Source organism: Aristolochia californica, unplaced genomic scaffold (assembly GCF_029961685.1).
Source record: "Aristolochia californica isolate CCGP_79_NKW_82.1479 unplaced genomic scaffold, dmAriCali1.0.hap1 SCAF_16, whole genome shotgun sequence".
NCBI classification, from domain to species: Eukaryota; Viridiplantae; Streptophyta; class Magnoliopsida; order Piperales; family Aristolochiaceae; genus Aristolochia; species Aristolochia californica.
The window spans coordinates 5,263,332-5,335,420 of NW_027181837.1; the positions used below are offsets into that span (position 1 = coordinate 5,263,332).

General features: G+C 37.2%; 4 protein-coding genes and 1 long non-coding RNA gene across 8 annotated transcripts; 4 read left to right on the forward strand and 1 right to left on the reverse strand.

Moving 5' to 3' along the window:
* The first annotated feature begins 925 nt into the window (after nt 1–925).
* On the forward strand, nt 926–14,657 carry LOC137953692 (uncharacterized). Of its 4 annotated transcripts, none has more exons than XM_068801165.1 (12): nt 926–1,420; nt 2,480–2,669; nt 3,102–3,173; nt 10,472–10,578; nt 12,476–12,536; nt 12,679–12,738; nt 12,844–12,918; nt 13,095–13,211; nt 13,456–13,510; nt 13,662–13,784; nt 13,877–14,103; nt 14,446–14,657. In XM_068801165.1, exons 1-12 carry the CDS (start codon nt 1,362–1,364, stop codon nt 14,467–14,469), a joined length of 1,170 nt encoding a protein of 389 aa, XP_068657266.1. In that variant the 5' UTR covers nt 926–1,361; the 3' UTR covers nt 14,470–14,657. The 4 variants fall into 4 exon arrangements, with proteins under 4 accessions (XP_068657266.1, XP_068657265.1, XP_068657263.1 ...); XM_068801164.1 differs by having other exon boundaries at nt 926–1,057; nt 1,249–1,420; nt 13,877–14,657; XM_068801162.1 differs by having other exon boundaries at nt 13,877–14,657.
* Nucleotides 14,658–15,336: 679 nt separating this feature from the next.
* Nucleotides 15,337–17,407, forward strand: LOC137954014 (uncharacterized). Its single transcript, XR_011112467.1, has 2 exons — nt 15,337–15,455; nt 16,839–17,407. It is a non-coding gene; the product is annotated as an uncharacterized lncRNA (long non-coding RNA).
* Nucleotides 17,408–24,576: 7,169 nt separating this feature from the next.
* On the forward strand, nt 24,577–25,041 carry LOC137952545 (bZIP transcription factor 44-like). Its single transcript, XM_068799627.1, has one exon. It carries the CDS (start codon nt 24,577–24,579, stop codon nt 25,039–25,041), a length of 465 nt encoding a protein of 154 aa, XP_068655728.1.
* A 2,021-nt stretch (nt 25,042–27,062) lies between these two features.
* On the reverse strand, nt 27,063–35,776 carry LOC137953287 (CDP-diacylglycerol--inositol 3-phosphatidyltransferase 1-like). The gene is made up of 11 exons (XM_068800611.1): nt 35,689–35,776; nt 35,227–35,351; nt 34,347–34,431; nt 34,207–34,256; nt 33,300–33,339; nt 29,135–29,179; nt 28,966–29,031; nt 28,395–28,509; nt 28,256–28,312; nt 28,067–28,165; nt 27,063–27,347 (listed from the first exon to the last, which is right to left on the reverse strand). Exons 2-11 carry the CDS (start codon nt 35,285–35,287, stop codon nt 27,291–27,293), a joined length of 675 nt encoding a protein of 224 aa, XP_068656712.1. The 5' UTR covers nt 35,288–35,351; nt 35,689–35,776; the 3' UTR covers nt 27,063–27,290.
* Nucleotides 35,777–56,258: 20,482 nt separating this feature from the next.
* Nucleotides 56,259–58,395, forward strand: LOC137953280 (uncharacterized). The gene is made up of 3 exons (XM_068800602.1): nt 56,259–56,920; nt 57,002–57,095; nt 57,217–58,395. The coding sequence occupies exons 1-3, from the start codon at nt 56,408–56,410 to the stop codon at nt 57,735–57,737; spliced, it is 1,128 nt and encodes a 375-aa protein (XP_068656703.1). The 5' UTR covers nt 56,259–56,407; the 3' UTR covers nt 57,738–58,395.
* Nucleotides 58,396–72,089: the final 13,694 nt, after the last annotated feature.

Consider the following 72,089-nt stretch of genomic DNA (forward strand, 5'->3'; position numbering starts at 1 on the left):
GGGGTATTTATAAATTTCCCCCATCAAACTAGTCATTTTTTTCCTATTTTAAAAAGCTTCAAAAAGTGTTGATCGATCACCGAAAAACTTCAATTTATCAACTATTTATAATAGTTAGATATTTGTATTCTTTAGGCTTGTTAATCAATCAGGCCATCAATCAATCAAATTCTCAACTTGTAAAAAATGGTCGGTTGATCGATCAATCTAATTAGGTTGATTAATCATGCTTTATATGTTGGCTATGTAATATTTTGGATCATAGTATAGGGTATAATTGAGGACAATTTTCTGAATAAACAATCAATCAATTACATTGATAGATCATAATTTATGTGTTTCTGCCAATTTGCATTTTGTATGATTGATTAAGCCTATCAATCCTATTTTTATTCCAAATTATAAAAAATTAATTTTAAGCATGTTGAGAATGTAGTTAAGGGGTTTTGTAATTTAAAGCTTTATAATGCATCGGTTAAACATGATTGTGAAAAATATGCCTTAAAGCTCCAAATTCTCTTCTACACCTCAAAATTAAAGTTTGACATCGTCTTTTTTATATGGCCATAATTTTTAAAATATTTCTATATAGCCTAAACTCTAGTATTCAAATCGTCATTTCTTTGCCTGTTGGTGTTTTTTCAAGATGACTTTACATACGGTTGAACTTGAAGTCAGGCATTGAGTTTTGTTAGTTCTTTGTATAGATCTTGATCTTCGTGTCTCTTGAAAAAATTGTATCTAAAATACTTTATGACAAATATTAATAAAACCATGTATAAGTTTTCTCATCGTCAAAATACAGATGGAGATTAATCCAAGTCAACAAGCTACTATTTTTTTTTCTTTTCTACTACAAAAGTGAACAAGAGGGAGGATTTTTTCAACCGTGTAAGAAGAATTGACGACGAGGGAGTTTTTCTCCATCTCTTAATTGGAAATGAAATGGAAAAAAGAAGAAACAGAAGAAGAAGACGAGCAAAAGAAGGGAAGAGGGCGAAGAAAAGAAGACTGGAAGGGAAGGAAAATATGTTTTTTATTTTTTTAAAGTGTCAAGGTACAGAGAAATCAGCAGATTTCTTGGTCAATCAATGTTTCATCTTTGCCGTTAGGAATTTGCTTTTTTTTTTAATTTTATAATTTCGTAAATAGTCAAGAGCATAAAGTAATGTAATAGTCAAAAGCATAAAGAAAATTATTTTCTTATCATCCAGATTGCGTGAAAACTGAAACGTCGTTACGTTCAAGGCTTTCGATTGCAGATTCAGACTCCCGCGATTCCTCTATCGGAATTTAAACTTCTTCTCGACCAGGAGAACATCCAGATATAAGACGGAAAGCACAGTGAAGTGACGGGAATAATGGTCGGAAATGGAGGAGGAACGGACTCCTCCGGATTCGCAAGCGAAACTCCCTCTATGTAATGTCTGTGCATCTGTTTCTGTTGTTTCTTTTTTTCTTTTATACATCGACTGTGATGTTCGAAAAATGGACTTTTCCGCGTGGAATTAATTGAAGTGAAATAACATGAAATTGGAGCTCCTTGATGGCTGAATCTTGTTGAATAGGTTGCTCAATGTGCTTTTGTTGTTATGGTCCTGACTTTATAATCTTAATTTTTGAAAGATAAGGAGGAGTTATCCAGATACAAAATAGTGAATTAGCTTTGCTGTTACTCTAATGGTGGAAAAAACTTCAGGGTGAGATGTGACAATGTCTTCCGTGTTTTCTATTATATCAACGATTGTCCATGGTGATGCTCTTCTCTTAGCATGAAAGTTTGTAATTAGCTCAGCCCCCTTCAATCAACTGAGTTCTACTTCATATGCTATAAAATTCAATTTAAGGAGAAAAAAACAAGATATGAATTTCAGTAATTGAAGACCAACCGTATGCATTATCATAAACGTTTACCTCGGCATAGGATTGAGAAACTATTTATAAACTAGAGAGCGATTTTCTCAAGTTTATGAGACAGTGGAATTCAAATGGCGGTAGAAATTCGGTGGTTTGAGCACTGATAAGAAGTGGTAGTTTACACATTTTTGAACCATTTTAGTTCCTTCTCTCAAGGCTTTCACATGGCACTGAAGGAGTCTCCTAATTCTTTAAGCGGTGTCAGCATGATTCAGTGCCAGCCACCAGAATCTTCTAGTTCTAGTGATGAGCATTAGTGCGTTTATGAGAAAATCATGCCTGGGCATTTCCCTGATAGGTTAAGCGGTTGTCTAAATGCACTGGACATTACCTAGACTAACATCTCAAGAAGAGAAAAGCAGCTCTGGATAAGGAGACCCTTCATTCCTTTTTGTTGAATTATTGCAGCTTGCTTCTTCTTCGTTTCCTTAACAGTGATCATGTCATCCACTTGCAATTGGTTAGATGCACGAGTAATCCACATGACTTTGTTTTTTTATCGTATGAAATTTTTAATAATTCATGCCTTTATGTTGCATCTACTTTACTATGTTTCTGACAGGCAAGAACTATTGAGCATGGTGAGGAAACATTCCACCATATTGAATAAAGCAACATTTGATGAGGAAGATGTTTCAGATGTTGAAATGGATTCACTATTTTGGCATGACATGATGGATTCGTACTTCATTCGCGGAAAGCAGTCAAAGGGACGCCAAGATGATGATCTGATATTTTTTGTGAAAAACATTGTATGGCTGCTTATCGCATCTGCATTTTTGTGGTGTAAAGTTTGGTAGTTTTTGCTGAGACTCTCCCTTTGCAAGCTAAGATCTTTCATAGTTGAACATCTTCACTGTCAAATTGGTGCTTGACTAGGAGTTGCTTTGTTCAGTTTCCTCCCACTAACCAGAGGGTTGTGGCATTGAGACTGCTGCTTATTGTACAGAGACTTATCCATTCTTGTCTTAACCTGATGGATGATCAAGTCATCGATCTGGTTGTCCTACTTCCAAATTTACCTAGTATTGCTTTCAAACTTGATACTGACTTTTTGCTCTAGTCAATAATTATGTCATATCCTTGCATATGTAAATTTCATCTGTAATTAAACTATCACATCATCTTCTTCTAAAGAACGAAACCTTCTGAATTCTGACTGGTGTTTAATTATACTCTTCCAGAAGTCGCACGGAATTGGTTTCAACAACAGTATGGGTGGAGCTCCTTATTTTGTTCGCAGGTGGGCACCTAAGGTAAAGAGCAGACATGGAATTTTTTTGTTGTTAATAATACCAGGAATGCATGTCTATTTTACTAGCCTATGGTAAATCTTCAAATATTTAGTTAGTTACATGAGACACCAATGGCACCCTTCAGTATCAAGGAACATCATGAGATCACATCCCGAAAAAAAAAATTTGCTTTGAAAACCCCTTCACACGCAAAATTTGACTAATTTCATATTTTTATGTCTATACTACATAGTGATCTTATTTTTCTTCATGTTGCTCAACTCTTATCATTGAGCACTCTAAGATTCTCTTGAAGAAATAAGATTTTGTCGACGAAATTTGTATTACTTGATTGTTTTTTGTCATTGTATTTTTGTTCTCAATTATGAGGATGCATACAAAGATCCAATTAGGGGTGTAAACAGTATATGGACGATAATTCCAATTATTATTTTGGTATTTCGTATTCATATACTACTCCGATTATCATTTCGGTATTCCACATCCATTCTGTTTGATTATTTTGAAGGTATTCCAATTCCGTTTATTTAGCTGGTTTCCGGCCGGGTAAACGGGTAATTAGACGAAAATAGTAAAAAAGAATAATAGAAAATAAATTTATTTAAAATAATAAAGAAACATTGCAACATGTTTATAATGTCTAAAACAATAAAAAGTCATATAGTAATATGCATAGTAAGGCCACACACATAGGTATGTCAAAAATTATAATAGTACCCTTCCATAATTGGTAGTCAGGTAAATGGTATGGAGTAGGTATTACCCAATTTTGTTCCGTTTAATAAACGGGTAAGGGTAACATTACCCAATTACATATATGCGTAAGATTTTTTGTTCCATATCCATTCTATTTAATAAACTGCGGACGGAGAATCGAATAAAATTGACACCCCTAAATTCGATCAGAAGATTTTTTTAATAATAACATATCAAAACATTTAAGATCCTATTTTTGCATGCAATGTATATTCTAGTCACATGTTTAGCAACATGTTCATCACAGAGAGTGAGAGCGGGAGGCAACGGGAAGGTCATGAGATGGCAAGCAATCATTAGGAGAGGAGATCCAACCAGTCATGGGAGCACAATATCGGAGGAAGCCATGCCTCCTACATCATCAACGGAACCTATTGTTTCTACAACGAGATCATTCCTCTGGGTGGAACTTTAGCAGTGTAGGTAGCAATCAAGAGTCTGCATCGTCACTCCTTTGTCCAGTTACTTGCATGGGATGGAACAATGGAAGGATGGCATCTACATCGAATGCAAAATTTCTGGTGGGGATCTATGGAGAAGGGGGCTTTCTTACTTTCTATGTTGCAGAGATGTGTGGGGAAACCATCATTGGCTCAAGAATATTACCAACCTCAAAATTGGTAATGGCAAGGGATGGCTCAAAGAAAAGCTAGAGCGGACTCGTGCCAAGATAAACATCAATTCCTCCAAGGAGACCTTTGATGCGCCACTTGAAAGACTAAGGTTATCAACATCTTTAGTCAAAACCACCCGTCCAACGAGATCTTATTGCGATGCCATGCAATTGGGATTGCTGCCAGTGTTGGCTAAGACTCCATCTGCAATAGAATGGATGCATGGAATGCTAGGTAGACTTGACTTTTACCTAGTTGTGAAGGAAGGAGAGGGAGAATGCATAGTGGTGCACATGAAGGGCAAATACCAAGACTTGGAGATGTTAAAGCAGTAGACAAAAAGCACTTGGAGACTAGCAATGCCTCCCAGAATGCTAGGTAGACTTGACTTTTACCTAGTTGTGAAGGAAGGAGAGGGAGAATGCATAGTGGTGCACATGAAGGGCAAATACCAAGACTTGGAGATGTTAAAGCAGTAGACAAAAAGCACTTGGAGACTAGCAATGCCTCCCAGAATGCACCACATGGGGCCAGATTCATGGCCAATCTCCTTGGATTTTGAAGAGGAAAAACAAAGGGTATTGGCATTAAAAGATGAAATCAAGGGAGTTGTTTACTGGGAACTAGAGGTATGGAACTCCCAAGAGATCTCAAGAGAACAATTTGGGTGGCTCATTGTCAAGGGGATTATGGCGGATCTCGAGTGCATGGAGAGCTTCCTAGCTATCATAGGAATCATCGGTGCAGCCACCAACTTTGATGAGCAAGCAGCCTTAGGATGCAGGATTAACAGGCTCTGAGCTTAGATTTTGGTCTCTAGAGCTTTTGTTGGCAATCTGAAAGTACCCATCCAAGTGGGGGCACATATTTATACAATTAGGGTCAAGGCAGACATTGATCTCGTAGAGAGTGGTTTTGAGGTCTCATCTCAGCAAATTCCAAGAAGCAAAGGAGTCCCTGTGAGAACAAAACCGATGCAAAACGAAATCGACAGCCAAGATCCGGTTCAGTGATGGCGATTGGAGTGGTGACTGAAGCATCTCAAGCTTGGCAATCAACAACTGTGCTAACAATAGTAAGCCAACATTTGATGGAAAGGCTATTGAACCGAATTTAAATTTGAATTCGAAATCTGAAAAGTTCGTTGGAGATCTTTAGAATGCATAGAAGAATTGGATCTAGTTGTGGAACCGAATATGGAAGTGGCCCCAAATGATGTAGCATGGAATCAAACACGAATAGGGCTCCGTATGCAGGCCGTAACACTAATGAAACTTCGGATGATTGCCCGAGGAGGTGGACTCAGAACTCAACAACGAAACTTTGATTGGCTGTTAGTGCACTACACTATGGTGCCCTTGAGCATGTGCAATGCATCATTTGTGAAGGAGAAACCCTGCATGGCCCCGAGTAACCCAACTCACCTTCCTAGCTGTTCCTTCCACTTACCCACTGAGTCTTGTGGGATCCTAGAGCCAAGCACGATGGCTCATTATCCTCTAACGAGATTAGGGACGACACTACTCTTGAACAACCTGTTAGGGTCCTGGGTTAAGTACCTATGTCTTCCGCTCCTTACAGGCCGGTCTTTTGGGTAGTATTGGCTAGGTGCTTAACATTTGGTATCAGAGCTAGCGCTGCGTCCCGACTTCGAATCCTGGCGCCCCCAAAAATGGATGCGGGTGGTCACGCACCTGGACTGACCCGGGTTTGACCCGGCTCCGGTTGCTCTGTTGTGGTAGCCTCCGCGGTCGTCGGCTCAGGGAAGGGCGGGGTACTGTTAGGGTCTTGGGTTAAGTACCTATGTTTTCCGCTCCTAACAGGCCGGTCTTTTGGGTAGTATTGGCTAGGTGCTTAACATTTGGTATCAGAGCTAGCGCTGTGTCCCGACTTCGAATCGCGGCGCCCCCAAAAATGGATGCGGGTGGTCACGTGCCTGGACCGACCCAGGTTCGACCCGGCTCCGGTTGCTCTGTTGTGGTAGCCTCCGCGGTCATCGACTTGGGGAAGGGCAGGGTACTGTTAGGGTCCTGGGTTAAGTACCTATGTCTTCCACTCCTAACAGGCTGGTCTTTTGGGTAGTATTGGCTAGGTGCTTAACACAACCCCCTCCTCCATATTAGGTAGTAAGTCTAGCCAACTATTGAATGCTTCGAAAGTGATTTTAAAAAACAAAGCAAAGAAAACTAACACAAAAGACAAAGACTCAACGGAAGCAACACTACCCTTCAAGAATAGACAAGAAGATACGAAAGTTGAAAGATAGAAGATAAAAGCCTTTGAAAATAGAATTGATACCTTTCTAAAAAATGTGATGGATGAATTTGGTGCATCCCTTAAAATACAAAAAGAAGACACTATTGCATGTTATGAGTGAATTAGGCAACTAAAAGAAAAAAGTAACATAAGAGCCAATGATTGATGAACCTCGTCTCCTGAAATGTAAGAGGTTTGGGATTACAAAGCAAGTGAGCAATAATAAAGGAGACTCTTAGGAAGAACAAAGCCTCAGTTGCCTTCCTACTAGAAAAGAAGCTGACTGACATAACCACGAACTATACCAAAGGTATCTGGTACACAAGGAAGCCAAACTGGGTAGAAGCCAAAGTAGAGGGCTCCACTGGGGGAATGGCGATTTTTGTGACTTCCGACAAGTTGAAATGATTGATTTAGAAATCGGGCAACACATACTTGCAGTACATCTCAAATCAACCAAGAATGGGGCTCACTGGGCAACTCTATCAGTCTATGGCCCCACTTTCTGCCACAGCGACAGGACATGTGGAGAGAACTCTCAGCAATCTTGAACCTATGGTCATCACATCGGTGATATGAAGAGATTTCTATGTACTTTGATATGGCTTTGAGAGGAAGGAATGGAGAAGTAAATCCACTGCAGCCATGTGCAAATTCTCTGAGATCATTATCAGACCATGCCTTGATTGAACCTATCTTATCGGGGGCAGAGTTCACATGGTCCAGTGATAGATCCCCACCAATTATGGCAAAACTGGATCTGTTCCTGGTAAGTCAGGAATTGCTGGTAACACAGCTGGGAAAATCCTCCCTAGGCCAATCTCAGACAATTGCTCAATACTGAAACTATCCCAGAGTTGTATGCCCCCCCACCCTTCAGGATCATGCTGCCTGGTTAATGAAAGAAGGTCTCAAAGACAAACTGCAAACCTGGTGGGAGGAGAGTAGCATCACAGGCACAGCAGGTTACCAATTCAGTAAAAAACTCAAAAGTAATGGAGCAAAAAATGACAGCATGGTGTGCTGAGAGAAAATTGAATTTTGAAAAGGAAAGGAATTGTCTTCTGAACAGGATACAGGAGTATGATAGAAAAGAAGAGTAGCAAGCTCTAACTACACTAGAAAACATAGAGCAAGATTTGCTGAAGGAAGCCTTTTAGGAAAGGATTTTCTGGAAACAAAGAGCAAGGTACAGGTGGGTGAAAGAAGGAGATGGGAACTCAAAATTTTTTCATGCTAAAGCCTCAGCCCTTAAGAGAAGAAACAAAATTACAGCACTCAATATTAAAGGCAGCCCTTGATGTAGAAGCAGGACATAACCGGAGAGTTTATAACTGTAACTCAAGGCTATACCAAGATGAAGGGATCTGAAGATCTTTCCCTGAAGATTCAAGCCTGAAATCCCTATCAGTTGAGGATGCTTGAAGCCTAGAAGACCATCGTACGATAGAAGAAATAGAAGAGGCTAATAAAGCACCTGGTCCAGATGGGTTCACAGCTAAGTTCTACAAGGCAGGATGGGAATTCTTGGTTGGGGCATTATGGACTTGTTTGAAGAGTTCTATGAGCTGGGTTTACAGCATGGAGTATGGGATCATCTTCCATCACACTGGTCCCAAAGAAGAGGGGAGCATGCAATCCAGCTGAATTCTGGGAAATCAGCCACATTTCCAACCACTACATAATCATTTCAAGAGTTTTGGCAGCCAGGTTGAGGTAGGTACTGCCCTCAGTCATTAGTAGTAATCAATCAGCTTTCCAGTGGTGAAGGCAAATCTTAGATTCAGCTCTCACTGTTCATGAGCTTGTGCACCACTACATCAAGAAGGGTATGAAGGGTGCAGTCCTCAAATTGGACTTTGAGAAGGCATTCGATAAGGTGAGCTGGCAATTTCTTGACTCCCTTCTAGAGGAGATGAATGAATTTTCCCGAGAAATGGAGGGCTGGATCCAAAGTTTTATGTCATCTGCTAGTTTCTCTTTCCTTATAAATGACACAGTGAAAGGTTTCTTCAAAAGTTCCTGGGGCTTGAGGCAAGGCAACCCACTATCGCCCTTATTGTTCATTGTGGTAGTGAAGCTCTGTGTTATCTTATATATGCCGGCCAAAAAAGCGAATGGATCTCTGACCTACATTTAAGGGATCAACACCTAAAAATGACCGAGAAGTAGCAGAATCTGCCAATCTTCTTGCATTGCTAGAATCACATCATATCTCAGATCAGGAGCAGGATGAAATAATCAGGAAGCAATTTCCCTCAAGGCAATTCTTGGTGACCCCATTGTATAAATGCCGGAATAGCTCCCCCCTCCTGCCAGCCCCTTGGATCCCAGTCTAATGTGGAAATTTGTGGCACCAAAAAGATTTTACAATTCCTTTGGACAGCCATTCATGAGAAGACTCACATGTGACGATCTAATCAAAAGGAAGCAGGTGATTGTGAATTCCTTGTGCAAGTTCTGTGGAGAAGTAGAAGCGAGCCTTAACCTCATATTGTTGCATTATAAATTTAGCACGTCAGTATGGAATGCCATTTTCCTTAAATTTGGAATTCACCTATGCATGCCCTACTCCTCCAGCCTTCTAATGCAGCAATGGTACTCATGCCCATTGCCTTTCTATGGGAAAAGCCTTACGGAAAGCGGCCATAGCAGCAACTCTGAGGCATTTACGGACAGAAAGGAACAGCAGAACCTTTGGAGGTAAAAGCCGCTGGATTGGAGGGATTGTAGAGAAGGTAATTCACAGCATCCTACTTTGTGCAAGCAGCTTGCATGGCTTGCCACCTTTTCCATACTTGATTATAATGAAAATTTAGGGTAAAATCATGTTCTTTGGTGCCCCAATCCTCCGCTGGTAGTAGAATGGTGACACCTTCTTCCAACCTGGATCAAACTTAATTTTGACTGTTCTTTGTGGGTAACCCAGGCCCAGCCAGATCAGGGGCAGTCTTGAAAGACAGTTCTGGTCAGATCCTATTGGCTTTTTCTGGTCCATCTGGTTACTGTAATTCACATGAGGCAGAATCCTTGGCTCTCGTGGAATGTGTCAGATGATTCAAGCAAGGATTTAATGGCCTCCTAATCTTACAAGGCGATTCTGCTCTAGTTATTGGCTGGAGGCCACAAGAAGTATCCTGCCTCTTGGGCCCTTGTGAAGATATTAGATGAGATTTCAGACTTATCAATAGAATGGCATATTGCCTGGAGTAAAATTCCTACTTCTGCCAATTCAGTGGCTGACAAGCTTGCTAAATCTGAATTTCTAAAGTTTTTCTTTGCTGTGGGCCCTCTCTTGATATCTAGAGAAGGCTGTTCCAGCGTTGTACCCTATGTTGTATCCTATGTTGATATGTTAAGGCTTTAATGCTCTTTGAATAAAAACTACGTGCCATCTTTAAAAAAAAAGTTCATTTGTGATAGGTGGATTTTTGGTATTTCGCTCTCTATTGAATTAATTATTGCCTTCTATCTGATATGTTAATTATTAGCTATTTCACTAAATATTCAGTCGTGGTAAAGACTTTCGAGTTCTTAAATGAATCGGATGGCAAAGTATATCAATTGGAATCAGAACATGACCAAGATATGGACCAGTAATCTGCATATTAACAATCCTCAAAATGATCAGAAGCTTAACATAGTAACTATATTCATTTTCACGTATACCAGCTGGACACAGTTGTTGGTGAAGAATCAATTGATGTAGACTGGAGACGCTCATTTTACCTGAATCTAATCGCACATACTTCATTTACTGTTACGGTTGCAATCTGCAGGTAACATTTCTGTCCGGCATTTTCTTTTTCCATAACACGTCCATCCCTTTCATATTTTTTGTTTCCTTTTTTCTTAGTTGTTTCCCTAATTGACTGTTTGCTTAACAAGATTAAGCTCAATTGGAACATTAGAAATTTTCATAAAGATATCCAATTGCTGTTCTGAAATTTTACTGGAAAATTTCAAAAGTATTCTGTGAATGAAAGTGGAGTTTTATTTCATTTATTTCTAGGGACTTACTTTGTATAACTGAAAGGAGGATATGCCCCCCAAAGGACATACATGCAAGAGAAACACCCATCACTGGCTTAGTATCATAGAAATCAGTCAACTACAGAAAGAAGCTGCAAAAAGCAAACAAAAACAATATAACAATTTTTGGTATTTTCCACCTGGATGGGAGGAGATGCAAGAGAAGCTTAAATGTGGAGTAGACTTCATTAGTCAAGAAACAAGTTTCAGTGTTAGCTGATAATGATAAACCTGTCTAGCAAATTTGTCTGCTTACCATTAGGTCCTATTTCCTTTTGTTTTTTCTTGGGAATAATGCTAAATAATCTGCATATTTAGAAAGTTACCCTCAAGGGGGATGAAATGTCATTGCATATAATTTTAGGCCTCATCAAAGGAAGTGCCCTCACACTTGAGTGGGCACTTCCAAACCCAGCGTGCCATGGAATGTGTGTATGCAATGTTTCTCGTGATCTGAAAAATACATCTGTACCCCAATGCTCTCAGACTTTTATGTAAACTACCATCACAACTAAATGTAGTTAAAGCCATAGGAGGCACCAACTATGTTGGCATTCTAGTGGTTGATGAACCTGCTTCTCATGGAGAAAAGTTCTACCTTTTCTGCTGCCAATAGTTATAAACAGTCACTCGTTAATATTTGCCAATTTGTTTCCATCTACTGGCTTCAGGAATTTTTTGTGGTATTCCTAATTCTCTGGTTGGAATGTGCTTTGGTCGCGGAGTTCTTAATGGGGGAAAGACATCTTTCATCGAAATCTGTTACAATCCTTTGGAAAACAAAGAGTAAAAAAACAAAGGGCTTTGCGCTTTCTAGGTTGCCCTTCTTTTATTGGTTCCAATATCTTTCATTTTTACAGTGCTTTCATGAAGTGTAAGTACTGAATACTGCAAAAGGGAAAGATTTTACGTTTTCCATATTGAGGCCTAAATGGTGACCAATAATCATTTATCTAGTTCAAAGCAAAATCTATAGTTACAAATCTATAGGCCTTATTTGATGTCTTCCTCTAGATCATGGTATGGTGCGTCTCATTTTCTCCTCTCAGATCTTTATCTTGTATCCTGAGTGGGCTCTCTCTCCCTTCAATATTGTTTTAATCCTTCAGTCAGATTGTGTCCTTTCATGTCTTTGTTGCCTTTATGCTTTTAATGGACTGGTACAATGAAGAAAATATGAATTTAGAAAAGATTGAACTACCTGTTCTAGTGGCAATCAAATTTAAGACTTAAATCCCCAGCTCTCATCATTCTTAGTGAGGAGGAAGGTAACTTCAAGGAATTAATGGTGATTTTTTTCTTCTTCTTCTTTTAATGTCGATTATACACGCACTCTATTCCCCTTTCCCTTTTTCATGGTGAGATGTGAACCCAATACTGTGCATTAGGATCCCCCTCTGATGTGTGCATTGAGCCTAAGGCCCAATCCACAATCACCATTCTTTCTTATTGAGACCAGTGTTTTTGCAACCAAGAAAAATTTCTAAATATTACTCAACTGTTCTCTTTTATTTAACTAGAAACTTCTTGCAGATTTTTGGTCATAGTAAGTGCTCTGATCTGCACAATCTACTGTATATCTGATAATTCACTTTGCGTTTTTTATGGATGTGCACTTTGCATTTTCTTATGGATGCTGTTTAGTCTGAAAGCCCTACGGAGACATCAGAATGGAGCAGAGACAGTATTATCCAGCATTTTTAAGGTAATATAGCCATCTACTGCCATCCTGGAAGTTGTATGATATCTCATGGAGTTTTTAGTTGGCATTTCATCTTTCATAAGATAAAATGTTTTAGGTGATTGTTGTCATCCTTTAAACAAGTTGTAGACTTCCATTTCTACAGGTTGTAAAGACTGTCTATGCTTCTCCAAGTCGTGTGGATTTCCAGTTGGACTCCAAGAAGGTCAGTTCCTTTTATTGTTAGATATTTCTATATTCTTCCTAATCTCAAATCACCTCATTTGTTTGTTTTTTTCAAAGTCCGAAATTTGACTTAATATGTTTTCAGGAAATTGAAACACATCCTGCCTATCCAAATATTTGTTTTGCAATTGATGACTTTGATTCCACATTTGATGCAGTGGTAAGGGATACTGCTTTAGTTACTGAAAGGACTACTTTCATCTTATAGTTTCTCATTCCTTGCATGGTGGTTCATGACTTGTCCTGTTTATCCTTTAACGTAAATTCTCTGAAACTGTGAGAACTTAAATTATTCTTATCAACTGAAAAAGGCTCTGGATTTTTCTACCTTTACAGGTCTTGACCGAGCAAGATCATTGCTATTGTGTACTTCTTAATGCACATGGTGGAGCAGCGTTTCCTTCTGACAATGAGCCGATTAAAGCAGATTCTGAGGGAATGAAATTTAATGAGGTGAACATTTCTTGTTGCAATCCCAGTCAGACTTGCTATAAATGACATGTGCAAAAACACTTTTCTTCCATTTAGGTGCTGCACTAGCATAGGGTGTACTCTGACTTCACCAATGATTGGGATTATTTTGCCAGTATAGGAGCACCATGGGTCTAGCCCCCATCCACTAATTCTGTTATACAATTCAATTTGTCTAACTTGGTAATGTAAGGATTTACTGACACACTGCCGTGCACTATTGCAGCTTACACTCTTCTCAGGATTCGTTAGCTATAAAATGGTTCGAGAGGCATATGATGGTACATATTTATCAGATTGATTTTGTTGATATTTGATTCTGGTAGAGAAGTTTTTCTCTGGTTTTGACTCTAAATGTTCAATACAGTGAGAAAAGTGAAGTTTACACCTGTCATCCAACTTAAGTATTTTTTTTTACTCTTTCGTTTGTAGCTGGTAGGTCAAGATTGGGGAGCCTTCTATCTGTCAGTTATTATCCTACTAAAACTGACAGACTTATCATGAGAGGTCCTGGTGGATGTGGCGAAGTGGAGGTTGCTGTTTCTGGTGTTGTAGGTCTGCAAACAACTTCCTGTGGATTTGTTTAATCCACTTTCAATAGTTTTACCAGCACCACCATGGGCAAATGATTTTGAATTATGATGCAGATCAAAGTCTCGATTCAGGTCCATCTTCCCCAATTCAATTGTCAAGGAAAGGATTTGGAATTGGTCTTGGTACATTTGTCCGTAAAGCAGCTTCTGCTGCATCTGTGGCTGCAAGACATGCTTATGCTGTCACCAGAAGATCAGATGATGAGCATTTGCCCCTAAAATGCTGCTTAATGTCCATATCTTTGCCGTGGGAACAAATTGCGCATGACTTGTTGTTCAAGGTAAGTTCTTTGAAAGTTCAGAAAACAATGGGTGTCAGCCTGTTGTTGATAATCTATCTCGTTCTTTATTCAGCCTTTACCCTTAATATTCCCTTCTTTTATGGTTACACTGCAATCATTTCCTGAAAATAGTCTCTGTGGGTTCAATTCAGTTCCAGAAGTAAATTTTCCCCATTCAAGTCCTATGCTCACCTGTGTCTAGCCACTTGTAATTTGCTCATAGCAAGCTATAAGATTCTTCGTTTGATTATTTCAAGTTTAGAGCTCTCATTATACATGCAAAACGCTTCTATTTCGTTCACTTTGAGGATGCTGATGGTTGTTATGTGCTTACTGGCACAGAGAACTCCACCAATAAGTTTGTGAGCATCATATCTTGCTAGCGTCAAAAGTAGGTTTGAATCAAAACAGAACACAGGAAAATGGTAGAATATTGGCAACAGTTTGTACATGTATTAGACAAGGATAGATGTTGTAATTAGGCATTATTTTTTTTGTAATTTTATCTTTAAAAGCTAAAAACATATTATTTATTTCATCCAATTAAGTACAATTTCTGCTTCCAATTATGAATTGGCCCATCCCTCTTCTAAGTATTGCAACATTCTCTCATCCCGTTAGTATTGAAACATCAGATTATGGTTGCACTCCAGTGTTAAAAATCTTGCTTTACTTTGTTAATTTTGATCGCTTTACAAGGGCAGTTTTTGTAGCCTAAAGAATCCAGCCTGAGAGCAGCTTGATTTTCTCATGAATTTGATCAATTTTGATGGAAGTTTGGAATCGGACTGCCTCTACTATAGTCCATAGATGCTCTCAATGAATCTATTTTGTTAACAAAAGTATCACCTCACCAAACCGTTTATCTAGGGATTTGGCCGTCTATTCCTTTCTATCAATTGTTGAGTCATCTCTGAATTTGCATATTTCGTTAACAGAAGTGATCTAATACAAAAAGTCATTTGGTGTGAAACATGTGAAATATTATCTCAGGCCATCTGATCATGATCAATCGGTCTGATCTAATTTTTTTTCATTCAAAAGAAAAATATTAGATCAGTCATCTTTCGTCCAGTGTCATTAAATTTGTTTTTGGGATAACACAAGTATATAAGTTTCAATATCTAATATAATTACTGATTTTTTAAGCAAATTCTGGGCTTCCGTTTCCAATTGTGCCAACGAGAACGAAAGCTTGGGCTCAATATCTTCACCTCTAAACCGGCCCGGATTCGCTGAATTATAAAATGGCTGCTACCGTGGAAAGCCCTAGTTTGCCTAGCCGTTGATCCTGACTTCTGTTTCGCGTCTAACCGTCGCAGCGGGCAGTGTGCAGTTCGGAAAGCAAAATGGTACTCTTCTCTACCTTCTTTACCTATGATCTGTTACTTGTGTGAAACCCTTTCGTCCTGTCTTAGTTTCGTGTCCATGCCTGAGATTTTTCCTCTTGTTAGGTGCTCATCTTTTACATTTTGGGGTGTTTTTTTTTTTGTTTTACTCTAGGTTTCTAAATGAAAGTAGACATTTTCTTGCTTAAACAAGAACGGCTATTGAGAAAGCCACCATGAACAACGCATATCATGAACCTGTAAATTTGCTAGTAGCCAAGATATTGTTCCTCAATTGTTGATGGCAACCATTTAAGAATTTGAAGCTATAGGCCGGTGGCTTTAGGAAACTCAAAGTAAATTTTTTATTATAGAATTCATATGGTCACAGAAAGTGCATTTGAAAACGTGATGCAATTGTGGAAGTATCATCGCGCTCTTAACAAATTTTCAGCTCTGTGATTTTAATTTCTGAAAAATTTTGGCTACTTTTATTACTCGTTAGTTTTACTCTTCGTTTTTAATTTGGAGATAGTTATTACATCGTGGATTTTTCTTATACTGGACTTTTTGCTTTATATACTCGATTATGTTCTACAATGCTGGTGATGATGGGAGTTGGGATGAGATTGTTAGTACTGTAATTCTTGTTATCTCAACCATGTCATTTGTAATTTTCTTATTCTACTATTCTACTATTCTATATGTCCAATTATGGTACGATATAAGATAGAATTTTTTTTTTTTTGTAAGTGATTGAAATTTTATTAGAATAGTGGAATTAAGTGGAGCCAACCCCACAATTAGGGGAGGCAGAGGCGAGTCATTTTGACTGGATTACATGAGGGAAATTACATAACTGAGAATTAGACCATGTCAACTACAGGAATGAAACAATAACACAAAAACAAGCCTCCTTGTGAAAGAGGCGAGTCATCGTGGCTGGACTGACCATATAACCAAGGAGAAAGCCTTCTTAGATAAAGTCTGTCAACCCCTTCGTTGACCTGAGAAAGCAAGCCGGTTTTGCAATCCTGATCCAGTGCAATAGAGCAAGTGTCTTAGCAAGGAGTGAGTCACCCAGAATGATAGGGCCAGCATAAGACATCATGATTTACCTTACCATGAAATGTAAAGTCTTATCAATTTGAGTATTGAAGTAGGACTAATCATCATTTATATTCAATGGGATTAACAAGGGTGTGATTGTAAATAATTTTCAACCTATGATCTGTTTCTTTGATAGTAATATTGTTTTATTTTTACCTAAGTTTGTGTTATTGTATTTTTTGTTTTAACTGTAGTTACTGTTACTAGCAAATTTGTGAAGGAGCATTTAAGCTAATATTTAATCATGTCAATTTCAAATTAGTTCAACTACTTGAATACCCCTATGGGATACTGCAGCTTGCAAGCATCAAAGTCTCAAACCCCTTTTGGACGATCTTCTTCAGTGCCTGAAAGAACATAAGAAAAGGAAATTAAGCATGACTTTGGAGGGAGAAAATGAAGAACCCAAGCAGCCAATGAGTTGGAAGGAGAAGATCGAGGATCAGTGGCAGAAAACTAAGGAGCATGCTGAGACGTACCCGTATGTATGGGCATCTTACATTGTTGTGTATGGGGGATTGGCTGTGTACACAACATACCGGTGGCGGAAGTTGCGGAAGACGGAAGATAGAGTCCAAGTGTTGCAAGAGAGGCTTCGAAAGCTAGTGGAAGCAGATGAGTCGTCGGCAAAGGTGATCTCCAGTCAAGGTTCCCTCTCGTTACAGAATTCAGTAGATAAATCGTCTAAATAAATGAATGTATCAAGTGAGCTTTTAATTTTTTTGTTTCACATTTTTGGCGGAAGGTAAGAACATTGTATGGAGTTTAGAGGCTAATTTTTTGTAACTCTCACATAAAAGAAAAGAGAAAATTGAGTGAAAAGGAGAAAAGAGAAGGAAAAGAGTGCCAAAAAGAGCATTCATTGAGGGCTGGAATTTGACCCCTCTTTTGTATTATATACTCATTTAAGTGAATTTTTATTAAATCCTTATAATTCTAAACATCATACAATAAAATGAAATTTGAAATATAAAACTTTAACATGAAGACCAATTTACTCTTAATTTTATAAGGGAAATTATTAAAATACTTCAATACATGTATTTTAATAGTAAATGGTTTCAGTTTGTCATAAAAAATCAAATGTTACAAATCTTGTGTTATAATTTTTTTTCCATTATAATATTTTTTATAAAATAGTAATTTATTTTTATATAATTGGTTCTCTCATGGAAGACTAGATTATTAGGTATAAAAATTGTTGTCTAATTGTCACGTTTCATAACCATATGTTCTATAATATGAAATCTTAACTCAAAAAAAAAAAAAAAAACCGATTGATTCCATATGAGCTCAGTAATTGTATAAACAATCGAACACCAACAAAGTAGTAGCACCTTGTTATGGATCTCTTATCTATGTTGGATCTTGCATAATTTGTTTATGAGCATCCTAATTTTCATAGGGAGTATATAATAAACTCTTTCTAAGAGTCCCTTTGAAATATTTCAGAATTCTATGAGTAGTTTCTAAATGTATTTTGTGTGAATTCTCTACAACAAATGATAATCATGAAGAGTAGTATTGACTTCCATCGGACTATTTTCTAGAAGTGTACCCAATAAACTATACTCTTGTAATATATCTAAAATGTATTTCCTTTAGAATAGGACAATACCTTATTGGCTTTTGGTCATTTTAATTCAGGAAATAATTTAATTACCATAAATCCGTTGTCTAAAAGTTTTTTTGTCGGATATTCTTTTACTTGTTTAATCCCTTAAGAATAATTTCTTGATACTATATCATCCACATACAAAACAAGAACAACAACCTTGCATTGATTGCTCAACACAATTATAGAATCATCGCAATGGTTTCTCACAAAACCAAAATTCATAACTATGTTACTATACTTTCCAACCAAGCCTTGGGACTCTATTACATACCACAAATAGACTCTTTGTTTTTTTCATTGCATAACTTCTCTGTCTTCCCTCTAAATAACATATGTTAGGAATTAGACGTCCTAATTCCAAACTAACGAGAGTAATAATAATAAACACGGAGAAGGAAAAAAACAAGCACGGAAAAGCACAACAAGATTTGTACAAGTTCACCTCAAGGTGAGACTACGTCCTGTCTTCCGGTGTTGCAGTAATCCACTATGAAGATGAAATAGTTTACAAGAGAAATCGCACACTTACAAGTGTTTCTCTCTAACCTCTCGGGTTGCAACTCAAGATGCTCCTCGAATTAAGATCATAAGTGGTACCCCCCAATTTAAACAGAAAGTTAGGCAACCGCATTACAAAAGTAAAATTCCCAAATTATCCTTAATGAAACAACAATCAATATATCGTGGATCGGACAGGGGCTCCGCCCCTGCACTTTCAGGAGGGGGCGACAACCTTACCACGAAGGTCGATCCACGACCGACTCAGTGTAAGGCGTTAATTAGGCTTCACAACTTAACAACATATGCAAGAGATTGCTCCAAAATAAATCTCCTCCTACAAATCACCATAAAAATGTTTTTTATATATAATTGATGTAAAGACCTTCCTTTTTTGATTGCCATTGAGACTAAAATTTTGATAGAATTAAGATGTGCAACTAGAGAGAATGTTTCAAACACATCAATACCATAGGTCTAGGTATAACTTTTGACACTAATCAAGCTTTGTACCTTTAAATATTCTCATATGCTCTAATTTAATGGTATACATCATCAACACCATTAGGTGGGTCACAAAGTATCTATCTACCCCTAGAAACTAAGACATCTATCTCTTGATCCATAGTTTGTTTTCACTCAAGTAACACTAAGACATCTTGCATTATAAGAGGAATAGAATAAGTGGACAAGGACAATGCAAATAACCTATACGACAGTGTCAAAAAATCAAATGACACATATTTGGATACTTGATGAGAAGTACATAGTATTTTTCCTTTTCCAAGTGCGATGGAAAAATTTCTAATTTAAGAGTTCAAAATATGTAATTGAAGAATGTGATGGCTAGACTTGAGAAGAAACCTCTTGTTGATGTATACAACATTGTTGATGCACTTGAGTGGCTTGAAAGGTGATGGTGGTGGATGCATGTTGTGTAGTACCTACACTTGAACTACACATAATAAAATAGGAATTGGATTGAACAACTGAACTCTCCTCAAATGGGCTCAAAAAAAGTGGTGGAAACAAATATGACGTACTATTAAAAAATGTAACATTAGCAAAGATATAAATTTTCCTTATCACAGGAGTATATCACTCGTATCAATTCTAATTACACGAATAACCCAAAACAAAAACACATTTGATGGAACAAACGGACAATTTGTTACTAGTTTTACTAAGTAAATGAACAAAACAACTACCACCAAATACTTTAGGACCTACATCAAATACTCCGTATTAAGGTTTTAACACCTGGATGGGAATATGTTCTCGTGGATCAGACGATGACATACAATTAATTGAATAACTTAAGTTTAGGATTGCATCAGCCCAAAAAGATAAAAGAATATTCATCTAAAATATGAAGGTACAGGCAAGCTCATGCAGATGCTTATTTTTTCGTTTAACAACCCCATTTGTTTATTGTATGCACACAAAGTTTAATATATATTTTTTTGCAATTCACAAAAGAGTTGAACTTTTTGGTTAAGAAACTCTAGATCATTATTTGTGAGAAATATGTGAATGGCAGTCTTGAATTTGGTTTTTATTTTATTTGGAAAACTTTGTAAATATATCAAAAACATATAATTTCTCTTGAAGGAGATATACCAATGTTATTCTACTAAAATTATATATAAATGATACAAAATATTTGAAACTAGAAGTACTTGAGATACTACACATGCCTCATATATCAAAATGAATTAATTAAAAAAAAAACTAGAACTTTGACTAGAATTAGCTAGAAAACCAACTTTATGATGGTTTTCAAGATGACATGATTTACACTCGAAAGATAGATTAGACGACAGAGAATGAAGTGACATAGCTTAGTTAGATATGGACGTCCTAAGCATAGGTAGCATAGATATGGTGAAACATTTATTAATAATGCCACAACCTTTGGAATAGTCACGCCATCTAAAAAATAGAGCTCACCTTTCTCATGCTTGAACTAATAATCTTCTTAGTCTACAAATCCTAAAAAATACAAGATATAGGGTAAATGGTTAGAGAACAATTCAAAGACTTAGTAATATGATTTATTGCAAAAATTGGAAACAAACAAGACATGGACAATTACATGTGTGGAGTCATTTGTTAAATTCCTTCACTGTGAACCTATTGGGTGAACCCATTGGCTAAGGCGACAATTCAATATATTAGTCAAGGAAGTATAGATGAGAACATGTAGGCATATCTAACATATGTGTAGACCCTCCAGACTTAATGGTCTATGGGGGACTAGAGGACACATGTAGTGCAGTCATACCTAATTTGCCATAGTGATACTCCCAATAGAAGATTCAATGTAGATGTCAATTGGCTCAACCGCTAAAATAATTGTTGAATTTCTCCTTGAGTCTCAATAGTGGACACTTTCATACCTTCAATTAAACTGCAATTTTTCAAAAATATTCTACGACTTGTCTAAAAAGTGATTAAATATTTCTTCCACCATAGATACACCTCCTATCGCTTGTATCTACATCCATGACTTGAATTGTCTCAACCACAACCTCTTCGACCCCTTCTACATCCCTTAAGGAGTGTTAGATCTAGTGGGAGTATAGTTGAGATTGAGAGTTAAAGTTTCACTTGTTTTAATTTTTGTCTCACCTATATTCACTACACTTTCTGCTTGAATGATACCATTAAATGATTTCTCAAGAGCGGTCATTTCGACATCTACCACTGTTTGAGCCTAGATTGCATCATACTTCGGTCCAAGTCCTTCTAAGAAACAAGCTACTTAAATTTGATTCTTCTTCTTCTTCTTCTTCTTCTTTTTGTGGAGTTGATCTTCATTTGTAGTAAAATGGTGGAATGTACTAATCTCCTGCAAGACACCTCGTATCTCAGTAAAATAATAGTAAGTTGAAATATTTGACAAATAAATCATACAATTTAAATAAATTTATCTCCTGAGATAAAATAAATTTTAAGTAACCCAAATTTGCGTAGATGTATCACAACTCATCACCTGATCACAAAATTTGGGTTTCATACTGGTACCAAGTCAAGTCATCACTTAACTATTTTCAGCCTCTCAATCCTCTGACATAGGACTAGGAGGATCCTCCTTAAGATACTCAACCTTTCTCTTTGCTTTTAAAAAGCATAAGGATTAAACGAGGTCAATTCAAATGGTTCTTCCCATTTAATTTTACCTGAGGTAATTTAAATAGAACGAGAATCTTTTACTCTTAGAATTTCTAGAAGGATCAATTGGATTAATAACTTCCCCAACATTAGTCATGTCTACCATAATAAAAAAATAACTATAATCAATAAAAAATCACCTCCACCAGTTCAAGAAATGTACTTGGAATGCAACAAAATATTTGCATAGATGTATGTGAGGCCCACATGTCGAAATCAACCTTAAGGTATATCACAACCCCTAAGAAAAAATGTCACAAAATGTCACACCTTTAGACCCAAAGCAAATCAATCTTTCCAAATTATTACCCTCCACAAGGGTTGCACAGATCTAGGACAAGATAGAGAAAAAGTAATAAAAGAGAAAGGGAAAAAAGAGTTAAGAGGAGAAGAAAGAGAAGTGCACAAATGAGAAAGAGAAGAGTGCCAAAGAGAGAGGACTCTCATTGGAGGCCAGACTTCTACCCTTCTCTATATCATATATTCACCAAATTTTACTGTACTTTTTTTGGGTTCGGGCTAAAAAAAATGGATGTGACATATGGCATTTCCTTGTCTACTGGCCTGTGTGTGCCACAAAGAGGAGGACCCTCCCCCCCCTTTATTTAGGCTTATAAAAAAGAGCATAGACCATATGTAGTGTGCCTCAACTGCCTCAATTATAGTCCATAGATGTCGTCAATGAATCGAATTTCTTAACAAAAGCATCAATCTGCAAAAGAAGACCAAAAAAGGGGCTGTCATTCAACCCTCCAATCCTCCAAAAATCGATCATTTAACCCTGCCGAAAGTCCCACAACTGGGCACATCATCCAGCCATCCCCATCCCTAAAAGATGTGGAATTTGGGAGCAAAGCAGAGCTTGTTTATGTTTAGATACGGCAAGTGCATGAACAGTAGTCTCAGCTGAACTCACGTTCTAACTTTGCATGTGATGCGCAGGACCCACGGCAAGATCTCAGATTATTTTAGTTTCCGCATGTAACCATGTCTTTACTGCCATGCTCTGCCACTTGTTTGGGAGGCCCTACTGGGGATTCTGCTGGATATAATCCATCAAAGTTTGAAAAAGCAGAAACGGTTTAAAATTCCGATACTTGGAAGCTAAAGGGCGTACAATGGAGCCAGGAAGGGAACTCCTTCAGGTGATGCACTGGGAATCGTATTGTGAGTCTTGTCTGTGAAAAAAAGAAAAAGAGGGAATCGTCAAAAGGAGAAGGGAGATAGTTTTGATTGGTGACAATAGAAAAGAGGCCGCGATCTGCACTCTTCTTACTGGGTAAAAGAGAGAGAGAGAGAGAGAGAGAGATTCCTCGATCTTCTTTGTGAATTAGCTTCCTTGACGTGAATTAAAAGACAAATATGGAGATGGGATTTTACCTGTTAGGTTATTCCAACGGATAAATATATATGAACAGACGGGGTGACTGCTTTTGTTGCAACTGTAGAGTCGGGGAGTTTCTGGATAGATCCAACCAAGTAATAGTGTAAACCATGTTCTCCAGAATTTCCGGTTCTAGAAGGAACTGTAGCAAGAGACGAAGCCGCCCACAGTAGATAAAGAAGGGAGCAAGATTCCTGGGAAAGAAAAGCAAATATTGTAATCATGGCGACAGAGAAAGAAAGAAAGAGCTGCTCTGTTTCATGGGCAATTCACCTACGTTCAAAAGAAGAAAAAGTTTGGACGAGACATGGGGGATAAAGAAAGAGAGCAACTCAGGATAAAGAAGCCAAGCTTAGAGCGAAAAAGCAGATTAAGCAGTCGCTTGGATGCCTACTCCTTGTACCTTCACTGAACAGAAAAGCAATGAAAGTGAGCAACGTGCATGTCTCTGTTCAGAGCAGAGATTTTGAAGCAGAAATGGAAAAGTAGGGGAGCGCTAAAGGAAGAAGACACTGGTTTGTTCGTTTCTTGTCTCGTGTCTCGTGTCGCCCACCACGGCACCACAACCAAGCCTCCCGATTTTTTTTTTCCGTTACGAGCGTGAAGTGGGGCCCTGTTTAGGTACTTAAAACTACGTGCTCTTAATTAAAAATCATCCACCCTTGTCACCTTCCCGTCCAATAACCCCCGGCTGTCCCCACCTTAAACGTGGCAGATCACACTCCGAGAAAGATCCAAGGATTCGGATGTGACGGAGCCCACTGGGCCCCGCAACAGAACCAGTGTACCGCCACAAGTGGATGATGGAGATGGTCGATTGGACTTTCTCCATCATTCACCATCGCGATTGTGTCACGGATCCTTAGATTATGTTTCTAATTGCGATTTTAATAACTTAATTAGGCCACGTAAAGGGAAAGTGACGCACATCACTTCACTCTTCCATCAATCAAGAGGGCGATTAGTGTTTTCCCCACTTTACTAACAAAGGCGCGCGACGAGTCGAAGGTGTGCCGCACGTGCCACCGAAGTGGAGCGAGATGTTGACACGCGGCGGGGCTTTGCTTGGTCCACAATTTATTCCTTCGTAATTAAGCTAATCAGAGAAAGGGACCCACAGTAAAAGCAGAGAGGGGCCAGTTTAGTGCCACCTGACTCAAAGAAGTACAGCAGTTATATACGGTGTAGATACGGTTTGTATACGATATGAGGGCACGTTTCATGCTTTGGGAAAAATGGGGCCCGCAGATTGGCTTTTGCTTCGTCCATAAATAGCGAGCTCCTACGCCGCTATTCTTCCCTTTCCCTCTCCTCCCTCCCTCCCCAGCTAGATTTCTCTGATTGGTGGTTTTCCGGCCATAATGTCGACGGAAGGTCTTGTCGGAATACCGTTGCCGTTATTCGACGGTGGGTTCTGGGAAAGTGCGGAAGCGTTGCTGTCCATGGACTCCATACTGACGGAGGTCACTCCGGCCGGTTCCAATTCCGGTTCGGAGGACCTGAACCGGTCCACTATGGACGAGCGGAAGCGGAGACGGATGATATCGAACCGGGAGTCTGCGCGGCGGTCTCGGATGCGGAAACAAAAGCATTTGGAGGACATGCGGAGCCTGTCCAACCGGCTCCGGTTCGAGAACCGACAGATGGCCAACCGGTTGGACGTGGTGTTGCAACACAACGAGATGTTACGGCGGGAAAATGATCGGCTGCGGTCCGAGTCCCAGGAACTCCGGCGGAAACTGCAGGATATTCGCCGGTTTCTGCTCTTCCGGCGGCTCCAGCACTTGGCGTCAGTGAACCAACAAAACCCTCTATTAAACGCATAACTATCAGATAAATAACGGGATCATGAAGATTAAATCGTCCATTCCACGGAGGAAGAAAAAAAAGAAAAAGGGACGTTAGAGAACAGAAACGCCATTGCTTTCTCTTCTCTTATTCTCTTTCTTTTTGTATATTACTCGTTAAAATTTGGGTACAGAGGAAAGTAAACGGAGGGTTATATCATATGACAACCTAGAGCAGTTTTTCATGGCTTTCGGAAAAATCGGGGTTTGGAAAATCATTTCGCGGATTTGCCCGAAACCGCATTATGTAAAAAAATTCAAAGCTTTTCTTGTCTTTTCTCCCATTCTTGCATCGTCTTCTTCGATCTCTTCGTGTTTTCAGAACTGCAAATCTTTCCCAGTACTCACAAGCGCATCCAAAATGCAATCAAACTTTCAAACACCAAATCGCACTGCAGAAACCACAAAACCGATCAGCCATAAAAATGTTGGCACGAAGATTCCGGGCGATGCTTATTTTAAACGGGGAATTGGATAAAGTTGGGGAAGACAGCGACTGATTTTGAATGGGGAAAGGAAACAAAAGACATAACTTTACGAAGAGTGACGAATGGGCTCAAGACAAGAAACTCACTTTTTTCGTCGATTAAAACTAGTCGCTTTTGAATAAAATAAACGGCCGGTGAATCGCGCAGTGTGCGCAGCATTAAGTTGGACAGCGTGTTATAGCGGATATTCCTCACGGAATTCCATGCCATGAAAGAGAAATATTGGATTTTTTTGGCCGGCGGTGAGAGTGAATGTCGATCGGATGAACGGTAGGATTGATAATGTCGATTTGGTTATTACCCCTTGTTTTATTGCTTTGGAAGGAGATCCTTGTTCTATCATTTTAATTGGATTTAAGCTAAAATCATTTTACTAATTACCGGGATTAGTGCTTCAAAGTAGTCGTCCTTCTCTTTCTCCCCCTAATTGCCAAAAGGGTGTTAATGGTGGTGTGAAAGGCCAAACAAGAATCAAAACGGGAGATCTCTCTTTATGAGTAGAAACAAAGACGACATATTTAAGATAATTTTTCTCCTCTTCTCTAATGGCATGACATGATTCTCACATCAATAAGCTATCATTCACTTAAAATAATTGAAGAAGATGACGACTGAGCACAGATTAATAATAAATTGGGACTTTAAAAAGGCTGGCTGACCACACTAAGATGTCGGCTTTGTTCTAATCTAATCTGCTTAAAGTCTAGACATGAGATCATTGAAGAAAGACTTATCCCATATTCTTACTGTTTCATCTACTGAGATTAAGTAACATAAAAAGGAGCCATCGGTTCACGAGGGTCCCACTTGAAACGACCTTTTCTTCAAATAGGACCCACATGAATGAATGGTTTGGTCACCGTCGCTGTTTCGAACTGAGACACGTCTCTGGAGACCCAGGTGTCTGTCGAGGCTACAACAGTTAATAATTGGAAGAGTTCACAAACTCGTGGTCTATTAACTTTGCAAGTTTCTGATAGCCGCCCCCTTACTTTTAAGGGTGACCTGATGCTTTCCTACTTCCACAAATCCTTAATGTCAATAAATGGTGCCTTGCCCTCAATAGGGGGCGTAAGATTTTCTCTTTATTTCGACCATGGCCTCCATTAAGATATCTTAATGCTCGCTGCTTGCTGCTTGCTCTTTCCTGGAAACCATTTAGGGATGCAAAATGAGAAATCACTCACTAAAAACATCTAAAACGACAAATAGGGACGGCAAATGAACCCACTGGCGTGCTCAGGCTCTCATTCATGAACTGCAATCGAATTTTTCACTCCCCTCGGGCTATGTTTGGAACCCCATGGAAAAGAACAGAAAATGAGAATTTGATTATTATTATTCCAAAAAATAACTAATAAAAAGGATAATTTGATCATTATCTCATTTTCACTAACTGTTTTTAGGAATAATAATGATTAAATTCTAATTTTTTTTTCTGTTTTTTTTTTCTAGGGGTTCCAAACAGACCCTTAATAACACAAGTAATGGAACCGGTCCAGTCAGTTTATCAAAAGAAAAACAGAATTATAATTTCATGAAATGGGAGAGAGCCGGGTCGATGCTCTCATCCAGTACAAACATGTTGTAGGTGTTTCTACAAAGAGTAATCAAGTTCTAGAGTAAACAATTAGATTCCATGTAGCATTTGAAGCAAGCAAAAAAAAAAAAAAAGTTCACTGTCAGAAAAACTAGTGAAATACATGGAAAAAAATGTTTGTCGAGGCTTAAGGAGTGCTACTAGGGTTTCTCCCTTTTCATATCATAAACTACACACACATCCGCAGCTGTCTTCAACTGAGACCAACCACAAACATTTAGTCCCACTTAGCAAGTGTCAAACACATCAGAGCAGGAAGCCTCTATTATAGAAGGTAAGTAGGTAACTGAATGTGATGCAAACTTCACCATCAATTTCCAAATATTAGGAAGATTACCAAAATAGAAGTACAGACCAAAGGAGTTAGGCATTTAAACAAGCAAATGCATCCATGATCAGTGAGCAGAGCACATGCAGATGGCTTTCAATCAGTTGCAGTGTATACGAAGATGACATACTAAGAAATGACCCTACATGCTTTTCCGACTAGCATGGAAAATAAAGCATGGGTTCTCAGGAGACCATGAAAACATACAATAGTGGGACTTGTTGTTGTCCAATTCCAAATGTTGCCACTTAGAGACACATATAGACATACAGACATACGTATCGTGATGGACAATCAATTTCAAGGCCATACCTAGCAGAGTTTATCCCAATCATACAACAAATCAGACTTGTCTTTGTAAAAACAAAATGATGTGAAGAATGATACAAGTTCCTGTAATTACGGATGATTTTTGAGTTATATAAGTTCTCACTGTATTAGGGGAACTTCTTTAGAAGCAAAAGAACAGGGATCTCTCTCTGATAAATATGAGAGATCACATCTATAGCATTTTTATATGATGCTCCCATTAAGAATTCCTCCTCATTGATTATATGCGGCAAAATTGACAGTTAACAAACATTATACCTGTATAACGTTGATTAATTGCTTGATTGTCCACCCAAGAAAAGCTAAAACAGCAAGAAATGAAACAAGTGAACCCTGTTTTAAAGCACTCGTAAGCACCTATCATGTAGGACAAAAACAAAAGTTAGTGAACCTGGAACCTTTCATATATCCACGTAGAGTACTCAAAAATTAAGTAAAAATACATACATCAATCAAATCTTCAGATTGGTTCTCTGCAAGAAGGAATAAGATAATATAAAGAACCTGCAGGCAGCACATTGCATTTGGTTTAACAGAAAGAGTAAGGAAAAGAAATAAAAAATATTAGCAGAGGAAAAATAATTGCCTCTGATCCCACACAGCAAAAAGCCAAGAATAATCGATTTCCATAGTACATCCGGAAGAGCCAACTAGTGCTGTCTTTTACATCTTTATGACTAGCCTTGCCTGAAAGAAATGTACTGAAATCACCAAATCAAAGTGAAATGTAAGAATAAGACTTCCAGACTGTCAATTAAATTCAAGTGAAAGTGATTTAGATGTCAGGTCAATAATCTACTATTCAACTATAACTCTTTATACATTCAAAAAAGAAGCCAAGAAATAGAAAAACATCTAATCATGGTGAAGGAATAAAGTATCTGATAAGTCAATGAGACCATAAAGTCATGCTAGATTATGGGAGTGTCTGCAGATTGCAAGACGCTGAGGCAAAGAAGCAAAGCCAAGACCCAAACACCTCATTTTCCAAATTTTGCATGTCAATACTCTTCAACTGATTCAGCTCACATAGCTTGGAAACTCAGACAACTTATGGAAAGCAAGTTCAATCCATGAAGAATAATTGAACTTGTTATGACTACCTATAGCCACATACACAAAAGAAAGATGAGGTGTAAGAGAACATAAAGGAATACCTATACATCTGGAACCAATGACTTGCAATATCCAAGGCAAGTAATGACAAGAAAACCAATCCAGGCCTGCAAAATGGCCAAAACAAAGATTTTAATGCTATAGTCATAAACAAATTATTACAAAGATACTACATACAAAAAAAATATAGTACTTGATAGAAGTTTTTACCTGTATATTTGAGAAAGAACCACCAATAGACATGCAGTGCTGACCCTGATATAAAATGAAACAAGAAAAAAATTTATTTGCTAATATAACACATAGCTGCTATTTTTTTTCTATTTTGAGAAAGATATAGCTGCTCTTAAAATCATGAAGAACATTAAGCATAATGGAATTATTTTTATTCGTAAAGGATTAAGAAAGGAAATAAAGCAGCAAAGAACCGAGTTAAGCTTATGCACCATTCTATAAAGAAATTGGAATCATCCAGTAAAACACAATGAGAATGATGAGAACAGTTTTTATTGTTTCACACATAATGAATGGTGTTAGAAGTCAGGGGTATTTCAGTAATTACACAACTGAGTAATTTAGAAATATTGCAGTCAAGGTTGTCGAAACTATTAGTTTATGGTTGGTGTGGTTGAGCTTGTAAACTCTGGTTTTAAGTTTTTTTATTTATTGATGAATAAGGCCTCTTATGAGGGGCATTTCTGTCCAGTTGTGAAGTATCACATATGAGAGAGAAATAAAGAAGAATGGAGGTCGACTTTTCTCCCCATGGAATAGGCTGCTCAATGCGGTCCTGTCTTCTTCATTCTTCTTCTTATTTCTTCTTAATTCCTCTTCAATCTATATATTTTACCTGGTACTAGAGCCTTCCGATCTGTAAATCAAAACCTAAAGTCAGAGTTTCCTCCTTCCTGAAGCCTGTGACCTCTCTCCAGATTGGCCTTTTCAATTGCATCTGCTGACAGAACTAAAAATTTAGTTCTCTCCACTTTTGAGCTTTAACCTAAAGGTTAACAGCGATTGCTGCTATCTAAGCAGTTATTATGTGTCATTGTTTATGTTGTAAAGATCTATTGAAATCATGAGAAGTATTTTGGAATTTTTGTGCCTGCGTACCTAGTCTAGAACACAGGTGTGTTTGTGGAAACCTAATTGGACTCTTTAATGGTGTTGTTCTTGATTAATCACTGCAATTAGCGTTCTTAGAAGACTGTCGAGTATTAAATCTGAGTTTTTTATAAACCCTAGGTGAATTTTGTGAAATGTGAAGCCCACAAGAGTCTGTGCACACCTTCTTGGGTCTGATAGGTGTTGTTGATAAGGTGTTTTGTGTAGTTTGTTTGCTGATATTATTACTGATAAAGTTGCTTGTTATTGAGCATCACTATGGCAGATACCAAAGAAGTAATCACTCCTATTACAAATGTTGAGCCTGAAGAAAATAAAGACCATATTCAGCTTGCATTGATTAAGTTAAATGGGTCGAATTATCTGAGTTAGTCACGTGTTGCTAAGAAATTTTTGATAGCTAAGAGAGTACATTATAAGATGATCCTCTTAAAATTATAACTGAAGATTGGGCATCAAAGAATCATCAAGTTCAAACTTGGATGTTGAATTTTGTGCAGCCACATGTAAATAATCAGGTAATTAGTTATGACACTGCTAAAGGTATTAGAATACTCTGGAGTCTATCTTTTATCAAGAGAGCAATTTGTCTCGCATCTATGAGTTGTATATGAAGTTCTTTAGAAATAACAGTGCTTCATTTTTTTACCATACATGTTGTAAAATTACAATAGAATGAAGTATTGAATTTCTAAAAAAGAGAAATACTTCACTAACTTGTTCATAACTGAGTACAATGGGCCTCTATTTATAATAGAGAAAGCTAGTAGAATCCAATTACAATTAAACTACCTTTATCCCAGTTACATCCAAAATTAAATACTAAAATATAAGTCCTAGAACAATTAAACAACTGATAATAAATAGAAAACTAACATTACTAAAACACCTTCAAGTAAACTATTTTGTGAGTTTTCCTCCCGTGAGACTACTCTTTGACTCCACCATATTGATTATGGCTCTTGTGAGACTTATTGTTGTGAGAGTCATGTAAAACTCTTTCATACTTGTTCTTCAACACTCCCTCTCAAGACGGAGTTTATAACTTCAGCTTGCAATGAAAAAAATTCTTAGTCTTTAATTTTCTTTTGTTGAATTTTTTTTTTCATGGATGCAAAAATTTCATCTTTTGTTCTCCCCCTTTCTTGAATATTTTGGTCACATAAAAATTACCACAACATGTGGAACAAATTAACTCTTTCTTATACTTCTTTTTCAACTTCTCTCCACTAGGGATAAAGGGGACATAGAGACCCAACTTGAACAAAACACAGTATAGGAGAAGAAAATCACTCATAACCATACAACAAAGCTCCATATACCAGTCGAAACGGTCATAGTCTGAAACACTCTCCACTCAATTGTAAAGGCGGAAAAACGATACAATTTTAGGACACAATAAAGAGACTACTCACTTTTTAAGGGTAGCTCAAACACAAATCACCTCTTGGGTGAAGAATAAAAAACTTGACTCAAATTGGATATTGGGCACACTCTTATAATTTTTAGGTAGTGGGTCTAGGCATTGCTCTGAAGTGATGAAAACACCAGAAGATAAATTGAAGAAATACTAGAGGAAAACAACTTTAACCGGAAGGAGGCAATAATGTACACTCATAATTACAAATGAATCTAGAAAGTGACCATTTTTTTTGAAAAATTAAGAGAGATTATAACGGTAAAACTTAATAAATTTGACCAAGTATAAATTTTTGGGGGGTGACCATAATTTTTTAGAGTTGACAATGCAAAAGATACGCAACTAGGTAACAAAAACGCAAAACTTGAAAACAAGTTCTACGAAACTTCTTACTATGAAAATCATGTAAGACTCTTCCATATTTGCTCTTCAACAATGTAGTACTTGTGGTGTATGTAGACGATATTGTGCTCTCTAGAAATGATGCTAAGGGATTAAAGAATTGAAAGCATATCTGAGCAAACATTTTCAAACCAAGGTTCTTAGATCCTTGAAATATTTTTTAGGGATTGAGGTGGCCAAAAGTAAGGTGTAGTATTGTCACAAGGGAAGTATATTACTAACATGTTGGATGCGTGTGGGCTATTAGAAGCTAAACCAGTGGATACTCCTATAGAGGTTGGTCAGAATTTGTGGGGTGATGATAGCCCTTTTCTGAAAGACAAGACTATGTATAGAAGATTGGCTAAACAATTGATATGTGTGACTGTATTGAGGCCTAAAATTGCCTTTCTTGTCAGTGTAGTAAACCAATTTAGGGAGTCTCAACGCAAAATTGACCTTGAAGTAACCTAGAGGATCTTATGATATTTGAAGGGTGCCCCAAGCAAGGAGCAATTCTATAGGCCTCATGAACACCTCAAGGTGAAAGGATACATAGATGCTTACGCTAAATCAAAATTGGATAGAAAATCCACCAATTTTTTGTGTATTCATCGGAGGCAACCTTATTAGTTGGAAAAGTAAAAAACAAAACGTAGTGGCATGTTCCAGTGCAAAGGTAGAATATCGGGCAATGACTCATATTGTGAACGAACTTATGTGGATTCAATCAGTGTCAAAGGAGTTTAAACTTGCCTCTAAAGAGCCTATGGTGCTTAGGTATGATAACGAAATAGTCATCTTTATTGCCAACAATCTTGTTTTCCATGAGAGAGCAAAACATATAGAAGTTGATTTTAACTTTGTGAGAAATACAGTTATTAGTGGCAAGGTAGTTACCCCTTATGTTGGGATCATTGAGTAGGTTATTGATATATTCACAAAGTCTCTTGGGAAGAAAGATTTCAGTAATTTTTGTACCAAGCCGAGATTACTCGACATATATACTCCACCTAGAGGGCGAGTGTTATAGAGGTATTTTAGTGATTTCAAATGTGGGTAGTTCAATAATATTATACTCAAGGTTGCCCGGATTATTAGTATATGGTTGGTGTGGTTGAACTTGTAAAAATTTTGGTTGCTTGTAAGTCTTTTATTCATTGATGTATAAATCCTCTTACGAGGGACATTTTCGTTCTATTTGTAAAGTATCACTTAAGTGAGATTAATAAAAGAGAATGGGTGTCAACTTTTCTTCCCATTGAATAGACTGCTCAACACAGTCCTCTCTTCTTCATTCTTCCTCTTATTTCTTCTTAATTCTTCTTCAATCTATGTATTTTACAATTGGTTTATGCAACATTAGCGTTACCAACATAAAAATAGTTAAATATAATCATAACAGATCCTTATCCTTTTCCTTAGAAATTAACCTGGATAAGGACTTACCTGTCTGTGACCATGTCCAAAACAGCTCCAAAAGTTGATACTGAATCATCAGATACATCAGTTGAATGATGCAACATGTAAAAACATCTAGTCATTGCATTGTCATAAAATATTGTACATAAAAACAATTTCTATTTTGTTAAAAATAGTCCCACATGAATTTGTCTTAGAAATATCTTGCACTCATTACTTGGGAAGATGTCTTCTAACTTTGACTAATCATTTTGCGATGAACATGGACTCCATTTTAACATGGCACATGAGTGAGAACCTGTACATGGGTCCCCACCTTAAATTATCCACATATATAAGCCATCAAGAGGCTTAGATGTGAGAGAGTGTTAAGATTACTCCCACTTGGATTCAGGATTAGACTTATCTTATACTTAGTAATTAAGAAAAGGTCTACTAACTTCAGCTAATCATTTTGGGATGGACATGGATCCAACTTTTAACTTTGTTGAAAAAAGACATGTGAATTGACCAAAATAGAGAGCTTTTACCAATGCACAAGCTTGCACATGTAAAGCAACAAAAAAGTGCTAACTCTATTCAGAAAAATTTAGAACATTTCAAATTGTTTAGAATGTGTAGGACATGATTTAATTTACAGTCTCATTCTAGTCTTGCAAAATGTCAAAACAGTTCTCCATAATGTACAAAGATAAAAGAGATAGGAATAACAAGAAGAAGACTCTTCTCTGGAAGTTGTGCCTGGAGATCATATGGTGTGAATGTTAAAGATTTCATCATTTCTAATTTTTTATCTTCCACTGCTTTTAAACATGAATGGACTAGCTTGATGAACTCATTTTCTTTCTTTGCAATGTGGCTAGCTTGATGAACTTAAGCACTCAGCTTTAGCTGTAAGCCGACAAATAGGTTTTCTGTGAGAGATTAAACCCACCTTGATTGAATTTGCGTGCAAACCAACCATCCAGCCCATCCCCAACAAAACTGAAAGCACAAATCTGTAAATCTATACCAGCTATTTAGATGCACAGATAAAAATACACAAGAAAAACTAAAAGAGATCATGATGTGTACCTGATGAAATAAAGGATTGCAAATAGCTTTTTATTGTAAAAGCACTGACCAAATGCGACACAGTTCAAGATAACTCTTATGTATCCTGCATTTACAAAGAAGAAACAGATAAAATGAAGTCCCCTTGAATGACCAATAATTCAACTCATCATGCAAATACTTTGCAGGCCAAACAACAGAGACAGAAAAAAAAAGCACACAACATTTACAGAATCAAGGAAATGCCCAGGATGAAGTACAATTAAACGAAGAAGTACCACAAAAAAGATGTTGGAAACATATGACAACATGTTCTGGCACAGCTGTACAAAGAGAAATTTAGCAATTTAGACCACCAACAGAAACAAATGCTCAATCCATGCAGCCAGTTCAAAGACAGTACTGTGTAATGCATTTTTACCAAGTATTTGCATGCATTTTGAGTTCTTTCAACCATTAAATTCATTTCAGGAGCCATCTCCCAACATACAGTTTCCAACAGCAGTAGTACCCATACAAAAGATATGTACATAAACTAAAGGGAAAATCAACCCATGCAGCTAGATGAAGAACTGACTGACGAGCATCGTCTACATGCTCTCAACAAATACTTCTTAGAATTAGACAATTTCCAGAAGACAACCGCAAACCAAAACAAAAGACTTTTTTTTCTCTTTTACTGAAAATTGTCACTTACTCTGTTTAACAAGTTTAAGTTTCTAAGTTGATGTGACAGGAATTTTTTAGCCAATCCCCAAAAATGAAGCTACCAGAGTTAGCAGACCAGCTCAGTCACAATCCCATGTCATTGTCAGATGTACACAACCAGAACCCGGACCCCTTTAATGAAATAGCAAACACATGTAGAAGCACAACCACAAGCAACAAGAATTAAACCTACCGATTATATTAGGAATGTATAGGTAAACACCGAGCGTCCTCGGAGTTGATTTTTTAGCCATCCTTCAAATCTATTGTTGAACGAAGAAATGCACTCAAAGTTCAAATTTGCACTACCTCCGCCTCCTGCTAATATGAGACAAAGAAAAAAGAGTTGTAACCGGGTGTAAAAACAAATAACAAATCAATGGGGGTTTGCTTGCCTAAAAACATGAACATTGCTTTGGCAGCATTTTGAGTAACTGTCAGTTTGGCAACATCTTAACTATCTTTAGAAGCAGACAAGGAAGAGGAACCAAGTGATACCCAGCGCGATCAGGGTTAGATGGAAAGTATGGTGAAGCATAGCGAATTCGTGAACCCAATGAAGAAAACTAAAGAAAATTAATGCACGATGACACTGCTAGTGAAATGGTGCTAGTTAATAAAACAAAGTTTATTGCTGAAAAACCGAAATCTATACCTATTACAAATTTGCTCGCCAACAGTAACGACCAAAGCTAGAGTTTCGGATTCGACTATGCACAGAAAAATGAGAAGTGGCTTTAAAGAATTGTATTTATAACAACAGAGAGAGAATCGTTTCCAAAGCTTCCAGGAGACGTGCGTAGCGTGGGAACGAGGGAACGAATCAATTGATTTCGATATAAAATAACATAAAATAATAAAATACCGTCGCATTATGACTTTAGATGTCGTAATTTTAAATACTATTGTCGTTGCATATCGATGCAGTATTTTTACGTATAACATTCGATACTTATACTTCTACTTCCACTTTTGCTTCTTCCCAAAACCAAAATAACGCAACAAATAGTAACCTAAACCCAACCCCTAATATCAAACCAGTTTTTTACAACTCAATTCTCTTGCCTAATCCACACTAGGTTATAGACTAACTATGGGCCTGTTAGTGAATTCACTTTCACTAGGGAAAGCGGGTCCAAAAGTGTTAGTGCGGAGAGTGAACTTGAATTACATAGTTAAATTCACTCCACTTGTTTAAGTGAAAAAACTGAGTGAAAGTGAATTTACTTCATGAAACCAATAAATTCACTTTCACTCGACGCTCAATGCTAATCCTACAATGAGCTTTGCCATGCCCTTCCAAGTTGAAAATCTCGCCACCAAATTCATCAAAAGCTCCTCCTCAAACCTTGATCGAATTTCAAACTCTACGACCATCTGCAAAAATATCTAAGCTTAAGTGTGTCCTAAACTCCTTGCATCATCGTCATTCTTCTTCTTCTTTCACTTCTCAACCACCATAACAACCCTGTTCGAGACACTCCCTGCCATAGCCGACTTATACTCGGATGTCAGAAACAACTCTCGTAAAAGAACCCCAGAGGCCCAACATTGGTCAAAGGTCTCCGCCTTCCCATCCTTCTGTGAGACAAAATCCACCAAAGCATCCATAACCAATCTTGTCAAATCCACCACCTCAACAAAGGCAAGAGCAATCTCTGTCCTCAAAACCGGCAATTCCTTGAGTTTAGCAAGTAGAAACTTTCACAAAGCAGTGGAATCCATTCCCTATCGACAGTCCCTTTCCCTTGACACTCATCGATGCCTGGTCCTAAAAAGACGCCTGGATTTTTCTAGTTGGAGCTCGCCAATGGATTTTTTTCCCCGATGCTTGCCGATGGAATCTATTCATCTTTCTCATCGATGCTCGCCAATGGATTTTTATTAATGGATTTTAATGGAAATACTTGTGTTTTTTTATCAATGAACTATCCTATTTATTTATTTAATATATTCATGACTTTTAATATTATATTAGATTACTAATTTAGGAGTGATAATTAAGATATCGTAAAAGTAAGAATTTGATCAAGTATCTAGAGTAATTTTTTTAAGTATTATATTTTTATAATTAATTAAATAAATATTTTGCTTTGTAATTATTGTATTAATTTAGACTAAACAAAAATCTATCTTATTTTATTAATAAAATATCCTATTTATTATATTCATAACTTTTAATAGTATATTAAATTACTAATTTAAGAGTGATAATTTAGATATTGTAAAAGTAAGAATTTGAGTAAGTATCTAAACATTATAAAAGTAACCATATTTTTTTAGGTATATTATTTTTTATATTTATTTATTTTAATCTTTTTATTTAATAATTTTGAATTCTTTATCTTATTTTGTTATTTAAAATTTTACATAAAACTATTTTAATAAAGTTAAATCTATCTAAGTATTTTATTAATAAACTCATTCTCCATTTTCCACTAAAATTTTCATTGTGGACACTAACACAAGAAAGTACTTTACATTGTATTTTCTATTGAACACATTAATACAAAAAAGTAATTCGCTTTCACGTGTACTTTCACTAAGTATTTCACTTTTAACTTTTACTTTTGATTGCACTTTCAAAGTGAAAAAGGTTAAAGAGTAACATTACGCCATGTTAAATGCTACTACAACACCTGTGAAAAATCTATTGCATCGCATTCAACACTTTGTTTAAGTCTAGCACTACTCTTTTGTTGTCGGGTAATGGGTAATATAATACTTTCTTAAAAACATATAGGGAAAATTCATTGCGTACACAATAGTTTGAAGATTAATATGAGACTTGTTTAAATACTGAGACTAAATAATTTTTTTTAATAATGTCGTATAGTTTTAATTGAGTATAGTTTTGTATTATGATCTAATTGTAATCAGTTGCATGATTTTTTTAAGATGCTTAGCAAAAGGGTGTTCTATAACATGTTCAAATAATTCTATAACATGTTTTTATAGTTCTTAATGCTTATTTTTGCTTAAACATTATATGGTTATTTTTACATGAATATATAAACTCTCTCATTGCCTTATTTTCATATATGAATATATCATCTCTAATATATTTTTATTTTCACTTGGACTTAAATATATTTGTACTTATTTAGACCAACTAAGATAGTTTTGCCCATTCAATTTCTCTGTAGTTATCATAATGGTATCTTTTCCATCAAATTTCCCAACTTTCCTTGATGGAGTATATTCCTTATCGGAATCAGCCATAAGTATCACAAAATAGTTACAATTAAGCAATTACAACTTTAGGCAACAAGATAGGTGCACGAGGTAGGTGGGTCCATTTCACAAAAAAATAGTTTTATGCAATTTGAGCTTAAACCTAAATTTATCCAATTTCTACCATTAGAGAGTGATTGTACACTCCAAAACACCAAATTAGCAATAAATAGGGTTGACATCACCTTTCTAGGAGGATGATGCAATCAAGGAGCCTAGTATTGGGTTGTGCACCAGAAGGGAAATTTTCTCCAAACAAGAAGTCCTTCTAGGACTCTATGTCATCAATAACTACACTAAATAACTACATTAACTGCGGTAGTGGCCAACAACACTAAGGTTTTGGAAAAAAAAGAAAAAAAATAGATATTTTTTTATTGAACTAGTAGGGCATGAACCTTAAGGAACCTTCTTCTTAGAGGTCGCAGTCTTCAATGGAGTGACAAAATGAAAAATAGAGACTCTCAAACTAGGATTCACTGCTCTTATACCAGGTCAAAAGGAGAATAAGAGAGTAAAAAAGGAATTGAATGAGGAAAGAGAGATGAAGAAGTTGAGAAGATAGAGTTTTCAATTAGCTCTCGTCGGGGGTTGTGTTCAACACCCTCATCCCTTTTATTAAGTGAAAAATACAATAATATATAATTGCTCTTACACACTTAAAATCACTTCAAACCTTACATCTCCCAATATACATAATCAAATTAAATGAAAATAAATCCAAGGATATAATCAAACTTATAGAACAAGATAATGTAAACTTTAAAAACAATAGTTGATGCTAAAAGATGAAACTATCCCCCAGTAGATTTTTAACCCAAAAGTTGAAAGAAAAATTCCTTTTAAGTTCTTAGTAATGAGCATGTAAACTTCTTTAGGCTCTTTTTGACAACCATTGATAACTCTATATCCTATATGAGTGGTATGAGCTGAATTGAACCACTAATGTTGGAAATGATAATAGTCCTTTTATTTGAACTTCTATTCTTGTTTCTTTGAATTTCTCATGTAGTCCTATTTAACCTTCCTACATTCAGCCTTTGTCACTCTTAACCCCTTTATGCGTGCAATCAAACACTTTTGTTAGGTGTTATTTGTACAAATAAACGATTGCTCCAAGAGGAATTACCAAAGATCTTTTTACACGATCTAGTGGTGATTGCACATTCATCATCCTTTTCTCTTTTCTCTCTTTCTCTCTCTCTCTCTATTATGTACACCATTGTGTCGATACTTCTATCCAACCCTTTATGTAAGGATTGGGGGAGATGGAGTTGGACTAAATGTTTAGCTAGTTGGCTAGTTTCTCTTTCTCTCTCTCTTCTTTAGATTTTGGAATTCCTAATTTTAGAGCAATGCCAAAGGCATCAGTCATGAAGTTCATCCTGATTACTTAGATCTTTTACTTGAACCCGTTTGTGGTGCACCAGCGCCGGTTTCAAGTGAATGAAACATGTAATCGGGATGAAACCGACCAAGGCTTAAGCAATGGAATCTGGAATCTGCAGTATTTTTTGAGTCATCCACTTGAAGACGTCGGGAAGCGTCTCTTCCTCCTGAATTTTTTTTCTTCTCTCCCGCTCTCTTCTCCCTCTCGGCTTCTTTGTCTCCTTCTCCCTCTCGCACTCCCTTGTCCCTCATGCTTCTCCCTTCTCGTCTCTCTTCTCCCTCTCGGCCTCCCTCTCCCTTCTCCCTCTTGATGCTCTTCTCCTCTCGGCCTCCCTCTCTCTTTCACACACTTGCTCTCCCTCTCGGCCTCCCTCTACTTTCTCCTTCTCGGGATTGTATATATATAAGAAAGGCCGAAAAAATGAAGGATAGATGAAAGAAGAGGGAGGGATGTCCAACCTCCTCTCGCCTAGATCTAGTTGTCGACATCCAGCCAATACAGAAACTTTCAAAAATCCTCCGACGACAATGGTAAATTTTAAAGGGAGAGAAGAAAAGAAGAGAAATAGGAGAAGCGGAAATTGTCGAGATCTGGCATGGAACTTGTCGAAGATGGGAGAGGAGGTAGTGAAGAAGAATATTAAGGCGAAAAATACCTTGGATCTGTTTTTTTTTTCCATGGAAGGGAGCCGACCGTGGACTCGCTCCGGCTCCGTCACTGACCCGCCTGATTCTTACACACTGAACCCCCCACCCCACCTAAACAGGGAACACAGAAATGTAAATGGCTATAAGTGTAACACCACAAACACTAATTGGACTATTGCTGTCAATTAGGCAACTTAGTTACTAAAAATGGTAAGGGAAGACTCTATAATAGACTTCATCTTCTGAAATGTGATATAGTCTTCAGCAGTGGGAGTCATTTTTTTCCGAATTGGGAGTCAACCTTTCCTTCCCGTTTATTAACATTAATGGAGGTTGGGTTAGTTGTGATCCAATCAGGTTTGCTATGTAGCTTCCATAATTTTTCCACAAGGTGGTTCTGACCACCACAATAGGTGCTTATGCGAAGCTCAGTGTGTGAGTGGGTAGGACCCGTTCTACTACCTTCTCTAAAAATTCGGTCGCGTCCTCGGTTGGTGGATGATGTACCTCTATTGCCGAAGTACATAGCCGATGAAGCATCAATAGGGGAGGTAGAAGATGGATCAGGGATCCACAACAACGTAGCACTGATTTCATCAAAGGATGGAAGTGTGGAAGAATAAAGAAGTTGGGTTTTAGCAACCTCACGATATGGCTTGATATTTGTCGAGCAAATGGTTGCTGCCAAGGCTTCCTATTGCCTTTCTTGAACCACAATATCTGTGGAATAAGTTTGAGCGATCTTCTATTCTTGAAGAAGATCCCGAAATCGGGCAAAAAATTCCTGAATATTATACCCTTGCTTAGTATTTAGCATATTTTGTAAGACATCAAATAATGTTTGCAAAGAATTAGTGCCAGAGTATAACTTAACACATGTGTCTCAAATATCCTTGGTTGTTTCCAAGTAGATCACATTGTTGGCTATATGTTCTTCCATGCTATTTATGAGCCAACTAAAAACCAGATTATCATTTTTATCCCACTTGAAGTAGGATAAATCCTCTTCATCAATCGGAGGAGAGGGTTTGTTTAAGTGACCGAGAAGGTTACGAGTAATCAGAACCCGTGGTATCGATTGTGATCGACTAAGATAATTGGAGAGGCCCCTCAAGGGGATAGTAATAATTCTAAATATGTCACTCTTACTACTTGTATGTCCAATCTCCATTTTGAAGTAAAATAAATGCTTAAACCACACCAAGATCAATTGGAAAAGGGCGTCTCAAAAAAATCCCCATGGACCAAATCAAGCACTTACAAAGTGAGATATAGAATTTTGTCCACAAGATCAGGCACTAAATCATCATAAAATTTGTGCTTATGTCAAGTGGAGACATCATCCAAAAATGAATCAAATCCTCTTATATCCTTAAAAAAAAAAATCTCAAGAGGATAGATTGAAAAACTTATACCTTAATCCAAACTCCAAAAACGTGGCCAAACACTTAAGAACCACAATTTTCTTTCTTTGAGATCTTAGTAGCAAGTCAAGTCTCTTATAACTCTCAACTCATGGGGCAATCCAATTTCCAAATAACCAAGCCTTAGAGTTCAAGAGAGTAGAAAGGACAGCAAAATATTAGAGACAAGTAGATGTTGGAATTTAACCATATGTTGATCATCCAGCTAAATAACCAGATCCCATGAATAACACCAAGTGTAAGAGACCTTAAAACAACATGCGATGGAATTCCAACTCATAGAAAATTGATCTAAGTTACATGTAAGTAACTGAATAGTAAATCATTTCCATCAATTCATCAATCTTGATAAAACACTAGTAGACCCCAATCTTGATCAAACTTGTAATTTGGCTACAAGAAGATCAAGATTATAACATCTTAATCACAAGAGATTAATCTTCACAACTTCTCATATGAAGATCATCTTGTCTTGATGTAATCCAAAAATCAAGACCACAACATATAGAAGGAAAATATGTAAATAACAATCAACATTGACTTATCTCTTCATGGTAGGACTCCTTCTTTCATGAGTAATTTCTTGGACAGATCTTCATAAATATTTTCTTGTATACTTCATCAAGGGGGATCCTAAACTCCTTTCTCTGATACCATGTTGAATTTAGGATCCCATGATAAGAACTTCAACCAAACTAAGAAGAAAAAGGAGAAGAGAGAGAGAAGAGATCAATAACCAAGGGAGAGAGCTTGGATGGAGGAGAAGAGGGAGAGGGCCTACCAAGGGAGAGAGCTTGGCCGAATTTGGGGAGAAGGAGGAGAGAGCTTGAATGCTCTACCTCTTAGTCAAGGCCTCTATTTATAGCTTTTACAATGCCCTTTAGGGTTACAACTTTATAAAAGAAGAGACATAAAAAATATAAGTATTTACAACTTCATGTCATCTTTAAGAGAAACCTCCTTATTTACTCATATGCCACCACTTAGACGTGTGGGCTTTCTTTCCTTGGACTTGTGTGCTTGAACCCATCTTCTAACAGTGTGCATATGATACCACTAAGCCTTTCATTTAATATACTTGTATCTAGTTAATATCAGTTCAATTGGTAGATTCCTGAGTTAACATCCTTCTTGTATACTGTGCTCATTTTGTAAACGGGGATGCAACTGTAGTAGATTTAGGAGCTCTCTCTTATCTCTACATAGGAAGATTTTCAGACAACCTAGAAGGGGATTCAATTGTTATTATAATTTGAGAGAGGGGGAAGAAAGCTTCCCCCTGGCTGTGTCTTAATGTATTTTGATGAGATTGAAGACCTATGTAAAAATTTAAACATTTCTTGGCAACACACTCTTAGAAGCAAATGGCATATGCGGCAACCCCTCTTTGTTGGAACTATGCTTCCCCTTTGAAATTCATGTTGTATCTAGTCTTTTTGTTGTTGTTGTTGTTGTCTCCTTGGCCTTTATGTATTTATTTTTTATTTTTTAATTCTATTTTGTTTCTTCTTATACTCTTTCTCCCTCGAAAGCTCTTTTAATGAAATTCTTTTTTGTAGTAGTTACAAAAATCCTTGTACACATTTGTTCATTGGCTGATTCCATTTTTCAATTTTCTACTTGTTATTTCAAATTTAATATTTTTGCCCATTTCTGTAATTTTTAGAAAGATAATGCAAGGCAGTTACTTATAAACAAACAACTAATGCCTGAAATATCTGAACTCCAAGAAGAGTTGTTATTAGTTAGCAAATTCTTCAAAAGATGTGTCAAGTTGTGACCACTTGCAAGGACACTAACTAGGATCTTTGCAAGATTATGCAGGTAAAAATTTTCTTTCTTAACTATCTATTAAGCACCTAACCAATACTACCCAAAAGATCGACCTGTCAGGAACGGAAGACATAGGTACTTAACCCAAGACCATAACATCACACCCACCATCGCGAGGCCGACGCCTATGACGGCCTACACTGGAGACGGCCCACTCTAGCGACGGCCCTAAGGTGCGGAAACACACTCAGGTCGCCCCTTCCGCTTATAGTGATGGCCCATGGTGCGGGAACACACTCTGGTCGCCCCTTCCGCTAGGTCGCCCCCTCCGCCTAGGGCTACACACCTCCACATGCCGCTTGCAGCTCACGGGAAACGAACCCGTGATGTAGCGCTAACTCTGATTCCAAATGTTAAGCACCTAGCCAATACTATCCAAAAGATCGGCCTGTCAGGAGCGAAAGACATAGATACTTAACCTAGGACCATAACACTATCTTTTCAGTTATTTCTATCAAAGATGAGAATTTTATGACCTTTAGTTTTTTTAAAGTGAAATATCTGACTTATTTGTTCTATGCATTTGTCAGAGTTTTGGACCTGTTGAAGCCATCAAGACAAGTTTGCTTTCTGGCACCTTTGACATAGGGTGTGTTCTTTTCTCAACTTTAGAAACTCATTTCTCGAAGCCAGTAGATGGTTGTAAAATCATTTTGGAGGACAATATTAGTATTTAGGAAGAATGTAAAGTACTTTCTATGAAAGTAAATTCTGCAATATGAATTTGCTATATTCGTGTTGGAAGATAAGTTCAAGCCCACACGACCAAGGAAGGCCACATATTCCCGTGTGTTAGAAGAAGGGCCCAAACCCAGAAGACCAAGGAAGGCCCACACATCCAAGAGATGTGGAAGATAGGCTCAAGGCCCATAGAGCAAGGAAAAGCCCCAGACCCATACAATTATGGCATTATGAGTCTTACACAAAAAAAAGTCTTCATAAGAAAAAGTCTTACATAGCTACAATTATTATGGAAGCATGTCTCATAGAGAAGTTTCAGTTTAAAAGTGTTTTAGTCAAGTTAATCTTCTATTTATATTTGGTAATTTTATTATTCTAGGACTTATGTTTAAGTGTTAGAGTTTGGGTGTAATTGGGACAAAGGTAGTTTTATTATAATTGGACTTTACTATCTTCCTCTATTATAAATAGAAGTTCATATACTCTGATTACAACAAGTTAATGAAGTCAATGAAGTATTTCTCTTTTCCATAAATTGAACATGGTATTAGAGCAGGTTTTGTGAGTTGACTTGGTCAACCCACAAAGATAATGAGATCATTTTCTCTAAACCCTAAACCCTAAGTCTAGGTTAGTAGTTATTTTTTTTTAGTCCCTACACCTGTAGTTTGCTTTGCATTTTTCACATATATAACAAGATTTTCATATTGAAAATAATACATTAATGAAATATATTTGAGTCTACTTTCCAATACAAAATAATTTTTTTCAATCGAAGTTATCTACAAAGAGAAATCGATATTTGAATGAGTGAAGGTCAGATTGTGAAAGAGGTTCGAGCAACAGTAGAAAGCTTCATTTTTCAAGGTATTTAATGCTATCAAGAACGAGACTTTATATGGAGATATATATATCAAAATAAATATATGTAAGTCTATTCTCTTATGTATTCAACCAATTTTCAATCGGATTTATATACAGAGATAAATCGATATTTGAAGCAGCAAAGGTTAGATTGAAAAAAAAGTTCAACCAGCAGCAGAAAGCTTCAACTTCTGAGGTATTTTATGATATCAAGAACGAGAATTTATATGGAGAATTATATACCAAAATAAATATTTGTAAGTATATTTTCTTACCTATTCAACCAATTCTTGATCTGAGTTTTTTATAAGGAGATATTGATCTTGGAAGAGTCAATGGTCATGCTGAAAAAAAAGGAGAAACAGTGCTTAGTTCGGCCAGATGACAGACACCGAAATCTATCAGATTATTTATCTTCTGATAATTATATTTTATGAAGAGAAGTTATACTTGGATGAAAATTATTTAAGTATAGTTTTATAAGGAGAAAATTTCATGCCAATCTGATCAATATTTAAATAATATTCTCATTGGAAGATCAAAGGTTATGCTGGTATTCTGTTGTAATGAAAAATCCGAATTTATGCCCTTTGTTTTGCGTCACTATTTGAGTTCCTATATCAGGAAAATATCTCACTTCTACCTGGTTTAAGGTCTTATTACTACATCTATGTTATTTGGGTTTATTGTTGTATCTATGACATTTGGTTCAAGCTAGGATCACTGCCATTACCTCCTAGCTTGAGGGAGAGAAGTAGAAGAAGTACAAGAAAGATGTATTTTATTCCATATGTTGTGGATAAATTTATGTGACCAAAATATTCAAGAAAGGGGGACCACACAAGATGAAGTTTATGCATCTAAGAAAAAATATTTATATCAGATTATGATTGTTTCATGGGTCTTTCTACAAGGTTTATTATTTTGGTTTGTGTTATATGTGTTGGAAGATGGTCGTGTTACATTACAACTGCTACTATTATGTCCCTTTGGATGAGACATTATTATTTAAGAAAAGGTGGCCTCAATACCTTTTATACCATAATTTATTTGACTCTCAAAAATATCACGGTTGAAACATGAGAGTCGGTGCCCGGATTGGGACACCATTATAAATAAATCCACTATCCACCCTGTAATGGATTTGATTACTCCTACCACTTGAGAGTCGTTGTCCTGTGGAGGGACACGGTGGTGGACACTTCAGAGCAATGTCGATAAACACACTACCTACAGAAGACGGAGTGTGCCCTACATCCAGCATTAGGACTGGAGTATGGAGCAATGTTTTACCGACTAAGGAGTGATTTTTACTCTCACTTATATTATGCCAGATGGGCCTCATGGAAGGACTCAATAGCGTGAGGGGGATTGTTGTAAGATGAAGGCATATTGGAAGATGTGTCATTTTATACAAAAAGATTTTATACATCATTTGCAGCAAGCTAGGAGTTCATGTTGTTCTCTCACCCCTAGCTTGAGGGAGAGTGTTGGAAGATAGGCCCAAGCCCACATGACCAAGAAAGACCGACATATTCTAGTATGTTGGAAGAAGGGCCCAAGCCCATAAGACCCAGGAAGGCCCACACATCTAAGAGATGTGGAAGATGGGTTCATGGCCCATAGAGCAAGGAGAAGCCCCAGGCCCATATAATTATGGCATTATGAGTCTTACACAAAAAGAAGTCTTACACAATGAAGAAGTCTTACAGAGCCACAATTATTATGAAAGCAGGTCTCATAGAGGATTTTCAGTTTAAAAGTGTTTTAGTCAAGTTAATCTTCTATTTATATTTGGTAATTTTATTATTTTAGAACTTATGTTTAAGTGTTAGAGTTTGGGTGTAATTGGGACAAAGGTAGTTTTATTGTAATTGGACTCTACTACCTTCCTCTATTATAAATAGAGATTCATGTACTCTAATTACAACAAGTTAATGAAATCGATGAAGTATTTCTCTTTTCCATAAATTCAACAATTCGCGTGCCTCAGTTCTCGGAGATAGGCATTTGAGAAAGCCATAAGAGGTAGTTGTTTCTTTGCACTCACTGAGATGTACTCATTCACTTTTGACATTGTTTTCAGTTTTATATTGTTGTTAAGCTTTTTCCTCTATGGTGTTTTATGATTGTGATGAGTCCTTTTCAACCCACTAAAATAGCCTGATGTATTGTGTTGGTTTAATGCATTTGTAAATCATGAAATAATGAGTTACTCTTGGATAAAGTACGCAACTCTTTATTGATCATGTTGCCAATGTCTAATCATAGATTTTATGAATGGATTGACTTTTGGAACAAGTAAAAGAATCTATATTGATCCTTGTGCAGAACTTTTGTTTGTCTTGGATGATTAAACTACCCTTTCAAGAACATTGAATCCATAGTACATGTTACTGATTAATCTGGTTGGACCATATTTTGAAAGGTGTAAATGCATGTAGGTGCAATCTAATCTTCTAACACATGACCACGACCTTTGTTAAAGAATATTTTCGTGTGAGATTTCTGCTTTTTGTTACTTGGGTAGTTGATATAGTCGTTATCAACATCAATGTTGCATACAATTATGTTTACTGTAGACGCAATTTTGATGAATTGGCACAAGATTACCTACAGATGTGACAACATTATGAGATGACTTATGTTTATGAAAAAGGAAGGAGCTTCCAGTTAAACATGTTGACTTTCCTAGTTGGACTTTTTTCTTTTTTTTGAAATATACCAAATATCTGAATGTTTGGAACATACTCACTGGTTTGACTGGTATACTACCACATCAAAGATGTCTAAGCTTTAGTTTTGTGAACCTTAATCGGGTGGATCCATTGCCAGCCAAACTTAAAATTAGTGTGTGATTTGGAAAGCTTATAATTGCCATGTTCTAGAGTAAGTCAACTAAAGTCAATTGGGAAGTCACTAGAAATGTTATTTAGAGATAACTATTGATTCTTGCTATGATGTTGTGAAAAGATATAAAATAGAAGAAGACGAGAGGAAGAAAGAACAAAGAGTGTGCCGTATTCCACTCGTTGAGGGGGAAATTTGACCCCCCTTCCCTTTCATTTATCACACAAGTAACTTAATGACCATTTATATAAATAACCCTCATAACTCATATATCTCTATTTCAATAACTATACATCAGGATAACATGTAATCAGCTCCACAAACTCCTCTAATAATCTAATCTCTTTCATTCCCATAGACTCATATAATGTATGTAAAATGACCAGAATACCCTACACTATATCTAGAAATCCCGACTTGTTACAAAATATACCAAACTTGCGCTTACAAAATGTTGAATTTATAGAAAAGAGAAATACTTCTTGACTTCATTAACTTATTATAATCAGAGTACGTGAACCTCTATTTATAATAAAGGAAGGTAGTAGAGTCCAATTACAATAAAACTACCTTTATGCCAATTACACCCAAACTTTAACACTTAAATATAAGTCTTAGCATAATTAAATAACTCAATATAGATAAAAGACAACCATAACTCAAATTAGAACTCTGTTAGGACATGACCATAAGATATAGATGTCTTTGTGAGTCCTTCTTGATCTTCCAACTGATGTGATAAGGATGCCAGCTTGTGGTAATCATAGTGGGTCCTACTTCTTATGTGCTTAGGCACATCTTGTGGGCCTTTATGGTCGTGTGAACCTTCTTATAATACTCTTAGATATATGAGCCTTCATTGGTCGTGTGGATTGGAGCCTATCTTCCAACACACAAGGCTTTGGTGCATATGTCGCCAAGTTTGTCACTAGAGCGAACATAGGGAGTGACAACTTCCTTCCTCATCATATCATTTCAAATGAAATGGTTGTCAACCTCTATATGTTTCTTCCGTTTGTAGAACACCTGATTATTTGCAATGAAGATAGCAGATTGTTTATCACAAAACATGGTCATGAATTTTGTAATAGGTAAGCTCAACTTTTAGATAAAAAATTTCACTCACATTAGTTCATTTATCATGTGAGACATTGCTCTATATTTTGATTCTGCACATGAGTGGGCCACCACATTTTGCTTCTTACTCCTTCAATATTAGGTTTTAGTATTTAAAAGATAATTTTTCCTCCAAGTACATATGGTGACATCCTCTTTATGAGAAAACATGCAGTAAATACCACATCACCCCAATAAGATTTTGGGAGATGCATATGAAGTAACATAGTACAAGCAACTTCCAAAAGATGATGATTCTTCCTTTTTGCTACTTCATTTTGTTGAGGAGTGGCAATAAAAGGAATCAAATTTGAAAAAAAAGAATAAAATCGTGAATTTGACAAAAGGAATCAAATTTATGATTCATAAAGTCAAACACTTTGTCATACAAAAAAATTTCTTTCTTGGTGATCAAAACTTAGTTGAAGAGAAGCATCAAATTGTGTTTTTATTTCATTATAAAAATTCAGAAATACATTGAAAATTCCCCTCCCATAGGAGATACACCCAAGTAGTACAATTGAAATCATCGATAAAGAAACAAAGTACTTTTAAACAAACTACTAGAAATTAGACATGGTCCCCATTCATTTGAGTGGACTATCTGAAAAAGATTTCTATTAGTTTTTCTCAATCGAAACAAAGTCTGATGATATTTCCCAAGCTGACATGACTCGCATTTAAACGATAAAATGAATGGTAAATTTGGAAATAACTTAATCAACTTTGCTAGGGAAGGATGTCCTAAACTCAGATGTCACTAGAGGGTGAGTCATCTGCATGAAAAATGAGTTTGTTGTTAGAAACCTTCCAAGTGATAAAGTCCTCTCTCACGCCTTGAATCAATCCTCCTCCTTATCTTGAGGTCTTGAAACACACACTAGGTAGATGAATCGTTACTAAGTAGTTCATGGATTTGGTAAGTTGACTGACAGACAAAAGATTAATGGAAAACTTTTGAACAAATAACACTGATTTTAATAAGGAGAATTTAGGCTAAATTTTGCATACTCCATTGGCTGGAGAAACCAACCCATTAGTAAAAGTAACACGTTTAAAGGAAGAGGATTGACTAGGATCTATGAAAAGAGAAGACATGCCTGACATGTGTGACGATGACATGTGTGACGATGCACCTGAGTCCATAACTCATGAGGAAACAGAACTCACATATAAGGCAAACATATCCTAAATTGGCAAAAGTAGTTGTAGGCAGTGTAGACCGACCAATAGATGTTGAGGAGGATAAAGAGGTCAACTGGGCAATGTGTTGGGCTAGTTGCTAAAGCTCATATGGGCACCAAGTACAATACCAAATGCTCGATTAGAAGAGGTCTCACTATTGTTTTGAATAGTAGGATTAGCTAAGATCTTTGTCTGGTGGGTTCGCAGGAATAAAATCCTCACATCATACACCTTAATTAGGCGCGGAGCTCAAATTCCAGACCTTTCTTGATTGGCCCATTCACAGCAGCGGAGTGCTGCCATGTCCATTGGGCAACCGCAACAACCATTGCGTGCACTGCAGTGTCCGTTAGACAAACTGCAGCATCGCCATAAAAAAAATCTCTGGTTTTGTTAGATTTACCTAACGAGATCGACTCGGGCTGAGCTAGCTCGACTGAGCTGCCTCGATTCTAAAATATTGGTTTTTTGCGCCCATGGGGATTCGAACCCGAGCGCTAGCTTTGCGTTTGGCACATATGCCCAATAAGGCTGCTCGTATTTGTTTGTTACATTTGGATAAATATTTTGTTTATATCTCTTAGATTACCAAACATTCACAGAACATTCATTACAGCTCTAAGGAAATAAAAGCCAACGCTGGGGCAACTGAAATAAAAAAAATTATTTTGTTCAGTTGTTCTAGTATTTTCAATCAAATTGTTTGAAGCTACATGTTGCCAAAGTAACCTCTGTAGTGTAGAATAATTTGACTAGAAATACATAGATGTTTGTACGGAGTTATTTATGCAAATTGTGCTCAGCCCAAAGGAAGACACAGTTTGGCCAAATCAACAACGTGCATGTGATGATAAATGTGTGACAATTATAAAGATTTTTCATGTGAACAATAGTCGTCCAAAGAAAGGTTATTGTTTGACAAAACTGATTGTCAGTATTTGATCATTGCACAGAGAGTACCACTTACAATTAATTTATCTGTCCAAAGACTAGGAATTAATGTTGTACTAGGTAACTTGAGATGGGTCCCCAATTTGGATTTTATTTGGTACTTGTCTTGTTTTTCTTTATATGAGATGCTAGTTAATGTGCGTATGCTTGTTTATTTTGTTCTTTATATAGTTTTTGTTGCTACGACTTCAAATGTTACTGCTCAAATAAGCAGCATTCCAATGCTGAGCGGGACAAATTTTAAGGCATGAAAAGATACCATGGTAATTGTCCTCAGTTGTATGGATTTGGATCTTGCACTTCGGGCAGAGTCACCCATTTCTACTCTAGATAACCTCAATGAGGTTAAAATTGAGAAGTGCGAGTGCTTTAACCGAATGTGCTTGATGATCATGAAAAGAAGTTCCTAGAAGAAATTGAACAATATTTTGCCAAGAATGAAAAATCGGAGGCAAGTAGCCTTTTGGCTAAACTCGTTTCGATAAAGTATAAAGGCAAAGGGAACATAAGAGAGTACATCATGGAAATGTCTCATCTCGCGTCAAAACTCAAGTGACTTAAGTTAGAGTTGTCTAAGGACTTGCTCGTGCACTTGGTTTTGATACCTCTTCCTGCACACACTTTGGCCAATTCAGAGTTATAACACTCAGAAGGACAAATGGTCACTAAATGAGCTTATATCTCACTGTGTGCAAGAGGAAGAGAGACAACAACGGGATAAGACTGAAAGTGCTCACTTGGCCTCAACCTCTCAGTACAAGAAGAAGAAGAGTGGTAAGGATACTATTGTAGGTTCTTCTCAGACTAAGAAACAGAAGAAACAGGTCGAGGAGTTTACCTGCTACTTCTGCAAGAAGTCGGGACATATGAAAAAGGATTGTCCCAAGTACGCCGCCTGGCGTGTAAAGAAGGGTATGCCTTTAACTTTAGTTTGTTCTGAAGTTAATTTAGTTTCTGTACTTAAAGACACTTGGTGAGTGGATTCTGGTGCTACTACTCACATTAGTATGTCTTTGCAGAGTTGCCTGTGGAGCCGACCACCAAGTGATGCTGAAAAATTCATCTTTGTGGGAAATGGTAATAAAGTTGCACTAGAGGCTTTAGGAACTTTCATATTACAATTAAACACTGGATTTTATTTGAATTTATTTGAGACATTTGTTGCACCGTCTTTTAGGCGGAATTTAATTTCTATTTCCATTTTGGACAAATCAAGTTTTTCTTGTTCTTTTGGAAATAATAAAGTTAGTCTCTACCAAAATTCAAATTTTGTTGGTTCTGATCCCTTAATTGATAATCTATATGTGCTTGATGTTGTTAGTTCCTATAGAGAAATATTGCAAATAAGTTCACGTGGTACAAAGCAAAAATTCAGTGAGAATTCCGCCACTTGATGGCACAAACGTTTAGGACGCATCTCTAAACAAAGAATTCAAAGGCTTGTGTCGGATGGAATTCTTGAACCCCTAGATACTACAAACTTCCAAGTTTGTGTTGAGTGCATCAAGGGGAAACAAACAAACGTTAGAAAATTAGGTGTCGAAAGAGCTAAAGATGTCTTATAACTTATACATACAAATATATGTGGCCCATTCCCTACAGCTTCATGGAATGGCCAAGAGTACTTCATTACGTTCATAGATGATTACTCTAGATTCGGTTACCTATATTTAATACATGAGAAGTCACAATCCCTGGATTTCATCAAGTCTTGCAAAGCTGAAGTTGAACTTCAACTTGGAAAGAAAATCAAGGCTATCAAATCCGATCGTGGTGGTGAATATTATGGGCGGTATGATGGATCAAGAGAACAAAGTCCAGGACCCTTCACGATTTTCCTCAAAGAGTATGGAATTATTCCGCAATACACCATGCCGAGCAAACCCAACATGAACGGTGTTGCAGAGAGACAAAACCGAACTCTTAAGGATATGGTAAGGAGTATGATCAATCATTCCTCTTTGCCAAAGTCACTTTGGGGAGAAGCTCTCAAGACCACAGTGTACATCCTTAACAGGGTACCGAGCAAAGCAGTTGCCAAAACCCCCTATGAGTTTTGGACAAGCAAGAAGCCTAGCATAAGGCACTTGCACATTTGGAGTTGTCCAGCTGAGGCGTGACCTTATAGGCCACATGAAAGAAAAATGGACTCAAGGACGGTTAGCTGTTATTTTGTTGGTTACGCTGAACGCTCTCGGGGCTATAAGTTTTACGATCCCACATCAAGATCCTTCTTTGAAACGAGAAATACGAGATTCCTTAAGGATATTGAGTTTGGAGGGGAAGAAAACTTAAGGAATGTTGTCTTTGAAGAAGAATTTGTTATTGACAGTGATCAGGTCTCTATACCTATTGTTGTTCAAGACACAGTTCAGGCACTAGAGGACAATGTTCAGGCACCTATTCCTAACATTGTTCTAGATCAAGACAACAATGAGATTCTTCCTCTTGCACCACCTTTAGAACAAACTCAACAACCTCAAGAAGTGACATTAAGGAGATCCACTAGGGAGAGGAGAAATGCGATTCCAGATGATTATATCATATTTCTCCACGAACATGAGGATGGCGTCGGATTGAAAGAAGATGACCCGATTAACTTATGTCAAGCCCTGCGCATTTCTAACTCTCAAAAGTGGATTGATGCCATGAAGGATGAGCTAAAGTCTATGAATGACAATGACTTTTGGGATCTCATCGAGTTGCATAAAGGTGTGAAGCCCATTGGTTGTAAATGGATATTTAAAACTAAGATAGATTCAAAGGGCAATGTTGAGAGATATAAGGCTCGTCTAGTCGCTAAAGGCTTTACTCAAAGGGAAGGCATAGACTATAAAGAAACTTTCTCTCCGGTATCTTCGAAAAGACTCTTTTAGAACAATAATGGCACTAGTGGCTCATTTAGATCTAAAGTTACATCAGATGGATGTCAAAACTGCTTTTCTCAATGGAGACATTGATGAAATGATTTATATGGTACAACCAGAAAACTTTGTATTTAGTGATCCAAAGTCTATGGTCTATAAATTGAAGAAATCTATCTATGGTCTCAAACAGGCTTCCCGTCAATGGTCTCACAAATTCCATCAAGTCATAACCTCGTACAATTTTTAGGCGAATGTTGTTGATGTCTATGTATATCATAATTTCAGTGGGAGTAAATACATCTTCCTGATATTATATGTCGATGATATTCTGCTCGCTAGTAGCGATATAGGCTTACTGCACGAAACCAAGAAATTCAAGATGAAAGATCTTGGTGATGCTTCTTTTGTATTAGGTATACAGATACTTAGAGATTGTTCTCCAAGTATCCTTACGTTGTCACAAAAGAGTTATATCCATAAGGTGTTGAGCAAATTCGGCATGAAAGATAGTAAACCAGGAGACACACCCGTCGCTAAAGGAGACAAGTTTAGTCTCAAACAGTGCCTTAAAAATGATCTTGAAAGAACAGAGATGTAGAAAATTCCCTATGCATCAGTAGTAGGGAGTTTAATGTACGCTCAAGTTTGTACTCGTCCCAATATAGCATTTATAGTAGGAAATCTAGGTAGGTATTTGAGTAATCCGGGTATGCAACATTGGAAGGCAGCCAAATGCGTGATGCGTTATTTGAGGAGAACAAATGACTACATGCTTACTTATCGGAGATTAGACAGTTTAGAGATCATTGGGTTCTCTGACTCTGACTTTGCCGGATGCCAAGATAGCAGACGCTTCACATCAGGCTACATCTTTATGTTGGGTGAAGGAGCTATCTCATGAAAGTCTACTAAGCAGACTCTCATAGTTTCTTCAACTATGGTTGCAGAGTTCATTGCTTGTTTTGAGGCATCCAACCACAGAATCTGGTTGAGTGGTAGATAGCATTGACAGGACATTAAAGATTTACTGTGACAATAACTTGGCGGTACTTTATTCCAACAACAACAAGAGCTCGACGAAGTCAAAGTTTATTGACATGAAGTTTCTAGTTGTTAAGGAGAGAGTTCAGAATAAGCAGATTTCAATAGAACATATAGGGACGGACTCTATGCTAGCAGACCCATTAACCAAGGGTATACCGCCTAAGGTCTTTCATGAGTATACTGCTCATATGAGCGTTATTTCTAAGGATACCTTGGTTTAGTGGGAGTCATTTTTGTACTATATGTTTGCTTTAGACATTGAGTTATTCGATTTTTTAATAAAATTGATTGCTTATTATTTTATTTATGAACTTGCTTGTGTTTTTTTACGTACAATGTTCACATTGCATTAAGGACTATGGAAAGATCTCACTAAAGACTAAAGAATGACCAGTTGGAAATAGGCATGTTTGAGATCACATTACATGTAATTTTCATGTTACTCATCCATATTTGATCTATGTCATTGAGTATATTAGTATGGTGATCATCGTGGTTTAGTCACGAATGTAATGTGATGAAAGTCGCGGTGGTTCCATTATTAATATTTACGATGGTTCCATTATTAATAGTATACAAATGCGCTCATTAAGAATTTGTGATATAATTGTTTCAAGAATGATATATAACCCAAGTGGGAGATTTTTAGTAAATTCAAATTTCCTATTCTAATTTGGGTAACGTATTTATTATGCGATTATATTTTCTATTTTTAATGAAATGGGCTGAAATTAAGTGATCTAATTTTGTTAAGCCCATTAAGGAATGGGCCAATTGAGTAGATACCATAGAGAATTATGAGAATCTTATATAAGGAGACACAACATGGTTATAGTCCCCAATTTACTAAATCACACACAGTTTCCCTTCTCCCCATCCGGAAGAGAGATGAAGGTCCATTGAGGAACAAGGAGATTTAGTTGAAGAAGACCACAACACCAATCATCTGTTCTTATCATTCATCAAAGATATTCCGTAACAGAAACACGAAATTTCAAGAATGTATTCAGGTATGCATTCAATCCTAATTTTCTGGCATGTAGTAAATTCTGGATTAAGATTTATCACTACGGTCTTCCAACAACTTGTACATGGAAATGTTTATTAATCTCTCTCTCTCTCTCTCTCTTTTTCTCCGGACTTATTATTCGCGTCTTTTTCTCTTCAAGTTCAGTGAAAGATAGCGTTGTTTTAATACGCATCCAACTCATCTTCTGCATCCCTGTGTTTTAAATTTTTTTTGCTTTATCTTCTCTGGCATCTCCTTCTTCCTTCATCTTCATCCTTAATGGCGTCTGCTTGCAGCCGTGATCCTCTACGTCAGCTCCGTGAGCTTCTGCTGGAGCAGCAGGAGCCCTTTCTTCTTGATGTTTACCTTCTTGAAAAGAGCCACTCGAGAAAGAACTCGGATTCAGAAGCTGACAGAAATAACTGCTTGAAATCAGAGACGTTGAGCTGTAATCGTTTGAGGAACAAGAAAGAGAAGGCTCTGCGTAAGTGTTCCGCCGTTTTGAGGTCGGTTCTAAGCAAGTTTGGACAAGGCAAAAGAGGGGTACGATCAGACAGTGGTGGAAAATATTCCGTTGATGGAAGGTTGAGAAATTCTTCTTGTGTCTCTGATAGGAGGAGCGAGACCCGTTTCCAAGACGAGGACAGGGTTTCCTCTGCGAACAGTAAAACTCTATTTGGTTCTCGTTCGGAAGGTGACATGGAGGAGTGTCCGAATAGCCCAACAGCTTTCATCCGCATCTCTGCTGGACATACACTCAGATGTCTGAAACTGCGTTCTTCAAACTCACCGGTATTGCTCCATTTTTGTTGTTCCTTCTGCTTCTGAATCGCATCCGTGTTTGGAAAGTTAATTATCTGAGAAACGTGACAGGCTCGAAATCAATGGAGAAGCATGCAAGACTGTAAGCAACGGAGTCCTGTCTCTGTATTAGAAGAAGTCCCCTCTGATGATGGCTCACCTGAAAGTACTCACACTTAGTTTTCTCTCGACTGTTCTTTGCCTCCTTTTTTTTCTTTTGTTCCATCTACAGTAATTCGAAATTGGATGCTCATTTCTTGTGCTTCTCTTTGATTTACCCTATACAGAAACAGGCGATTCTAGCCCAACCGCAGGCGAAGAACAAGAAGGATCACCAGTTTCAGCTTCTCAACTGGAATATCTAGTACAAATAATTGCAGATAAAATGGGTCTCCAGATTTCAGAAGATGAAGAGCTTCATGGGTTTTTTTCTTCTTCCCAGACCATGACAACCAAAAGGCTGTTACAGCAAAGAAAGAAACTTTTGCTAGACTGCGTAAGGGAGGCGCAGCAGATGAGTTACATGAGAAAGACTAGGTGGAATTCCCATGCAAATATAGCGCCCGAGATGCTCGAAAAAATCATCTGTGACCTGATACGTTCATGGGCAAATACTGCACCTAACAGTAAACAACTAGCAAGAGCAGACTCCTTGAATTCATCCGCCGAGTGGCTTCAGACGGAACCGCACATCAAAGAGATCGGGATCGAGATAGCAGACGCCATTTTTGAGCAGACGATAGATGAGGCTGTCACAGACATGTACATTCGAACTTCTCTGCTCTCTGATGTGGGTTTCTTGTCTTGACATTCAAAACTCTGCAAAAGAATCTCGTGGTTGCTTCCAAAACGGAGAAAAAAGCATTCTCTACCAGGCTGCAAAGAGTAAAAGCTGCATGATTGTTTAACCTTCGTTTTGTTCTCTGCGTCCTTCCTTCTGATTGTGAGGAGAATGTTACGAGACTTGTTCATGGTAGACTGTAAAATTTGACACCAGGTCACTATGGACACATGTAATAGAAAGTGAAGAAAGAGGATTGGATTCACGATCGAAGTAAAAGCAGAACCTTATCTGCGATCTCGTCAGAGCACGTGCTCTTGAACCTAAACAGTAAGTAGGTAGGCCATGAATGTCTCCGTCCTTGATTTGCATATCAGTAATGGCGACGTTCCTTGATGGTAGCCATGAAAGAAGCAAGTAGCTGAATGGATAGGATCGCCTGATGAGGGCAACTTGTGATTACGATCAGCGGACGCTCAGTCGGTTTGATTGGTGAAGAATTCCACATTGCAACCGGAATACTTCATTTTCCTGCCATAGTAGCAGGACCCAATACCAGGATGATGTGGTTTTTCATGGTATCGAAGAGGGAATTGGTCCCATTTGTTCTCCTGTTTTTGACATTGGATGAGATCAGTACCATTACTAGTAAATGTATTAATGCAATCTGATCTCCTTCAATGCATGTCATCATGGTTTTGGATTCCCTTGTCACAAATGAGATAAAAATATTTTCACCTATTTCATTACATGAATTACATATAAAAAAGGGAATTTTAGGATATTACCCATTTTTTTTAACATAATAACACAAATAACAATTTTTTAACTTATTTTCACAAATACTTAACTTTGACTTGTCAACTATACATGTGTACAGTCAAAAGTGACACTTAAACTTTGACCGATTAAGTGGTACAATGTCATCATGCCACATCAGCACCCAAAGAGTTTTACACCACGTCAACTGACATGTCATCCTCCATGTAGGAATGAAGTCTTTTGCCATGTCATTTTTTAAAAATATTTTTAAATTTTGAAAATATCTTAAATTGATAATCATAGGTGTTAATCATATTCGAAGAATAATTAATATTTATATTTTATATTTTATTTTAATAAATTAAAGGTAACTGACAAAAAAGATTTTTGAAAACTTTAAAAAAAATTATTAATTATTTTTAAATTATAAAATATTTTAAATCGATAATAAAAGGTGTTAAATAGGTAAGAGTAAGATTTTTTAATTTATTAATGTACTTATTTTATATTTTATTATTTTAAATATAAAGTAATAAAAAGTACAAAAACTTACATGGAGGGCTTATGTGGCATTTAATGATGTGTCATCCTACGATACGGCTTGTTGATGATGTGTCAATTGATGTGGCGTAAGACTCTTTGGGTACTGATGTGACACTATATAATCGATCAAAGCATACGTGTCTCTTTTGGCTGTACACATACGTAGTTGATCGGTCAAAGTTAGGTATTTGTACAAATAAGTTAAAAAGTTGGTTATTTGTGTTATTATATTAAAAAAATTGGGTAATATCCTAAAATTCCCTATAAAAAAATTCATAACCATTGATAGCAGCTAAACTGTCATGGACCCCTATTGGGATGCTAATTTGCTGCCTCCATTTCTAGTATTGGAACTCCGGCCGAGTTTTTCCAACAGAAACGGTAACTCTAACTATCAAAACCAAATTAGTTTTCTTGGACCCCATCAGCCTGCCAGGAGACGTCAATCATGTCGAAAACCCACGATTCTCGCCAATTTCTGGATCATTGCCGACCGGAATTTGATCATATATCAAATGTCTCGTATGAAAATGATAGTACTTATAATACAGAATCTGCTGCTACACGGAAGGAGAAGCTTTCAAATTGCCAGATTGATCGTCATTATACGAGCGATTATTTCTCTCCGCCTTTATGTAAATGGATATCTTAATCTCCTGCAGTTAGATGAGAAGACGGACCAAGAGGTCTGACTGCCTGTGAAACAAGTCGAAGACGAAAACTTCTCAAGGAATCTGGTGAGATGTAACATCACAGAGAAATATGTTCTGCTTTAAGAAGACGGAGTTGAAAGGACGATTATGTCTTTTTTCATAGCTGAGACAAGCGGAATTCTGGATCTTAAATGATGTTTGGTCTGTATTAGACGAACGCATTGGAGTTTTTGGAGGTGTCCAAAGCTTCCCAGAGGATTTCATTTGTGGGTTTGAATGTTACGTGCCTCGGTGGGTTGATTCATATCCCCGAGTCGACCGATGATTCTGTAAACTCGTATCGAATTTGGGAAACGTAAGTGGGTCAGGACTCATTCGTTCTATTTGCTGTTAGTTTCCCTAACTTGCCCCGACTTCAATGATTGAACTCAGTAAAAGCAATCTGACCCGGTTTTCATCGGGGCTCTGGCTTGAAACCTAACTCTTTTGAGGGAAGGAGGGGTTTAATTCATTGATCCGTTTGGTCCTGAATTTTAATGGAGGCAGGTCGGGTCCAGAGTCAGATTAGCCCCTTCTATTAAGCAAATCGCCTGAGTCCAGTTGTAAACTCAGATGAACCAATCCGACTGGGTTCTCTGCCCTTCGATCCTTCCTCCTAATTAGTCTCGTGAATGTGGATCCTGATGCGATGGAATATTCGTGAACCCAGTGAGGCCAGCTACTAAGCTACGTGTATGGAAGTAGGGGTGGCTTTGAACCGAGCCGGCTCGCGAGTGGCTTAAACTTGGTTATATTCTGGATCGGTTCGATTTGGTATACCCGAATCTCTAGCCGAGCTCAACCGAATCGAGATTCGGCTCGAAAACTCGTGAGTCGGCTCGTTAATTTAACGAGTCGATGCGGGATTCAGGACCTGAGCACCGAGTGGAGCGGGAGCGAGGGTGAAGGGAGAAAAACTCTTCCTCCTCTCATCACCGTCGAGCCCTTCCGGCCACTGTTGTGGCCGCCTCTGTCGCCGTCAACATCTGCCTCGTCAGCCACCTTCTGCATTTCCATTGTCGCTGATTCTGTGGCCGCCGATCAATTTCTTCCCCCTTGTCTACCGTTGCTTTTGTTTCCGTCGTCACCACTTCTGTCGCCGACGCCTCCGTTGCAACCATTATCCCCAATGAAAGTTCCTCGCCGGCGCTACTCATCAAGATGATTTCACACGTGCGAGATCATAAAGTGAAATTTTTTTAAAAGAAATTGAAAAAATTGAAAATACATAGAAATAAGTTTCTAGGGACTATTAGTGTATCATGTTTTTTGTAAACATTTTTCTAATTGAAAATTCTTATTAAAAAAATTATATAATTTTCTAAGTAAGATTTTCTTGCCAAGATGGACTAGAAAACCGTATAGAAAATTTTTGAATAAGTATTTGACAGTTGATGCTATAATACTTTTAGTATGAGGCAATTTTCATAGCAATTTTGTGTTTGACATTTCATTTGATTAAAAAATTATTAATAAATATAGTAATATATTAGATTGATTATTAATTTTTATTTATTTCCCTATAAGAAGCAATAAGAGGTCCATTTAACTTTGCTAAGAAAATTTTAAAATATTTCTTGTAATTTTCTAACAAGTCACTAATAGTAATAGGATTTTATTTAAAGTTTTTTTTGGAAATATGTATCATAGAATATAAATTTTCAACTAGGGGCACTAAGGAGGCCATAGTAAATTTATTGCCTGATTCAAAAATTGCAAAATAAGCTAGACAACATTTGGAGTAAAAAAGATTAATATTGGTGCATTCTAATCTATTATTGAAATTCAATCCTGAACCTCCCCTATCATTCTTTTTTTAATTGTATGCATAATTTTATATATAATTTATTTGACATATATTTTATATAGAGTATTAAATATAGGTTAAGCTCGAATTCAGCTAGAGCTCGAGCTCGAACTCGGTTAAAATTATTAGGTTCGATTTCGATTACAATTTTAGGTTCGAGGCTATGGTCAGTCGAACTCAAATTCAAAATATTTAAATCAAACTGGGCTTGAACAAGGTTCAGACTTAGCTAGATTCGATGTCACCCTTATGCCCAATTTTAAGTACAGGTCATTCCCAATTTTATGTAAAATATATGTATAATTTTATATACAATTTATTTGACATATATTTTTTGAAATGTTTTAAATGTATGTTATAGCAAGAACCAGAGACTTTATTTTTTGAAAAATTTTAAATGAATATTGAAGCTCGGCTCGAACTCAATAAAAATTATTAGGCTCAAATTCGATAATAATTTTATGCTTGAGCTTACGCTCAGATCAAGCTCGAACGCGAAATATTTAAATAAATTCGGATCGAACATAAACAAGTTCGGGTTCGGCTCGGCTCGATGCCACCCCTAGCTATATGGGAGGCTTTGAAGGTGTATGGAAGTGGAAAGCGTCCATCATGCCAGCGATCCGTTTCTAACCTACCAAAATCGTTTGCGGAGATTTTCTTTTGCGTGGCTTCTCATGCTTCAGATCTCTCAAGGGTTCTCCTAATTTAATTTCGGAAGACTGCTGAGGCCTCCTGAACAAGCGTTATTTTGGTAATTTCAATTAGAATGACAGAACCTGGTGTCTTTCTGGATTGAGTCTTCTCTCCACAACGAAAACCAGTGGAACACCAGTATGATGAGCTCATTGAACTTTTCAGAACACAACGATTTTCCTTCTCTTTTATCTCGAAATTGATCGACAAAGCCGAAGCAACTAGAAGAGAATCAATATTCCTTCTATTTTATCTCGAAATTGATCATCAAAGCGGAAGCTTATAGAAGAGAATCAATATTCCTCTTTTATCTCGAAATTGATCGTCTAAGCGGAAGCAAGTCGATGGGAATATAAACTGAACAAAAATGAAATCTGATTACTGTTCAAAGTTCTGTTTTTCATTAGCACGCACTTATCCATATGTAAACGAGAGAGATTAAACATCTCAAAAAGTTTTTTAAAAAATGCTTCTCACTTATAAACTAAACCCTTTACAAGAGTAATCCTAAGAAGCTCATTTCATGGCAAACTTATCTTCCTTCGTCGTCGATAACAGGAGACGTCGTTGGAACGCTCCGTCGTAGGTTATCCTCCCTGACGTCACACGAACGTTTGCAGAAAATCAAATTCATCCCTCTGAATTCGCTCTTCCTTCTCCCCTTCGCCACTTTGTCTTCCACTTTGGTACACTCCATGTAAGCCGCCAGAAAAGGGTCGTCCCTCCAAATCTGCCTCTTCGACAAACTCCTCACAGGAGGAGGAAAAGGGCACGGAGGCAGTGGGATTTGCAGGTCATGCACTGAAGCAGCTTTCTTGGTCTCTGATGGACATGGAAGCGGCAGCAGCTTCAGTCTCTCCTCCATTTTTCTGGATCTATCCTCGTAGGAATGAACCTTGGTCAGACTCATCTCCTTCCTCCGGTTTCTGTCTGTGGCATGACTGCCTAGTTGGTATGGGACTTTATAGTTTGTGACTTGTGAGGCATGGTCAGAAAAAATGAAGGACTTGATGGATCTTTTTAGGGCAAGTTACATATGATAAGAGGATAGTCAATGGTGATGATGGGTACATGGACGGCTAGGATCTTAATTGTGGGTCAGATCAAATCTCTGAAGGTTACATTTGTAAGACAAGAATCTCTGAAGTGTTCATAATAGATTTGTCTATTAGGGAGAACACTTCCAAGTCCCATCTATCACATTCATCCTAACTTCAGCAATTATTCAAACTGCCTTATTCTATGATGGGTGAATTAGCAAAGCCTAATTTTCGGTCAAAATTCAAAACTAGGACCCACCATGCTAGTTCGTTTTATTTGGTGGGTCCCATTTAAGATCACCTTTCTTTGATCTTATATTTTAAATCTCAGATATATTTTCTCTGATGCTCTCTATCGGTATCTTCAGATTGTAATCTCGTCGATGGGCACCAAGTCTTTAACTTAATAATTTAATGGCTGCAATCTGCCATCGCTCACGTAGCGAGTTCAGACTGGATCATGTTTCATGCATAAGACAATTCCTTTTCTTCTCAATGGAACCCATAATCAAGCAGGGAAAAAGCTAACATATCAGTATTCTATATCACTGGGCTCGAGGAAACTAAAGCTGCTGAAACTATTTATTAGAAAATTTGGAACTTCATTCATCATCAAATTCCAAAAAATCAATCGCAGAACTGCCTCTTGGCATCCTTTTGCAACCGATAATAATTCCCTTGTGGAGAAAAGTCAAATTGGAAGATAAGTAATTTCTTTCAAATGATCAAACCTTGTCCTCTCCCTCTTTATTCATGGCTGAATTCATCTGCTTCGAACGGCAACGAAAAGAAGGCTGACGACCGTGAACCACTTTCACCAAATTATCTTCCTTAACGCCACAAGAGTCCTTGCAGGACCACAAATTCATCCTCCCTCTCACCGCGCCACTCTTCTGGCTCCCCCTGGACGATTTCCCCAGTTCACTCTTCTTTGTGCACTCCATGTAAGCCGCCAAGAAAGGGTCCTCTCTCTTTAGCCCTTTCCTGGAAGAGCTCCTCCGAGGGGGCTGAAATGGGCACGGAGGAAGTGGGATATGAATATCGTTGTGGACAGAAAGCCGGGGGCTCTCCGATGGGCACGGAGGCGGAGGCAGCTTCAGGATCTCCTCGTCAATGATTACTGGGTACTCCCTGCAAGTGGCTTTACAAATCCCAGGAGCGTTCTCCCATGAAAAGGGAACTTTCCCCACCGAATAAACCCTGTGCGCCATGTTTCTCGCTGCTGAGGAACAAAGATCAGTGGCAACCGAGGATGGGTGGAGGGGTTTTTAAAGGGGAGTGTTCATGCAGTTCTTGCCCTGTAACGGCAGATATTTCTTTGGCAAATGAACAGAACGTGAATCGTGAGGGACTGGTTTTGTTTTGGAGGAAGAAGACAGAAAGGGATGGCGCCATGGTAGGAGAAAACCGGTTCTTTTCGGGTATGAGTCATGGGTTGCTTCTTCCAATTAAGAGCCTCCAAACCATGAATTGTTAAAGAATGAAGAAAGCATGGAAGATGGTAGAAGGAGATTATTGACAAGTGAAGTGAGACGAAATTAAAAAAAGACTTGACCATTTCATTGATTCATACATCGTTTAGTCCGGCGTCTCTGAATATTCAAATGCATCTGTGATTTCTTAATTCTGCAACAAACATGAATTGCATTTTTAATCTTCTAATGAATAAATCTTCTGTAAATTTTATTTTATTTTGAAAGTCATTTATTCATTTTCTACTGTTCTGCTTTCTGCAAAATTTACTAAAGAATAAAAAAAAACAGCTTTGAAAAATTCAACTTCTTACTGGAAATGGTGGTTAATAATACAGAAAGGAAGAGAACTTTAAGCTTCTGATTGATAAAGTATTTGACTGGTTCTAAACCAAGGCCATGACCAGGTAGCCATCTCTGTCTTTTTGTGATTTTGTCTTTGAGCTATTGGTGACCTCCCATGGAAGCAAGCGGTGACTCCATTAATGCCAAAAGAGTTCATTCTTCTTTCCCTAATATATGTCCAGTGACTGGGACATGCACAGAGGAGCTTAATTTGACGATTGACTGTTGCTAATCTCTCTTGATTCCGCAGGTTTAAGCATATTTTTTGTCATTTTCAGGTCACCTTCTCAGTGGTAGACGAAAAAATATAGGAATGGAGAGATGGAAGAGAAGGCTACACGATAAGAATCGACCATTACGAGTCACGTTACCGACACTTTTCTATATTAAAAGAACACTGCGTATGGAGACCGTAGACGAGATTTTTTGGACTAAAATTGGACTTTCTGAGTTTGGGAGATATTCCTGTGTGTTTTCCTCCATCAATGGCGGATACGATGGCTAAAATTCTTTGCAGAGAGTACGAAGAAATCAGACGGCAGCGTTATAAGAATGTGAGAAAACTAAGTGCAGTCATTTGATTAAATAATGAAGCTGAGTAGGTGGAAAGGATTAAAAACAAGGGCTTAATTCTGTCATAAGAAGACTTTTTTAATGTTCTGCAGTGACAAAAGTTATTAGAATATCAAATGCATTAGGTACCATTCCTTTTTATTTGAAACTTACTGTTTTACCTACTAAATTTGATGTAAAATATAATTAAACATATTTTTAGTTATGTTCAACGAAACCTTCTTTAAATTAGGTTACTTATATTTAAATAAATATTTTCATAAGACCTTGTGAAAAGATGTGAATCAAGCATAGAGGTCACTAATGAGTCCAATTCACGACAAGGGGGGTTAGTGCACTTATATGGTGAAAGTGAAATGAAAAATACTTTCTTGTGTTAGTGTACAAAATAGAAAATATAGTGGAAATAAAAGAATGGGTTACTTTTATAATATACTTAAACAAACATAGTAACTTTTATAATGCGTAGATATTTATTAGAGTATTTTAATCAAACTCTGACTTGTACAGTATCTTAATTATCATTCTTAAATTAGTAATTTAGTATATAATAAAAAAGTATTAATATAATAAGTAATTAAATAGAAAGAGTTATCCTCCTAGAAGAAATCCCCCAGACAAAAAGAAAATTGTTTGTTATAAATGTGGTAAATTAGGCCACTATTCCAATAGATGCAAAACAAAAGAGAAATTGAACCAACTTCAAATAGATGAAGGATTGAGAATCCAGTTGGCTAAAATACTCTTAAATTCTGATTCTGGAGATGATATTGATTATGCCTCATCCAGCCAATCAGAAGAAGATCCAGACTGCAGTTGTTCTCATCTGTAATCTGTGTCTCAAATGCATCAGATTAATGTTCTTACTACTGATCAACAACTTATGCTTAAGAACATTGACCGAGAGGAAGATCCTCAAACCAAAAGATATTTCATTAAAGAATATCTTGATCAACTTCAAAGAACTGCAAAAAGTTTTCCCATTCAAGGAGTCAGACCTTATTCTTTGAAGGAAATTATTGGTCGTCATGAAGAAACCTACTCTTCAAAACAACCAGTATCCATCTCCTCATTACAAGGAGAAATTAAAGAAATCAAGCTTGAATTAAAAGAATTAAAAACCCTTTATAAAAAGCTTGAACAAAACTGTGCACAAAATAGTGTACAACAAGAAAAGAAATTTGATGACTCTTTTCTTAATCAAATCACTAAAGTCATCCATCAAAGATGGCATACTGTGATTAATTTAGTTATTGATCAGAACTTTGTCATTCCTAAATTGACAGCTCTGATTGATAGTGGAGCAGATTTAAACTGCATCCAGGAAGGGTTGATTCCAACCCAATATTTTGAGAAGACAACTCAAACTTTAGCCAATGCTAATGGAGACAAAATGAAGATTAAATATAAACTCAATAATGCCTCCATATGCACTAATGATCAGTGCATCATTACTGACTTTTTATTAGTAAAAAATATGACACAACAGGTCATATTAGGTACTTCTTTCTTGGAGAAGATTATGCCAATTAAAGGCATAGATAATCATGGAATTCATGGTCAGGTTAATAATAAACCTATTTATTTCTCTTTCAAATCTCCACCTCAAATTAGTTTTATCAATGAGATTTCAGAATTGAGAAATGTAAAAGAAAATCATATGAGTTTCCTGCATAAAGAATTGCAGTTGTTAACTCTTGAACAACAGCTGGAAACTACAGAGATCAAAGAGAAAATCAGTTCTCTTCACAAATTATTAACCCAAGAAATTTGTAGTGACATTCCTACAGCTTTTTGGGATCAACATAAATATATTGTGTCTTTACCCTATATTGATGGGTTCAATGAAAGAACCATTCCCACCAAAGCCAGGCCTAGTCAAATGAAACATGCTTTACTAGACCTCTGCAAAAAGGAAATCCAAAATATGTTGGATAAGAAATTAATAGAAAATCTTACTCCCCATGGAGTTGTACTGCTTTTTATGTTAATAAAAATGCAGAAAAGGAAAGAGGTGTTCCACGCTTTGTGGTTAATTATAAACCACTCAATGACTGTTTGACATGGATTCGATATCCAATCCCAAATAAAAAAGATTTATTAGACAGATTGTTTTCTGCTAAAATCTTTTCCAAATTTGATTTGAAATCTGGATATTGGCAAATTCAAATTAATGAAAAGGATAAATATAAAACTGCATTCACTGTCCGTTTTGGTCACTTTGAATGGAATGTTATGCCTTTCGGTTTGAAAAATGCTCCATCTGAATTTCAAAATATCATGAATGATATATTTGCTCCTTATTCTGAATTTACCATTGTTTATATTGATGATATCCTTGTTTATTCAGAATCTATTGATACTCATTTTAAGCATTTACATGTTTTCAAATCAGTCGTTCGAAAACATGGGTTGGTGATATCGGCACCGAAAATGAAATTTTTTCAGACCTCTGTTAGATTTTTAGGTCACAATATTCACAAGGGAAAAATAGTTCCCATTGATAGAAGCATTGAGTTTGCCTCCAAGTTTCCTGATGAATTACTAGAGAAAACTCAACTTCAGAGATTTCTAGGAAGTCTCAATTATATTGCGGATTATTATCCTCATCTTGCACAAGACTCCGCAATATTTGCATAAAAGACTCAGAAAGAATCCTGAGCCTTGGACTCCCAAACATACTCGGGCAGTCCAATTAATCAAAAGTAAGGTTAAGCAACTTCCTTGCCTTAACCTCACTAATCCTTCTTATCCGAAGGTGGTAGAGACTGATGCTTCCCATATAGGCTATGGTGGCATCTTAAAACAAAGAAATCCCTCTGGTAAAGAAGAACTTGTTCGATTTACCTCTGGAAACTGGCATGATGCACAGCTTAATTATTCCACTGTCAAACAGGAAATTTTGGCAATAATTAAGTGCATTCATAAATTCCAGGATGATTTATTAAATCAAAAATTTCTTTTAAGAGTTGATTGTTCAGCAGCCAAATCGATTCTTAAGAAGGATGTGAAGAATCTTACTTCCAAACAAATCTTTGCCAGATGGCAGGCGGAATTAAGCGCCTTGATTTTGATATAGAACATATCAAAGGAGAATTAAACTCCTTACCTGATTTTCTAACCCGTGAATTTCTCCAGGGTCAAAATCATGTATAACCCCGCAAGGGGCAATCCACTCCCAATGAGAGGACGTGGTAATCAACAATCAAGAGGCCGAGGCCGAAAAAATCCAGAAAGAGGAAATTCCTCAGACAAGAAGGGCAAAACCCCAGTGTCATATAAAGAGACACTTGAAGTCGAACCAGAGTATATTACTCTTCCGGATATGGAGACTATTTTGCTCCTCAATAAAGAGGACCTTGAGGGTACATTGGATTCCTGGGAGATGTTACAGAAATGGCTTGGAGAAGCCTACTGTCCCATCCATGCAGGAAAACGATGGTATTCCTTTGAATCCATTTTGGTTCATCTGAATTCTATATCAGTGCATCATACACTGACAAATGTAGCTAAATGGGATAGCCCAAGAGCGTACAGTAAATGTACAATACAAAGATTCATGCATCCCTCAACATGGGGAAAATTTGATTTGGCTAAAGCAGCTAATCTTCCTAATGATAAGGAATTTAATTATTGGGATTATATGGATTCTTAGTATAATACCTTTTATTACCAAAATCCCTCCCATAGGCATTCATGGTTTTTCCAATGGGAAAAGAATGTCTTTCAGAGGTCATTACCTCTACCCAGTTGGGTATTTGCATGGTGGAACAAATTTGGGCCACCCATTTCAATATTACCTGAGCCCATTAAGGCTTGTTTTATTAGATGGACTCAATCCAGTCCTGAGCTTAAAGCTCTGGGTTATGAAAAACCCCCAAAGAATTGGGACAGTCTTATCTTCTTTATGGTATTTTCTCTACCATGGATTTTGAGATGGGATTGTACTACAGGCTTTAATGATAAAAACCTACCAGTGTTATTAAGGACATTTCATGTTCGTTGGTGGAAAAATTTCCCCAATATTGATTCCAAAGTGGCAGAAATTAAGTCTGCTATCATACAAAATGAAAACAATCTTGGATTGCATCGCGTCCCGGAAGTCCATTATGACTTCGACAATTTATTTGCAAGTTTCAAAACTCAATTGAAGAGTTTAATTCCGAATATATCGGAAAAAGATATTATGAAAAAATTATTAGAATCAATGAAGGATTCTATGGTAACTCAGTGCAATGAAGGCACTTCTTCTTCTCAACCAGCAGACGACAACATGTCTGTGTCAGAACCTTATGCTGTTGAAGATGATGAAGAAATTGATTATAATAGCACTGAGCAAGATGATAATGCTCAAGACTCTTTACCGGATAGTCAGCCACCTGATGAGGATCCGGAAGAATATATTAATCTTATGTTGCAAGCATTTAAAGCAACATCTAAAAAGAAATAATTTTGTAGGATATGACTATGACAGATAAATCTGTTCCAGATTCGTCTGCCAAGTCCGTCCAAAAGCTTTAGAGGAGATCTTATCCTCCGGCCCACAGCTGGCCTATTTGTCACATCAATCAAGGCTCCTACAGTATATTTGGTCGGCCATTTTCCATAAAGTCTCATGCATGGGATGCCGCCAGTAGCCGCCTGCATCGGATAAGAGTTAAGGCTTTTCGTCAACAAAAAATGCTTTGGGACCAAGCCCATCAAATGTCTCTATCCAATCTCAATCATGGAGATAAAGATAATGATAAAGATGACTCATCTAAGAATCTCAATAATAGAGAGGATGACTCACAGCCGCCTCAATCATAGAGGTTACTTTTGTATTAGTGGTGGATTTCAAATATTTTCAAATCCACATTCGTTTTCTCCTTCTATATAAGGAGTTAGTTTCTTTAGGTAAGGCATCACTTGAACAATCTTCCCCTCTGTCTTCAAGGTTGCCTACTTGTGTGCTTTGAGTTTTGGAGTTTGCTGTAAGTATTTTATGATATTGTGAATACATTAGTAGTGCTTTAAAGTTATTCTCTGCCTGTTGCTCCGATTATTTGCCTTCTGTCAATCTTCCTTCTTCCCGCTGTATTTGGTATCAGAGCCATGGAAGGCTAAACCTTGAATATCCAGGTATGAAGTGAACTATTATAAATTTTTTATATCTTAATCATTAGGAGAGTTCACTTACTTCGTAATGTTATAATGTTTTACTATTCATCTTCGTTCTTGTTATGATATGGGACGTCACCCAAGTCGCGTTGAGGTATGCCCGTGTTGCCGTTGCCGTGGATAGGCGTAGGCGTTGAAGGGCCGCTATACTCTTAAATCGTTGACAGACGTGTATCTGATCAAGAAGATGATGAACAATAAATTAATTATGATATTAGGAATCAAAGTTTGTTTCGTTCATGATTCTCATATAATAAGTTTATAATATGTTTACTTCATACTAGGATATTCCTCCTTCTGGTTCTATTTTACCACTCTTAGTTGTAGGTTAATTTAGTTTACTTTCATTGTGTTGTTACATTTGTTTTAATTTGTCAAAAGATGGCATCCAGTAGTAGGAATACTAGATCAGTAAAAAATGCATCTTTAGTTGAATATAAAGTTCAACAACAATTAAATGATTGGACAATTTCGTCCATTAAACCTACATCAATCTACAAGAAAGGAACTTTCACCCTTTCTAGTACCATGGAAATTAAAACCATGGAACAAACCATTAATCTTGAAAATCAAGATTCAACTCTTAAATTGTTAGAGTTAACAGATCTCAATAAGTATCTTGCCGATACTGAGAAGAAATATATGCATATTGGATGTATACAGATTGCGTTCAAACCCTTGACCTTATTAGGGATGAACACATGTCTACAGGCCATACTCAGAGATGGTCGCTGTTTGGATTGGAAACCCTCATTAATGGGTATTATTGAAACAAGTCTCAGTAGGGGACCTGTTTATTTTAATGTCCATCCGAACCTTACCCTATCATTAACAGATAGAAATTTGTTAGAATCTATCCAGTTGAGGATTCTAACACAGGGATACAATTTTATTCCTGGAACTGAAACCATTGCAGTAATTGCAAGGATTCATTTCAAAATTATGAATACCTTAGTCCCTAAGGTATTACACTTACCAGATCAAGGTAAGACTGTTTTGATCGAAATCGATCTTATGAGTGCAAATGTTGCCACTCCAAGGATGATCAATTGGGAGGAAATTCATTTCCCAGCCAACTGGACTATTCCCCAGGCTGTTCCTCCACGACTCCTGATCAATCAGGATATTGATCATGTCATCCAATCAACCGATGGCGATGTGGTAATCAATTTCAAAGATAAGACTCCCTACCGAGTCTCTTTACCACCCACGTCATCCCGATATTCGGATGTAGGCACATCTACTCGCCTACAAGAATTGGATGAAAAACAATCCATAAAGGATGATTC

Coding starts and splice junctions, on each gene's coding strand:
- LOC137953692 (XM_068801162.1), top strand. CDS start 1,362: ATGGTCGGAAATGGAGGAGGAACGGACTCCTCCGGATTCGCAAGCGAA. Junction 3,174..10,471: donor TTCGCAGGTGGGCACCTAAG/GTAAAGAGCAGA, acceptor CACGTATACCAG/CTGGACACAGTTGTTGGTGA. Junction 12,537..12,678: donor TATTATCCAGCATTTTTAAG/GTAATATAGCCA, acceptor CCATTTCTACAG/GTTGTAAAGACTGTCTATGC.
- LOC137952545 (XM_068799627.1), top strand. CDS start 24,577: ATGTCGACGGAAGGTCTTGTCGGAATACCGTTGCCGTTATTCGACGGT.
- LOC137953287 (XM_068800611.1), bottom strand. CDS start 35,287: ATGGCTAAAAAATCAACTCCGAGGACGCTCGGTGTTTACCTATACATT. Junction 29,180..33,299: donor TTGGACATGGTCACAGACAG/GTAAGTCCTTAT, acceptor ATTTTATATCAG/GGTCAGCACTGCATGTCTAT. Junction 29,032..29,134: donor GTTCTTTCTCAAATATACAG/GTAAAAACTTCT, acceptor GCCATTTTGCAG/GCCTGGATTGGTTTTCTTGT.
- LOC137953280 (XM_068800602.1), top strand. CDS start 56,408: ATGGCGTCTGCTTGCAGCCGTGATCCTCTACGTCAGCTCCGTGAGCTT. Junction 56,921..57,001: donor TGCGTTCTTCAAACTCACCG/GTATTGCTCCAT, acceptor GAAACGTGACAG/GCTCGAAATCAATGGAGAAG. Junction 57,096..57,216: donor TGATGATGGCTCACCTGAAA/GTACTCACACTT, acceptor TACCCTATACAG/AAACAGGCGATTCTAGCCCA.